The 65,000-nt window shown below is 44.2% G+C and overlaps 2 protein-coding genes and 1 long non-coding RNA gene across 5 annotated transcripts; all 3 read right to left on the reverse strand.

The window, feature by feature from the left end:
- Positions 1–4,577: 4,577 nt before the first annotated feature.
- On the reverse strand, positions 4,578–5,125 carry LOC121844696 (serine/threonine-protein phosphatase 6 regulatory ankyrin repeat subunit A-like). The gene is made up of 3 exons (XM_042315093.1): positions 5,116–5,125; positions 4,921–5,024; positions 4,578–4,808 (listed from the first exon to the last, which is right to left on the reverse strand). Exons 1-3 carry the CDS (start codon positions 5,123–5,125, stop codon positions 4,593–4,595), a joined length of 330 nt encoding a protein of 109 aa, XP_042171027.1. The 3' UTR covers positions 4,578–4,592.
- Positions 5,126–13,602: 8,477 nt separating this feature from the next.
- Positions 13,603–17,980, reverse strand: LOC121844695. The gene is made up of 3 exons (XR_006082120.1): positions 17,747–17,980; positions 16,136–16,211; positions 13,603–15,587 (listed from the first exon to the last, which is right to left on the reverse strand). It is a non-coding gene; the product is annotated as an uncharacterized LOC121844695 (long non-coding RNA).
- A 165-nt stretch (positions 17,981–18,145) lies between these two features.
- LOC112241817 (serine/threonine-protein phosphatase 6 regulatory ankyrin repeat subunit A) lies at positions 18,146–58,601 on the reverse strand. Of its 3 annotated transcripts, XM_042315088.1 has the most exons (27): positions 58,323–58,600; positions 57,412–57,486; positions 45,861–45,944; positions 38,475–38,553; positions 37,778–37,848; positions 37,465–37,665; positions 36,004–36,091; positions 30,367–30,509; positions 29,943–30,155; positions 29,549–29,627; positions 28,167–28,281; positions 27,761–27,907; positions 27,365–27,433; positions 27,095–27,235; positions 26,765–26,876; positions 26,533–26,559; positions 26,283–26,357; positions 25,543–25,744; positions 24,889–24,976; positions 24,558–24,675; positions 24,142–24,361; positions 23,513–23,684; positions 23,224–23,369; positions 23,029–23,111; positions 22,871–22,953; positions 22,645–22,736; positions 18,146–19,972 (listed from the first exon to the last, which is right to left on the reverse strand). In XM_042315088.1, the coding sequence occupies exons 1-27, from the start codon at positions 58,347–58,349 to the stop codon at positions 19,680–19,682; spliced, it is 3,243 nt and encodes a 1,080-aa protein (XP_042171022.1). In that variant the 5' UTR covers positions 58,350–58,600; the 3' UTR covers positions 18,146–19,679. The 3 variants fall into 3 exon arrangements, with proteins under 3 accessions (XP_042171022.1, XP_042171023.1, XP_042171026.1); XM_042315089.1 differs by lacking the exon at positions 26,533–26,559 and having other exon boundaries at positions 58,323–58,601; XM_042315092.1 differs by lacking the exon at positions 57,412–57,486.
- Positions 58,602–65,000: the final 6,399 nt, after the last annotated feature.

Consider the following 65,000-nt stretch of genomic DNA (forward strand, 5'->3'; position numbering starts at 1 on the left):
ATTTACTTGGAAGGTTAGTCTAGTAGCATGTGTAACATGGTAAATCTCAGTGACCAGCCTCTGCAGACATACTGGGGTGTTGCATCCATACCTTAAACAAGCAAGTGTGAGGAAAGTTACCAACTGGCACTTACCACATCTAAAGGTGTTTCACTTGTAATCTGGAAAAGAACATCAAGAGTGACGACAAACATGCAACCACACCTTAAAACCTACTGAATATCATTGACTATATCCCAAATGGCAGCCTATTCCCTATTTAGTGCACTACTTTTGACCAGAGCCCTATGGGCCCCACAGCAACACCTTAAAACCTACTGTTGGGTTCTGAGAATATGAAATATACTCATTTGTATTTTTTTAAATTTTATTTCACCTTTATTTAACCAGGTAGGCTAGTTGAGAACAAGTTCTCATTTACAACTGCGACCTGGCCAAGATAAAGCATAGCAGTGTGAACAGACAACACAGAGTTACACATGGAGTGAACAATTAACAAGTCAATAACACAGTAGAAAAAAAGAGTCTTTATACATTGTGTGCAAAAGGCATGAGGAGGTAGGCGAATAATTACAATTTTGCAGATTAACACTGGAGTGATAAATGATCAGATGGTCATGTACAGGTAGAGATATTGGTGTGCAAAAGAGCAGATAAGTAAATAAATATAAACAATATGGGGATGAAGTAGGTAAAATTGGGTGGCCTATTTACCGATAGACTATGTATGTACAGCTGCAGAGATCGGTTAGCTGCTCAGATAGCAGATGTTTGAAGTTGGTGAGGGAGATAGAAGTCTCCAACTCAGCGATTTTGCAATTCGTTCCAGTCACAGGCAGCAGAGAACTGGAATGATAGGCGGCCAAATGAGGTGTTGGCTTTAGGGATCATTTTTGTTTACCTGACAAACATGACGTAACGATCAATTAACAAGCTTGATTGAGTTGTTACGTTCAGATAGAAATAGACCATGTAGAATGTGTGTTGATTCTTGTTGGTGGGCAAGCAATCTTTCTACTCCATATATTCCATTTATATCTGTAATGATGGGAAGACATTACCTGTTGATAACAAAGACTAATATCCTTATCATGGGAGGTGTGTGAGAATTGCTGCGCTTTGTGTTGACTGTGGGGGTCGTTGAAGGTTGCTTCACTAATGTTTTATTTGGAGTGAAGGAGTTTGTTTGGGAAATATGCTATTAATATATGTAGCTATTTTGTGTGAACTCAACTTCTGTCAACACTTTCTCCTCAGTTTCTTGTTGCCCTGTTGGAAAGTCCCAGAAGCAAGATCAAGTCTCTCTGCAGAGGAGACTTGGAGGTAAGTGTTTCTTTCCACAACCCTGCTAGCTATGTTCTTTGTCACTGTCTATGGTGCTGCTGTGTTTGACACTCATTCAACAGCATAGAGTAACTCAGTCTAAATAATGTTGTCAAACCTTTGCTTGTGTACCTTAACCTAAATTTTTCAGAGCTGTCATCAAATGACGTCTCCATTGTGCATGCCCTGGCCTTGCTCCGATCCATAGGGTCTGACGCTAAACATGCCAGAGAAGTTAAGGCCTGAAACATACTTTTAGAACTGCATGGGGTGCATGTTGGTCAACATAAATGGCAATTTGGCCTAGACTGTGTAGAACAGACAGGTATTCTACAGCAACACGCCTCTCCAAACCATGGTAGCACTCCTGCAAATGATGACCTGTAATCTGAGGCACATGTCGTCTGACTATGAGTACTCTACTGATGCTGCAACTGGGCCGCCTGATGACGTTGCTGCTGAAGCTACATGTTAGTACAATTGTAAACCTACATCTTATCAACATACTTTGTCCATCATTCTGACATAATAAAAACACTAGTGGTGGACTATACAGCTGAGCTGTGAGGCTAACACACAGCCCATTCACTCACTGGGATAAGGACATTCAGAATGTAAATGATGTGGTCAACTCGTTACCCATGTAAGCAGCCCAGTGGATTGCTTAGCGGTCCTTGTCAAAAGCATTCATGTTGGCTTCTCTGGAGAGAAGCAGCCTCACCATCTAACAGGAAAAGGAGAGAGAAACAAAACACAGGCTGAGGAAAACTAAAGCAAAATCTGCCGTTGAAGCTGCTCTTGAACAAACTCAAGCCTACAACTAGGGCTGTGACGGTCATGGGACTTCCGGTGTCGGTGATTGGCGTGCCGTATGTACAGTCATCGACATAACTGACAGCCGACGGGCGTAACATTAGCGTGTTTACGCTTAGCTTACTGGCCTCTGAGCAAGACAGTTAAGGGGAAGCAATTTCTTTTTTAAAGCATTCCATGAATCACATTTACGGACTTATGTAAGATAGCTGAATATTACTAATTTGAGTAGTCATCGTTTAGGACTAACTCGACCACTATTCAATGCAGCGTGTGGTGGAGTTAGGCTATGTCAGATGTTTCTCTTTTTTTGGGGGCCTTTTTAAAGTTATCATGCAATTCTACTAAACTGTATGACTACAGAGATTAGCAGAATATTTTTCAAGTGGCACTGACCCAGGGATAGACAGTGAATATGCACAATTACCTTTTTTTTTTGTTTGCTGCAATGAGAGCCGACTTTCCACCTCACTCCTCCGACCTACTGAACAATGAAAAAGGTCCGCGGTGAAGGCAGAGGCTAACCACCCACCCCCAGCCTGTAGGTTATAGATACCTATAGTTACCCCCAGTCCCCACATTTCACCTCACCCCCTTCCCAATGAACTGACCTTCATAGATTCTCTCCTATATACAGTTAGGAGAGACTATACAATACAACTATACAGTTGAAGTCGGAAGTTTACACCTTAGCCAAATACATTTTAAACTCAGTTTCACAATTCCTGACATTTAATCCTAATAAAAATGACTTGACGTAGGTCAGTTAGGATCCCTTTATTTTAAGAATAAAACAGAATAGTTTTTTCTTTCACCACATTCCCAGGAGGTCAGACGTTTACATACTCTTAATTAGTATTTCGGGTAGCCTTCCACAAGCTTCCCACAATAAGTAGAGTGAATTTTGGCCCATTCCTCCTGACAGAGCTGGTGTAACTGAGTCAGATCTCCTTGCTCGCAAATGCTTTTTCAGTTCTGCCAACATTTTCTATGGGATTGAGGTCAGGGCTTTGTGATGGCCACTCCAATACCTTGACTTTGTTGTCCTTAAGCCATTTTGCACAACTTTGTTAGTATGCTTGGGGGTCATTGTCCATTTGGAAGACCCATTTGGTGACCAAGCTTTAACTTCCTGACTGATGTCTTGAGATGTTGCTTCAATATATCCACATAATTTTCCTGCCTCCTGATGTCATCTATTTTGTGAAGTGCACCAGGCCCTCCTGCAGCAAAGCACCCCCACAACATGATGCTGCCACCCCGTGCTTCACGGTTGATGGTGTTCTTTGGGCTTGCAAGCCTCCCTTTTCCCCTCCAAACATAACGATGGTCATTATGGCCAAACCGTTCTGTTTTGTTTCATCAAACCAGAGGACATTTCTCCAAAAAAAGTACGATCTTTGTCCCCATGTGCAGTTGCAAACCGTAGTCTGGCTTTTTTATGGCAGTTTTGGAGCAGTGGCTTCTTCCTTGCTGAGCGGCCTTTCAGGTTATGTCTATATAGAACTCGTTTTTCTGTGGATTAGATACTTTTTGTACCCGTTTCCTCCAACTTCACAAGGTACTTTGCTGATTTTCTAGGATTGATTTGCACTTTTCGCACCAAGTACGTTCATCTCTAGGAGACAGAATGAGTCTCCTTTCTGAGCGGTATGACGGCTGCATGGTCCCATGGTGTTTATACTTGCGTACTATTGTTTGTACAGATGAACATGGTAACTTCAGGCATTTGGAAATTGCTCCCAAGGATGAACCAGACTTGTGGAGGTCTACATTTTTTCCCCCGAGATCTTGGCTGATTTCTTTTGATTTTCCCACTGAGTTTGAAGGTAGGTCTTGAAATACATCCACAGGTACACCTCCAATTGACTCAAATGATGTCAATTAGCCTGTCAGAAGCTTCTAAAGCCATGACATCATTTTCTGGAATTTTCCAAGCTGTTTAAAGGCACAGTCAACTTAGTGAATGTAAACTTCTGACCCACTGGAATTGTAATACAGTGAAATAATCTGTATACAATTGTTGGAAAAATTACTTGTCATGCACAAAGTAAATGTCCTAAATGACTTGCCAAAACTATAGTTAACAAGAAATTTGTGGAATGGTTGCACAACGAAGTTTTAATAACTCCAACCTCTTTCTATGTAAACTTCTGATTTCAACTGTATAGCAGATCTGCTGATTGTGGCGCATCAAAATATAGTTGGAGAAGTGATGTACAGTTTAATAGATGGACTAAGTCAGCAAAACAATAACAAATAGTTACCACTGCTGTTATGGGTAAAGAATATCTCCATCAAAATAAAGTTGATTAAAAAAGTGTTTTCTTGTTGTTGGTTTTGACAGTTTATTTTCATGGCAGTCTTCATCCAAAACAGTCACAGCCCTACATACAACCAATGCAGGTAATCGGATGCATCACAACTCAACCTGGGGATAGGACAGGTATAAAGTGTTAACTACAGTGTGTAATCATGTCCATGCTAATTGCTAACCTCTTGGTGTACGCTGCATGGTGCAGCGCCCGGTCCGACATGTTCACATTGCTGAGGACCAGGGCCTCGGCACAGCGGACCGCCTTATTGGCCGCAGCGATGTGGAGCGGCGTTTGCCAGTTCTTGTCCCTGGCGTTCACATCAGCAGAGTGTTTCAATAGCACCTGGACTGCCTCCTACAGGAGCACAGTTCAAATCATGTTCAACTTTGTTTAAAGTGCATTTAAAAATCACAACACACTTAACAGTAAAACGCATATGCACAGGTGTGTCTATCAGTACACGTACCTCACTGCAGGAAGTGACGGCCCGGTGCAGTGTATTGAGACACTTGTCTTTGGCATTTACTCCTGGGACACAAAGACGGGGAGGGGGGGACGACGACACAGACTCTGGGGTTGACAAGGCAACATCTTAAATGGCTGGAGTACAGGAAAAATGTGTCCAAAACAACCTAATGTTTTATAGTGCACTACTTCTGACCAGGGCACATAGGATTTCCTTAGGGTTCAGGTCAAAAGTAGTGCACTATATAGGAGCCATTTAGAACACTCCCAAAACCTCTTGTAGAGAGCTATTCTGGGAATTGACTTTCATTACACAGCAACACTGAAGAAAATGTCATGTCACTGAGAGGAGTAGAAGGAGCTCAGCCAAAAGAGACGAGGTGCAACCCAAAATCATGAGGACGGAAGGGAACTGGTGCGACTCCCCTTTCACAATTAATATCTTGATGCTTCACTAATCAAGCTAAAAATCGGGACGTTTCCAGCTGTCAATGACCTTCATTAGAATTATTATTTTTAAATACATCGGGTGCACATAAGATCTTAATGGTAAGTATGAGGGAAACGGTCACATGCAAACACAACAAGCACCAAAACAGAAGTCAAAGTCCGATGGACATGAGTCAGAGCGTAATCCTTCTCTTCAATGATAACCGTACCTGATAATATGAGTAGCTCTAGAATTTCTGCATCTCCTAGATAGGCAGCAGCATGCAACGTTGACCGCTTCTCATTGTCCTGTAGGGAAGAGCCAAGAAGCGTTATAGCTGTTTCATATTCAGCTAGTATGGATACAGGGAAACATTTGATTTTAATCGTACTCATTTATACATTGTCAGCGGCTTGCATACTTCAGATGACCGCTGGATATTTATATTCTAACTAGGCTACACACTGTAACTAGCCTACACACTAATGGTATTCAATTGTTTCCTTTGAAAGGGTGCAGATGGACTCCGCTTGGAACCAGCTATTTAGTATTCACTGTCATCTTCGTGATGTTAATGCTTTATACTGTTGAGTTTTTCTTTACAATAACTAAAAACAACCCGCTTCCCTTAACCAGGGATGCAACAGATTGGCGTTGAGGTATCGGAGTTTTTGTCCGAAGGGGAACAGAGCGAGAAAGAAAGTGCTACCTCCATCGAGACAGTCTGTAGAAAAGCTAGCACGGAAGAGGTCACAAGCGAGGCCGAGAATTTCCACTTCGAGGAATGTTTTGAAGCAAACGTTAATGGGCTTAAGTACGAGGATATGTCTAAAACCATTTTTTCTGACGATTGTTGGCAGAAAGACTTACAATTTGTTAATGGGCTGTAGCGACCCGCACAGACAGCTGTGTGTTGTTATGTGTTAGGCTAGTAGGGGTTGTGTTGTACTTACCAGTACCCAGTGTTCGCGGGGTCCGACATGTCAATCCACTGCTATCTGCCAATCACAGCAATGCCTGGAATGTTCTGATTCCGGGCATCCTGGTGGTTGGTGGAGTGGCGTGGAGGGGAGGGGGCAGGGGGAGGGGGTGGAGCATTGGAAGTTAAATCCAGGTTTAGCCTTTCTTCGCTCTCTTACATCTGGCTTTCACAAGAGAAGGTCACGGTCGGTTTGTGGATTATCTTTAATTTATTTGGTGTTGGCTACGGCCAAACAGTAGTCTGCGCAAAGTTGGGTTAATAAACCGTCAATTTGTAAACTCAATCATCTGTGGACAATTGTTCCATTATGATCTAGTCAGGTCATTACAGGACTTTAATGCGCCACAGAAACCAAGTGAAACAACGTTGACAGTTGGTTGCACTGTTGAAAGGTCACTACATACCGATGACAAATTGTATTGCTGAAAGATGTAAGTATCATGCAAGGAGTCAACTCGAGGGAGAGTCGATTAGTGAGTATTTGGCTAGTTTAAGAAAATTCAGTCTGTCAGTACGTGATATCTGTGTGTAGTGTTAAAAGTGCAGAGCTGAGAGACCGTTTACTGAATGTAGCTCACACACGATTTAACATTAGCACTGGCTGTGGATATGGGATTTTCTTTTGAAGTAACAAGGAAAAGCACACTGCAGTCTTCACAAAATACTTTCAAAGCAAATGCAGTTGAGGAGAAAAGCGTTGCCAAGAAAATGGAGGAAACCTGTAAACCATGTTGCCATTGTGTGGGAAAAGGGCACGAGCCAGATGAGTGGCGCTACGTGGATTTTGAGCTTCTGGAGTGCAAGAAGAAAGGACACGGAGCCATGACTTGCCGCTCGCGTCAAGTGGGAAACAATTAAACGAGGCAAGTGAAATTGAATAAGCACCTGGATGCTACTGAGAGAGAGAGGGGCCTCCTTACTGTGACTGCAGGAAGACGAGTGGAGCAACGATGATCAGGCAACGCACACCAGCGAGAGAGGGGACAAGAACGTCATTTCAACACAGGAGCATTGCATCGCACTCAAGTGCCAGAGTTTGGAGCATTACATCTCAAATGAGAGTGAGAACTCTGATAAAGGGACCTCAGCCGTTTTCTACCACTGACTATGAGTTGGGTAACGTAAAAGGAACTGAACTGTTTGCAGTAGACGTAAAGACTTTGTATGTAAGGATAGATGATGTGAGACTCAACATGGAAGTTGATACAGGTGCAGCAGTTTGATGTCAGAGAGGTTGTACAACAGCAAGTTCAAAAGTGCAAATTGAGCCCTGCAAACTGGGTGTTAAAACATACAGTAAACAGTCATTAGTTCTAAGTGGGAAAATCTTAGTCAAGGTCAAGTGTAATGGGAGTACAACTTTTTTAGACTTGCTGGTGGTAGAAGGAAATGGTCCTGCCCTGCTGGGTAGAGACTGGATCAGTCAGTTGAAGCTAGACTGGTCACATGTACACAGTAACAGCTGTAGAGACAGTAGATGTTTCAGCCAGAGCTAGGGATGCTAAAGGTATCACAGCCAAGCTGTGTAACTGTGTCACATAACTAATAGGGCTGCACATACCCTGCAGTCCTTGCCCAGTACCGTATGCACTTAGAGAAGCGGTTGAAAAACAGCTAGTTACGTTGAGTCAGAAGGGGTCCTTACTCCAGTTAACTACAGTCAATGGGCTGCTCCAATTGTGTGTATCCTGAAAACAGACAGTACTGTAAGAATATGTGGAGATTACAAGGTAACTATCAATCTGTGGCTGGAAGTAGATCAGTATCCCTTACCAAAAACACAGGACTTGTTCAAAAAGCTGACCGGGGTGAGACGTTAACAAAGCTGAATTTGTCACAGGCATATGAGCAAGTACAGTTAGAGGTGCGGTCTAAGCACTATCTCACCATGAATACACATAAGTGGTTGTTTTAAGGTCAACAGGCTTCCTTATGGTGTTGCCCAGCGTCATATTTTTCAGAAAATGATGGTTCAGATCCTACAAGGTATAGAAGGGGTAATCTGTTATATTGATGATATGCGTGACACAGAAGAGCACATGAGAAATCTTGAAGAAGTCCCAAAAAGACAAAGTCTGCAATCTGAAAGTTAAGAGATGTTCTTTCTTCCAGAACAGCATAGCCTATTTAGGTCATGTGATAGATGCAGAGGGGATACAGCCCATGAAACAGAACTGAAGCTATTGAGAAGGCTCCCATTCTAGAAACACCACTGAGTTCAGGTCTTATCTTTCCTTCCTTAACTATTATGGCAAATTCATTCCAAATCTAACTACCATAGTTAAGCCTATGACTGCTCCACTGCAGAAAGATGTAAAATGGGAATGGTCCCAGAAAAGCCTATGTGTCTTGGCATCCTGAAAAGCACATCTACTTCGTAGCCAGGTGTTAGTTCACAACAACCCAGAGCTACCGCTCATACTAGCCTGTGGTGCTTCACTGGTAGGGTGGGGGATGCAACAACCCTGACTATGAGAGGGCGTTTACGGTACTGGGACTCCTGGGGAGCAGGGGCCAGTGTGGTTGTCAGGGCCTCCTTGGGTGGGGAAGTGGATGGAACCTCACACTCAGCATCTGTGAAAAGAATATTTTCATAATCAGAAAATGAATGTGTGTATCTGTCTGTCTGCCTGTCTGTCCACCTGTATCTGTAGTCACCCGTTTAACAAGCTGGCCATAGGATGATACATCAATATGACATTATCGATGCTTATCACTTACCCTGTGAAATACGAGTCTTTGGTAGGCAGAGAATCCTGTTCAGGGTGGCTCTTCGGTTCCCCTTTGTCTTGTACAGCTGTTGACAAAACACATCAGGACAACTGAGCCTGTGTAAAATAACTGTCCTATTGGCTACGTAAGGCACTACTTTTGACAAGGGTCCATAGAGCTCTGGTCAAAAGTAGTGCACTATATAGGGAATAGGATGCAATTTGGGACACATCCATTGACTCTCTCCCATGTGTATTAGGATTGTATTACAGCGGCCTCACTCAACCTCCTAAAGACAATGACAACAGCATTGTTCTAATGAAGAGACAATAGGGGTTTAGTGAATCTGTAGGGTACATTTCAGCCCTGCCTTACAGAGGTAATCTAAAGACACTGAGCCCTCTACCTTAATCCTGATCTTTGGAATCTTGACAATTTTGGGTAGGAAATGCCACTTCCTGTTCTTCTTAGTCTCTTCACCCCTGGCAGAAGGAATGCGGGCCATGCCGTCAGCCTTTACATCAGCTGGGCTAAGGCCACTGGCAGGAATTCCTCAGTAGCATTAAGGTCAGCCACAACACCACAAATGATGTCACTTGCGGCATTGCTGGTGTCTAAGTAAGAAGAGCAAGCTGGTGTGACCGAGCTGGGTACAATAACTGGGAGAAGAGGACACAACAATGGAAATCAGTCACTGTGTCCCAAAAGCCATTCTCTTCCATTTATAGTGCACTACTTTTGAACAGGGCCCATAGGGTCAAAAGTAGTGCACTAAACATGGAAGGTGCCATTTTGGACACAACCAGTGAAGTTTACATCATAAAACGCAATGTAATGAGCATCATGTTACAATGAAGTCCTATGCAGATGAAGAGGTACTTTCACTTACCATCCTCCATTGCAGACTTGGACAGATCAGTCAGGCTGTCCATCACCATGCACAGATTACTGCACCTGTACATAGCCCACCTATAATTTAGCCCAAACAACTACCTCTTTCCAACTGTATTTAATTTTAATTTATTTATTTATTTTGCTCCTTTGCACCCCATTATTTTTATTTCTACTTTGCACATTCTTCCATTGCAAAACTACCATTCCAGTGTTTTACTTGCTATATTGTATTTACTTTGCCACCATGGCCTTTTTTGCCTTTACCTCCCTTCTCACCTCATTTGCTCACATTGTATATAGACTTGTTTACACTGTATTATTGACTGTATGTTTGTTTTACTCCATGTTTAACTCTGTGTCGTTGTATCTGTCGAACTGCTTTGCTTTATCTTGGCCAGGTCGCAATTGTAAATGAGAACTTGTTCTCAACTTGCCTACCTGGTTAAATAAAGGTAAAATAAATTTTAAAAAATTAAAAAATGTCTGTCATCAAGTTGATGACCTGATCCAAAACCCTGTCAGCGGTGGGTGGCATAGGCCTACCCAAACACTGTCCCAGGAGTCTGCTAACAGAAGTCTGGGCAAAGCTGTAAACGAGCTCTGACGCATCGTCCTTTGACAGCTTCCTCAGTGCTGGCTTTGGCAGCGCTGGTTGAGAGAGGCTTCTGTGGCCAGTCGTGGATTGAAGCTGGCGGCTTATGGTTATCTCCTGAATGAGACCATGGACCTTTGATCAGGTTGCCAGACGCATCTTGAAGGGCTTCAATTGACAGGAGCCTATCCAGATTTTCTTCTGCTGAAGTCATCTCTGGGTCGTCTGTCTCCAATGTGTCCATTATAGTTTTCACTATGATACTGGTGAGAGATATGTTTATTTCTTGTTGACTCACAAGCGCTGACTGTGAACCTGTCTTGTCCATTGCATTAGAGGTATGGCATTCTGTCCTTGTGATCTCATTGGCAGCACTCATGTCAGGCAACAGGTCAAGGATCTCCAGTTGAGAGTCTAACATGTTAGTGGCTATCAAACACTCCTCACTTGCATTCTGCCCAACAGATGAACTCTCAGTTGGCCAATCTGCACTTGATCACATTTAGGATCAAGCTGAGCGTCGTCTTTGTAGTTTTGCTAAAGTCTTCTTGGCTGACTGCCACTGTTCTGTCTTGTAGAGCCACAAGAGGTTCACAACTTGCACTCAATCCACTACCATGGAGAGGAGAGGTTCTCTTCAAACTGGTGACGCTCACAACTGACATACTCCTGGGGGGCAGAGTGACATCCTCACTGCATGTGTCAATTACATGGTGGTCTGTGGAGGAGCCACTCGATGACTAAAAGGTCTAAAGCCCTTGTGTCTAACTGACTTTTGAAAATGGCTTCTCACTTCTCACAGACAGGGCGGCTCCTGTCCTTAACAAGAGCAGTGTCAGGGGACTTTGAGCATCTGAGTGTCTCCACAGGGGTGGAGTCCAGCACATCTTTGGCTGTGGTGACTGACACGGATGGAAAAGACAAAGACGTTCAGTCTATCCTTTACTCTGTGGTACATGGTTTGAGCAGCATCCAATAAGGTGTCAAAGACAACTCTGGGACTGCAGCTTTTTCTCTCCTAGTGGGAAGGAGGCTGCATCCTCCTCTATGTACTGGGATAGACTTTCAAGGTCTTGCATGATCATATTCACTATATCTTCAGTTGTAGAAACCACATGGTGTGAGAAGGTGCTGCTCTGTGGCAAAGAACAGTTGGCTTCGCTAGCAGCTCTGAGAATGGCCTCACGCACAATCTGTTTGGCCGTAGCTTGGAACTCAGCACTGTGAAAGCTTTGGATGGAAATGTTAGAGGATCTGCTGGCAGCACTACGAGATTGCGTGAGCTTGGCAATCTCGGCTGAGGCTCTCCAATTTCGAAATTTAGTCCATCTTCTGGTTGAAGTCTCCACCCTCAGCACCGAGAATACCTTTTTGATGACCCCTTTAGTGCAGGTGTCGAGGGTGAGCTGGTGGGCTGAGGACATTGAAGAGGTATTAATGTCTGTCTTCTGTACAGGAGATACCTCCACAGTGGTCTCAGTTACAAGTAGTCCAATGTCATTGAGGGAAAAATTATCCAAATCGAGCTCTGTGAGAAGGTGAGGGGTGAAAAGCTTCCTCAGTTTGTCCAGGGTTTTGGTATAAATCTTCTGGGAACCTGAACTCACTTCCACCCAGAACATTTTGCAACCTGATTTTGTACGCATGGAGGTCTTATTGACCTCAGATACCTCATGCAGGTCGGAAATAATTCCACCAAATAGATCAGAGGATGCATCCTCAATATTCTCAGCGGAAACGCAGACAGACAGAACTTCCGACAGTTTCCCACAAGTGTCGGTTTTATCCAGCACGCTAGTATATGTCACAGCTGCATCCTGAATGACCTGAGTGATGCATTGCTCAGCTTTGACGATATACCCCTCCACTGGTTGACCATGGAGGATGTCAACTTTATCAGCAGGGAGCACATTCTGAATACTCGCATTCTCCTCTGATGGGCGTGGGCTGTTGAAGATAATGCTCTCAGTGACCATGTTAGAGGAGGTGAGAGATGAGTCGAGAAGCAGAGACCTGTATATTGTCGAGGTGGACATCTCTGGGTGCTTAATCATAGCAGCCTCCTCAAACGGCCAACGGGCCCTGGAGGATGTCTGAGATATCCATGTCCTCAAAGGTCTCTAGCTGACAGGTCGGTTGGTCTCTGGCTCTCGAGGTCCATTTTGTTTGATTGGCAGACAGTTGCAACAGCAGAGCTACAACACAACTGCTTCAAGGTGGAGTCAGAAATAGATGACAGATCTGTCATGGACATGGTGGAGCGTTGACTTTGAGACAAAGGGTCTGAGTTTGACAGACACCTGTCTGACCTAGTCCCCAGCAAGAACTCCCATATCTATTGCTCCACTAGCTGAGTTGTAGGAGCAGGCACTCTAGCCTTGACGGGCTCCTGCTATCCAAAAATCCTGTTATCCCAAAAACCTCAAGTACAAGATCCACAACACTTCTGTCATTCTGTTGTCAGACAGAAATTGACTTGGATGAGACTTGTGGCCGTGCGCAATATGCTCTATGGCATGGGAATACATCTTAGCAAACACCACGCTTAGCATTTCTTGGGCAAACTGCTGACTTGCTGAGATACTACCAGACAGCGGACCTAGAGTTCCCTGACTGAAACTTCGCATTAGCTCAGCCAATCTAGAGTTGAGAAGGTTCATTACCAACTCCACAATACCCATCATAAACTTGGTGTCCGTTGGTATTTTGACAGGTCTGTATTTCTCCGTCTACTCCAACTGGACGACAGTACGATGTCACTCTGCGACTGGCCTCTCTGGACCATGTTGAAGACAGAATCCTCAGAGATTCCAAACACAGAACTCAGTGGTACCGAGTGGGGTCTGTGTCTCATCTCTCTCACCACCCTCAGGTGAGGAGACATATCGTTCTTCGTCATCACTCAGCAAAGAGGTCATGGACCTACAGAATGCACAACAGAAATGAAATAGTACATGGTAACAAAATAAAAAACATGATCCAAGAATTTGGGACACAAACTCAACCTTGTTATTGTTATTCAAAGGGAAGCATTGTGAACCATCTCAAATGACACTCACAACCAAATATTAACATTTAGAGTAAACCTTTTAGAGTAGTTGTGTAGTATTTCAACACTAAGTGGATCCGGAATGGATATTTGTACTTATGATAAGGGACATGGGAATAATGTTTTTAGAAAGACCTACAAGCGGAGGGGAAAGGGGTAGGTTCCCATGAGAGGAAGGGATAGGGGTAGGTACCTGTGAGAGAAGGGGATAGGAGTAGGTACCTATAATGGTAGGTAACTGTGAGAAAAGGGGATAGGGGTAGGTACCTATAATGGTAGGTACCTGTGAGAGGAGGGGATGGGGGTAGGTACCTGTGAGAGGAGGGGATGGGGATAGGTACCTGTGAGAGGAGGGGAAAGGCGTGGGAGTTTGTGTGCTTCAAGCAGTTCCAGAACTGGTGCGTCTACTGGGTCCACCACAAAAGCTGAATCTGACGCTGCGGCCAAGAGAGGTCACTTCTCTTGTCTCATTACTTCCTGATCCAGAAGAGCTTGACGAATCAGAGAGCTCGATCTGCATAGTGAGGTCAATGGCAGGAACGACCACAGTGGATGTAGACTCCATCACCCAATTTGTAATATCCATATGCACCTAGCACTAAACTCATCTCTGCTCATCTGAAATGTTAACAAACTAACTCAATATGGTCTTTTAACGGAGCTGCACTGCTGCACCATGTGTTTACTCAAGCTAGTCAATTAAAGCAGTGGTTCAGGATGTTCCACAATGCTGGAAAGGGGGGCCTAAGTAGAAAAGTTTGGGAACCTCTGAATTAAAGCTCCTGCACGATTTCCACCAATAAGAGTTTGGAATGTTTGGTCCATCTTACCAACATGAACTACTTTAGAAGTGACTATAACTCACCCCGGCACGCATATTCTCACTCAGCAGATTCCAATGGCTGAAAAGTAAATAAAAACAGGTACACAAATAAACTACATGATATTACCTCTATTCTCTTAGATTACGTTATGGATGGACCTCTACGGAAGTAGGCCACATCCAAACATCCCTGATTGGTCAGTTGAGTCCCTTGTATTTCCCGAGACACCTCACCTCCTTCTCAAAACCCATTGGACGAGAAGGTCAAAAGGGAGGGCTTTCTCATCCAATGGGTTTGAGAAGGAGGCGAGAAGAGAGGACTCGAGGAGAATGCAATTGAGATTGTCCCTATGGGTACGTCCCAAATGGCCCCTATTCCTTAAATACGGAACTATTGTTGACCAAGGCTCTAATAGCGAACATATCTAGGGGATGCATGGGGAACCAAAGAGCAACTACCCATCCTTTATGTCCTGCACAAAGGCGTGTAGGTCTGGGTAGCTTCTCTTTCCCCTGCTGAGGGTGAGGCTGGTCTGGGAGGCTGCAGCCTTGCGGGTCATGGTAGTGAAGGTCACCACTGCAGCCTGATGGGGATGACAGAAAGCAGACTTAGGCTGGAATTCAATCAAATTCGCCATAGGCACTGTTCACGCAATGTCTGTTTACGAACTACTGTCTGTGTGCACAAACAGACATGTACACACACACACACTGTTATCTGGAAGCATTTACCTTTGCCACTCGTTCAGTCTCCTGGGATTGAGATGTCCCAGCTGTCTCTAGATCATCACTCTCCTGCATCACACTCTATCCTTCGACCTCCAGTGTCAGAGTTGATGTGGCTGTCTTCAGATCAACCTGATTTAACTCACTCTCTCCTTTGGCCTCCTAGATTAGAAGACCTTTATAAGCTAAAGCTTGGGAAATTAATTTGGCATTTTAATCTTCACTGCGTCATTAAAACACAAAACGCAATGCATCATACCTCCTGTGACTGAGATGGGATGACAATGGCCTCGTCCAACTCGCTCTCTCCCTCAACCTCCTGTGACTGAGATGTGCCATCTGTCTTCAGATCAGCCTCCTGCATCTTAATTTCTCCTTCATCCTCAAGTCACAGAGTTGGGATATCTGTCTCTAGAACAGCCTCTTCCAACTTGGTCTGTCTCTCTGATCTGTATCAGGTCTAGATACAGAAAAAGGAATCACTCTAAGGTCACTATAATGTGCTATAATGTGAGTGTGAGGATGTTTTCCAATTATAGAATTAGAATCATAGAAGTAAAATTAATCATTCTAGAATTTGAATAGAATCACTCGAATTCTATGGTTCCAATACTATGAGATGACTCGGCCTGCCTATCCAGAGTCATATATTTAGAGAAGTCTGCCAAGTTTTAGGCATGACTCCATGTTAGCGCCTTTTGAGCCTTTCATTTACAAGTCAATTATAAAATAATGTTCGGTTACATAGCATTGTTAAAAATGTCAATATTGCCCATGGGGAGCCAGCTCTCATATGGATATCTTTGATTATACTGTGTCGTGTAATGTTTACATATTGATGTAAATGCAACATAATGCAGATATTTGAATGTCCCAACTAACCAAATACATGGCTCTGGGCCTACCTCTCCATAGGTGGTGATCTTTGACCTACTACAGAATCTGTATTTGTAGGTCTATGTGATCCTGTAACCAGTCACATATGTGTCATTAGTGTAAATCACTCACTTGACTTCCTTCATAACATCACCGTCATTGATGGGGTCACCCAGGTCTGTGAGGGTGAGGTCATTCCCACTGATTCCTGAAAGACAGCACTTATTTTGGCCGGAGCCCTATAGAGTACCACAGTATGAGTCATAATACCATAAAACCTAGCGGTCAAACAGGGAAATGGTTCCAATTGTTTTTCCACCATTCCATTCCATTTTCACAAAATAAGGGCTGTGGTTCAGGTAGGTTTACCCTGGTGTGACAGTTTGATATCTGTGTAAATCTCTAGGTCAAGGTGACTTTTATCAATATATTTGCCTGTATTTACCCAACATGGAATGCTAATTAGCTGCTAATGTGGTTATAAAGAACTACAAATGTCATTACAATCATGCTGATGGAGGCAAAAGTAAGAATCTCTTGATTAACTATGTTAGCTAAATGTAATGAATAAATTGGCTGCATTTCTTTAAAAATGGACAACTCTGAGGGGATGTTAATAATTTGATAATAATCATAATTCAGTGTATTTATTTATTTAATTACAGCTGCATAGCTAATGTTTTTCTTTGGTGTACAAACACTTTTCCACATCAATATTGTACATACATGTGATTGTAAAAGTTTTGTATGTTTTGGTTTGGTCCATCGCGGGTTATCTGTATTTCCGTACCCCCTTATTGTTATTTTGCCTGACCTTCGGCTAGCAAGGTATGTTGTCCTTGGCTCCGAAATGGTTCAATATAAAACCGTGGTAATGTTACACAATGTACTGTTATGCTACCATACGTTTGTTACAATGTGGATAGTATAAATATTTATGTTAACTAGTTTCACAAAGCTCGCTAACTAGGGTATCTATTGTAACTTGTGAGGACTTGGGACAGTGTTTGAGTGTCCATGTGTAGGTGCCTGAGAGCTAGCACCGCGCCAAGCGTTAACATAATGTATGTCTTTTACTTTGTCCGAATTATGTTCCGTATCATTTTACTTGTATTGTATGGTGTGCTGTTGCGCATTGAATGTGTGCATGCAGCACCTGTTATTTCCTTTTGGCGCTCTTTTGCCTGACCTTTTGGCTAGTAAGGTGCCCAAGAGCTAGGACCACGCCAAGGGTTAACATAATGTGTGTTGTCTCTTCGTGTGCTGGGCAAATAAAAATAATTCAACTAGCAAACCTTCAGTTGTGGCAGCGTCCTAATTAAAAGTACACAACGCAGAATGAACCACACGCTACAATTGCATAGACATATCAGTCAAAATACCTCCAAACAAGTCGTGGTATCAATAACAAGATACGAGCTGAAAATCTACGATTCTCCACACGCAGTTTATTGTTGCTAGCTGAGGTTTAGTCATAACAAGATACACGCATTCAGGCCATTGTTTTTCGGGACGTCAGCCAACCTGTGTATGGCTCTAAGTAATGCACTAGCCTACATAGGGAATAGCGTGCAATTTACGACGTAAATATGACGGTGGTGTTATAACCCTTGACCCACAGCAGATTCTAACGTACCTTTAACCAACTGTCAAGACTCCCCGGCCATAGACTTGTAGTTTTTTTATAAACAATATTTAATCCACAGTAATATAATTGAGAATTAAAAAATATAACATGCTTACCTTGAACACTTTCTTCTCCATGTCGTTGCAAAATCAGCACATTTCCTTGCCAAAATGAACGCTCCTCCAGCACGAGCGAGAATCAGACAACTGCTCCCGCGGTTTCTTATCAGTAAAGACTAACAATGCTGTACAGATTTGGGTTGAAAGCTCACCCATGGAAATCCTGCGAGTTGTAAATAAAAGTATGCTATTATTGCCCTTAATGTAATGTTGAGGACGCAATGCAAAATAAAATACATAACCCACACCGTTAGGCCAAGGTACATGCAATTTATCACTGCCAATAAGATACCATTCTTGTTCCTTGTAGCCTTTCTTTTGGGTTATTGGCACCAGTCATTGCCTGACACCTAGAAATGGACTTATACTGCAGTTGTCACATAAAACAGACACAAGTTCATCATTAAATAACATAACTCGTTTCTTTTATTACTCATAAAATATACAGCAATCTTCAGATAGTGAAATAATTCATGGAAGTTTCAAATTGTCACTATTTCATATGTACATGCTATAGTTTCATCATTTTAGAAGAAAGATAAGGAAACAAAAACCTGTGAACCTCCTGTTCCTGATTTGATGAACATAGCAAATGTTTTGTACATATTTCCAGTTAAAATGATCTTCAAAAAGAGACACATGGGGACTTGAACAAGCAATCACATAAAAGGATTGAGTGGTTTCATTTTTTGAAGTTAAAGCAAGCAAAACCTGTCAAAAACATTGATTATAAGATCAAAGACATAAGATATTTATTTTCCAACAGAAAACCTAAATGCTGCTGTCCTACCATTGGTGTACAGTGTTTCTCCTCTCCAAGGGAGACATGTTTTCCACCTCACATGCCTCGGAATAATATCAGTGCTTTTCACAAACGTTGTAGTACTTAGTGTGCATCATTGTTTTCGCTCATACAGCTGCCCTTACTCTTCTAACCTCCCCTCAGTAACTAACGAAGGCACAAAATGACAAATATCACAAGAAAGAATACATGAATGAATAATTTACTTTCTAGAGGGCAAAGGACAGGTAGGTTTAATAACACAAATGTAATATTTATCAATTTAAAAGTCCTGTTGCTCACATACCGGTATGCAAAACTACATCCCAAATGGCACCCTATTTCCTTTAGAGTGCACTGCTTTTGACCAGAATCCTATGGGCCCTGTTCAACAGTAGTGCACTATTCAGTATAGGGTTCTATTTCATCTTTGAAATTACTCATCAGAGCAAATACTACAATTTGTTGTTTCCCACAGAGCTTAAGACATGAATGATTTTATTAAAATGTGTTCATAGAAAATAAATGATTTCCCCTCCCACATGGATTACAGACAAGAGGCTAGGTGCGTTCTGACTGTCTTAGTGTGCGGATAAACATGACAATCACTCATGAAACTTAAATGAAACATCACTCCTTGTTTTTTTCTCAGACCAATTTCTAGTAAAAACAGGTTTTAAAAAGGCTTCTTCCACATCTTTTGGTCCCTGTCTGTTTTGCTCTCAGTGAAGTGCTACTATCCCCTTGGACTACAGGTTATTGCCATCATAAGGTGTATGTCTGTCTGTTTGCCAGACAGTTTCTACCGTTTAGGACTTTTGTGGGTAAAGGTAAAAATGGGGTATAGCAGCAGCAGTTCCTCTGAAGTCCAGTATCTGCTGGAAGGGAACCTGGTGGTACGAGAGGATGAGTGTGGGCCAGCCAGCCTGTTGCACCTCCCCCCTCTCCCTCCTTTTCTCTATTTGCGGGACTCTTAAGGCTCCTGTGCGGACTGTCTTGGCTCGTGCCCTCCCAAAGCTGGCTATGGTGATTTAAGACACGGTGTGTGTAGGTGTATATTTGTGGCCTCTGCCCCACTTCGCTGTCCATCCGCCTGCACTTGCCTCCCTTCTTTCTGGCTCCCCTCCTGGGCAGCGACCACCACCACTCTCAGTAAGTCTCCGAGTCTGAGTCGTTGAGTTCCTCATCCTTGTAGAAGCCTTCGTCGTGGCCGCGGTGGCCGATGTTGTTGAAGCTGCAGTAGGAGCTGTGTTCACTGCGCAGCACGGGCAGGCTGTCGAAGGTAACACTCTTGGAGGGGCTGGTAGTGTAGTGGTTAATGGCACTGAAGGTCAGGCTGGGTGCCGGGGTGCAGGGGGACACGGGCATCATGGTGGCCAGGATCAGCGCCAGGCAGTCCGCCACGTCTTTGTTGGGGGCGCAGGCCAAGGCCGGCGTGTAACCTGAGGGGTACAAACAGAACCACAGAGGATAACTTCAGGAGCATCACTGTTTACAACAACACTTTTGGTGAAAAACATGAAATAACTTGGCATCTCCTAGCCTTGTGTTAAGACAATTTTATTTAACCAGGTAGGCCAGTTGAGAACAAGTTCTCATTTCCAACTGCGACCTGGCCAAGATAAAGCAAAGCAGTGCGACAAAAAAACAGAGTTACACATGGGATAAACAAAGTATAGTAAATAACAATAGAAACATCTATATACAGTGTGTGCAAATGGAGTAAGGTAAGGCATAAATAGGTCATAGTAGCAAAGTAATTACAATTCAGAAAATGAACACGAGTGATCGATGTGCAGATGATGATGTGCAAGTAGAAATACTGGTGTGCAAAAGAGCAGAAATGTAAATAAAAACAATATGGGGATGAGGTAGGTAGTTGGATGGGCTGTGTACAGCTGCAGCGATTGGTGAGCTGCTCAGATAGCTGATGCTTAAAGTTAGTGAGGGAAATATAAGTCTCCCAACTTCAGTGACTTTTGCAATTCGTTCCAGTTATTGGCAGCAGAAAACTGGAAGGAAAGGCGGCCAAAGAGGTGTTGGCTTTGGGGATGACATACCTGCTGCAGCGCGTGCTTCGGGTGGGTGTTATGATGACCAGTGAGCTGAGATAATGGCGAGCTTTACCTAGCAAAGACTTCTACATGACCTGGAGCCAGTGGGTCTGGCGACGAGAGCATACAGGATGCAGTGGTGGTTGGTATATGGGGCTTTGGTGACAAAACGGATGGCACTGTGATAGACTGCATCCAATTTGTTGAGTAGTATTTTGTAAATGACATCGCCGAAGTCGAGGATCGGTAGGATAGTCAGTTTTACGAGGGTATGTTTGGCAGCGTGAGTGAAGGAGGCTTTGTTGCAAAATATGAAGCCGATTCTAAATTTAATTTTGGATTGGAGATGCTTAATATAAGTCTGGAAGGAGAGTTTACAGTCTAGCCAGACACCTAGGTATTTGTAGTTGTCCACATATTCTAAGTCAGAACCGTCCAGAGTAGTGATGGGCGGGTGGGTGCAGGCAGTGATCGGTTGAAGAGAATGCATTTCGTTTTACTAGCGTGTAAGAGAAGTTGGAGGCCACGGAAGGAGTCGTATGGCATTGTAGCTCATTTGGAGGTTTGTTAACACAGTGTCTAAAGAAGTGCCAGACATATACAGAATGGTATCGTCTGTGTAGAGATGAATCAAGGAAATACCCGCAGCAAGAGCGACATCATTGATGTATACTGAGAAAAGAGTTCGCCCGAGAATTGAACCCTGTGGTACCCCCATAGAGACTGCCAGCGGTCCAGACAACAGGCCCTCCGATTTGACACACTGAACTCTTATCTGCAAAGTAGTTGGTGAACCAGGCGAGGCAGTCATTTAAGAAACCAAGGCTGTTGAGTCTGCCGATAAGAATACGGTGATTGACAGAGTTGAAATCCTTGGCCAGGTCGATGAAGACCGCTGCACAGTACTGTCTTTTATCAATGGCGGTTATGATATCGTTTAGTACCTTGAGTGTGGCTGAGGTGCACCTGTGGTCAGCTCGAAAACCGGATTGCACAGTGGAGAAGGTACGGTGGGATTCGAAATGGTCAGTGATCTGTTTAACTTCACTTTTGAAGATTTTGGAAAGGCAGGGCAGGATGGATACAGGTCTGTAACAGTTTGGTCTAGTATCACCCCCTTTGAAGAGGGAGATGACCACGGCAGCTTTCCAATGAATCTCGGACGATACGAACAGACTAGTAATAGTTTTTTTTTTCTCTCGTTACTTTACCAAGTAAGTTGAGAGAACAAGTTCTCATTTGCATCAACGACCTGGGGAATAGTTACAGGGGAGAGGAGGGTGATGAATGAGCCAATTGTAAACTGGGGATTATTAGGTGACCATGATAGTTTGAGGGCCAGATTGGGAATTTAGCCAGGACACCGGGGTTAACACCCCTACTCTTACAACAAGTGCAATGGGATCTTTAATGACCTCAGAGAGTCAGGACACCCATTTAACATCCCATCTGAAAGACTGCACCCTACACAGGGTAGTGTCCCCAATCACTGCCCTGGGGCATTGGGATATTTTTAGACCAGAGGAAAGAGTGCCTCCTACTGGCCCTCCAGCAGCACCTGGTCTCCCATCCAGGGACTGACCAGGACCAACCCTGCTTAGCTTCAGAAGCAAGCCAGCAGAGGTATGCAGGGTGGTATGCTGCTGGTGTTGCAGCAATGGCAGCAGATAATTTTAGGGGAGAGGGTCCAGATTGTCTTGCCCAGCTGATTTGTATGGGTCCAGTTTTTGCAGCTCTTTCAGAACATCAGCTATCTGGATTTGGGTGAAGGAGAAGCTGGGAGGCTTGGGAAAGTAGCTGTGGGGAGTACGGAGCTGTTGGCTTGGGGTAGCCAGGAGAAAAGAATGGCCAGCTGTAGAGAAATGCTTTTTGAAATTCTCGATTTATTGGTGGTGACAGTGTATCCTAGCCTCAGTGCAGTGGGAAGCTGGGAGGTGCTCTTATTCTTCATGGACTTTAGTGTCCCAGACCTTTCCAAGCAGTGGATTAGAGAGAAACATTTGTGGACACATTGAGAAGAAAAGTACCAGAGAAAATGGTGTTAGCCTTACGGATCTTACCATTCTCATCGACTGCGAGCACGCTAGCACCCTTCGCTAGCAGCTCTTGCACCACCACGGTCAGACCATTTCTGGCTGCAACGTGTAACGGCCTGAGGGGAAAGCACCATCAGATTAGCCAGCAGAAAATTAGGATACCTCCCAAATGCCAGACTATTCCCTATATAGTGCACTTCTTCTGACCAAGGGCCCTATGGCCCAATTAATGCAGCTGAACCATACGTACGTCTGCAAGGCTGCGTTAGTCGAGTTGATGAGGTTCCTGTCTGTAATCTTCTCCAATATCAACAAGGCACTAGTTTCATGCCCCTTTAAAAACAGAGTCAAACATGTCAGACAAAATTCAAACCAAAGAGAACATCATGTTCATGTGGGGTTGCTCACCTTACTGCAGGCCAGATGAAGAGCAGTGTTCTTGACTGCATCCTGCAGGGTGAGCTCTGCTTTGGCACTGCTCACCAACAGCTCTGAGACAGAGAAACATAAAAGGAATTACATTAGGAAATTAAGCTACTTATTCAAATTGTTGAATTTACGCCAGCTGGCGAGGCACAAAACGGAGGAGAGGGGACTGCATACCGACAGCGTTGGTTTGTCCATTCTCAGCAGCCATCATGAGGGAGGTCTTCCCGGAGGCGTCGGGGGAGTTGACCTGGGCATTGTGACCTAGCAGCAGCTGAAGACACTCCACGTGGTCCGTGAAGGCTGCCGCATGCAGGGGGGTCCTGGAGAGAGGAAACTGTTTTCATTGATATTGAGTAGGAGTGTTATTATCAAGTATAGTTTCTACAATCCCTCATCCAACCCGAGGTCGTTTTCACAACATTATTCTCCAGAAGAAAAGGCTGTTGTCGTGTGCCGTAGTTACCGGTTCTTGGTGTCAGTGGCGTTGACAATGGCTGGTCCCAGAGTGTCAATCAACATTTCTGCAGCCCCCTCGTTGTCGTTGATCACAGCACAGTGGAGGGGGCTGAAGGAGTTTCCCTCTGTCTTGTGGAAAACCTCCTGTTCCAGCAGCACCTCGACACACGTGTCATGGCCTAGTGGAAGATTAATTCTAAATTAAATGAATCAAAAGTAATACGTTGCTCTAGCGGGAAACATTACATACAACAAAAAGATGACGTCACTGTAGACCACAACAATACCCTCAGAGAAAGCAAAGGATCTGACAATGGTGAAGTCACAAAAAAACGTTTTAGCTACAACATATACTATGTCAATCCCTGACAAAGTTCTTTCAGTGTAAGCTCCACCACTGAGAGTCATAATCCTACTTCTCCCACAGTGCTGTAGTCTTGTTCATTCCCCCACATTGCTCCATCAAGACCAATATAATGCTTTTCAATCCACGAGAGGGAGTGAATGAGTGCACACTTCTTGGAGAAGAGAATAGAGCTCCAGTCCAGTTAGTACCGTTGTAAGGCCTGCCTAATTCAGGGACATGTTTACAGTGTTGGAGAGGGAATCAGAATAGAGCTTCAGTCCAGTTAGTACCGTTGTAGCAGGCCCAGTGTAGTGGCGTGTAGCCCTGGTTGTCTGTGATGACAGGGAGGGTCTCCACTGACTGGGCTGCATGTAGGAGCCCCCCCAGCACCCCGATGTGTCCAGACGCCGCCGCCAGGTGAACAGGGGTCCGCCCCTTACAGTCCCGAACTAGGAAGCTGGCGCTGTGCTGCAGCAGGGCCTCCACACACTCCTCATGACCAGTCACCGCCTGGTAGGGTGGCGAGACAAGAATGGAATTGATTAAGTCAATCAATTATATAATAAGGAATATTTGGGCATAATATATATTCCATGCTAGATCCCACACCAAAGCAATCCCTAGTAGTTCAATGGCCCCATCCCTAGATCAGAACAAGCCTCCCCCTCTCTTTCTGTGTGTGAGTGTGTACAACTCTCCTCCTCACCCCTCTGTGTAGAGCTGTTCTGCCCCACTTGTCTTTGGCTTCTACGCTGGCTCCCTTGTTGAGCAGTGAGTACACACAGTCTGTGTGTCCGCTCAGCACCGACAGCATCAGAGGGGTTCTGATACACAAGACAACAGGTCATTTACAAACCGGTAATAACCAGGTCCCAAATGGCAACCTATTCCCTATATGGTACACTACTCTTGACCTGAGCCCATAGGACTTTGGTTTAAAGTAGTGCACCAAGTAGGGAATAGGTTGTCATTTGGGATGCATCCCCAGTTTCAAAATCTCTTTTTCAGGAATTGTATCCAAAACCTAATTGACTTACTGTCCATTCCCATCTTGAACATCCACGGCACTCTGGAGGTCCGCATTTCCAATCAGCAAACGCAAACACTCCGAATGACCGTTGGTTGCTAGAGGAAGATAAACAGAGAGGATATAAGAATGTCAGATGATTGACCGTTGGTAGCTAGAGGAGGATAAACAGAGAGGATATAAGAATGTCAGATGATTGACCGTTGGTAGCTAGAGGATGAACAGAGAGGATATGAGCAGATTGCTGGACGACAACCTTCACATGAACAGCTGGACGACTATAACCTTCACATGAACAGACAGATTTCTAGAACAGTGGTGTTGGTAGATGACATCCTTATGTTGTTAACACAGCATATAATAAAGAATTTTGGTGCTGAGGCCATCGAAGCCTGTCACCTGTTAGCTGTGTACCTGGCTCTGGATAGAAGTCTCCCCTGTGTACTGATCTAGGATCAGCTTACCCTCCCTAGATCCTCAATCATTAGTGGAGAACATGACAAATAATGACCTTAGATCAGTGTCTAGTGGGCATTTTCACACGATACCATGTAACATCCCTAGAGTGGACATTGTCGTCCTAGCAACATGTCCAAACAAATGGCCATCTTGGTCAGGAAAACTTTTTAATTACAGAAGCTCTATGTGATATCCTTATGTCTACCTGCAGCGTGGATGGGGGTCCTCTTCAGAGTGAAGTCTTTAACCAGGATGGAGGCTCCCTGGTTGATGAGGACGTCAACACACTCCACATGGCCTTTAAAGGCAGCCAGGTCCAGAGGGGTGCGCCCCTGGCTGTCCCTCACGTCTAGATCCAGCAGAGACTGAACCAGGACCTCCATAGCATGGTGGTGACCGTGGTACGCCTGAATAGAAACACAAACAGTCTCAAGCAAAGTCCAGTGGTACGCCTGAATAGATATTCACTCTTAATATAATCACTGTCCTAGAGTAGACCAGTGGTACGCCTGAACAGAAATACAGGGCTAGACCTCTAAAGTAGACCAGAGTCTTTCAATCGGGAGCCCATTTTTGCTCCCGCCCAGCATCAACATCGGATGTTCCTGCCAAGCGTGGGATTGAGAAACAAACACTCTACTTCTCCTCTGAGGTTGATTAACTCAAATGGCAAAATAAGGAAATCGGCCTCATCATCACTGTGTAGAATATGCATGTATTTTACACTAATCAGGAATAGATCGGAATATGGTGTGTGAGTCTGTCTGGACAGTCAACTTCCTGTGGAAAATCTACACCATGCTTGCATCCCAGATAGCACCCTATTCCCTATGTAGTGAACTACTTTTGATCAGGGCCTATAAGGATCTGGTCAAAAGTAGTGTACTAAATAGGGTGCCATTTGTCATATGGAGACCACTACAGGAGCAGGTAGGCTTTACTCACAGCGAGGTGTAGAGGGCTGATGGGAGCTCTGACATCAGAGTCGTTCAGGATGTCTGTCCCTGAGGTTTCCATTAGCTGAGGAAAGACACGAACGGCCAGTTCAGACTTGTAACATATTTACTTGGAAGGTTAGTCTAGTAGCATGTGTAACATGGTAAATCTCAGTGACCAGCCTCTGCAGACATACTGGGGTGTTGCATCCATACCTTAAACAAGCAAGTGTGAGGAAAAGTTACCAACTGGCACTTACCACATCTAAAGGTGTTTCACTTGCAATCTGGAAAAAGAACATCAAGAGTGACGACAAACATGCAACCACACCTTAAAACCTACTGAATATCAATGACTATGTCCCAAATGGCAGCCTATTCCCTATATAGTGCACTACTTTTGACCAGAGCCCTATGGGCCCCACAGCCATTTGGGACGCAAGGAAAATGGTGTGGATGCAGGGCATCTAGTATCCTGTGGTTCTGACTCACCAGCTCCAGACAGAGGCGGTGTCCGTATGCAGACGCGTAATGCACTGCATTGTAGCCCTGATTGTCCCGGATCCCTGGGTTAGCATCGTTTCGCAGCAAATACTCCAGACACCTAGAGGTCAAGAGTTCACTAATCATTACACCAACATCAAGACAGACAGATAATCAAGCAGAGACTTTTCCAAAGGAGACGTGGCCAAGCTTTCACACTGCCGATTGAACACTAGCGTGCATTCAAACACTCAACATACTCTCCAGACTACAGTGAAATGTGAAAGGTCACGGCACCACAACACACACACACAACAGTAAGAGGAGTGTGAGACGTACTTTCCGTCTGTATCGGAGGCAGCAGCGTAGTGGAGCGGGGTGCAGCCCCTCTTATCCAGGTCGTTCACACTGGCCCCAGACCCCACCAAGGCAAACAGACACTGGTAGTTACAGTTGGCTGCTGCATAATGCAGAGGACTCCTAGAGGAACACAAAGAGTCAACAGAAACAGCTGATTGGAGATGCAAAACAATATATCCCATAATAATTCCTATATTCCCCATTGTCATAAAGAACAAATATGAAAGTTATTTGATGCCACAGACAGACCTTCCGAAGCTGTCCTTTCTGTTGAAGTCTGCCCCTGTGTTGAGCAGCAGATTCAGACAGTCCAGGTTCCTGTTAACAAGATATCAAGTTTAGAAAGGCCCTCTGAGATATCAGGTGCATGTTAACAATGAGAGAACCTGAAAGAAAAGAGAAACCTGTACACTGCTCTTGCTAGCATCACTCTTTTTATTAAGGCTAATAAAAGCTAGGATAAAAACAGTGATACTAGCAGGAGCAGTGTGCAGGTTTCTCTTCTCTTTCAGGAAGATAGACATTTTAGTCAATACCACCATAACATGGAGCCACATTATACAGAAATGATACTGCAGGAGGAGAGGGTTTTCCAGGTCATGAACTACATATTCCTTGGTGTAAAGCCTGGACCAGTCCACTCACCCTCCAGCTGCTGCAGCATGTAAACAGGTCCTTCCAAAGTCGTCAGGGGTGTCTATATCAAAGCCTGATGAGAGGAGCTTTCGACAGCAGTCAGAGAAACCACTGAGAGCAGCCAGGTGGAGGGGGAACATCCCATGGACGCCTCGTCTGCAACAACATTTTATACTTTAAGCAGACACTCTTATTCAGAGCGACTTCCAGTTAATTCAGCTGAGTTTAGAAACAGCAGCACATCACAGTCCTCATTAAACCCTACTGCACACTGCAATGCCCAGTCTATCAACCACCCACACACCACAATGGAGGCCATTTCATGTGTTGAGCAGAGAGTCTCCAAGTAGGAATTCGGTCAATGACAGAATTGCAGATGCATGTTGCAGTATTGCTGGAAACTGTGTTCTCTTACTTGGCTGTGTCAGCACCGTTCGTGATGAGTGTATTGATGAGTAACTCGTGGCCGTAGCGAGCAGAGATGTGCAGGGGTGTGTTTCCATTCTTATCTTCACAGTCGATCTCAGCACCTAATACACACACAAAATCAACCACTTGACCCTAGAGGCATCACGTAGCTAAATGTTCAACCACATTGCAGTAACATTGCTCTGTGCCAGTGTATCATGGTTTGAAGACAAAAGACAAGATGCTGAAGAGCCTACTGGTTCATATATACACTGCTAAAAAAACAAACAAAGGAAATACTTAAACACCAAAATGTAACTCCAAGTCAATCACACTTCTGTGAATTCAAACTGTCCACTGAGGAAGCAACACTGATTGACAATAAATGTCACATGCTGTTGTGCAAATGGAATAGACAACAGGTGGAAATTATAGGCAATTAGCAAGACACCCCCAATAAAGGAGTGGTTCTGCAGGTGGCGACCACAGACCACTTCTCAGTTCCTATGCTTCCTGGCTGATGTTTTGGTCACTTTTGAATACTGGCGGTGCTTTCACTCTAGTGGTAGCATGAGACGGAGTCTACAACCCACACAAGTGGCTCAGGTAGTGCAGCTCATCCAGGATGGCACATCAATGCGAGATGTGGTAAGAAGGTTTGCTGTGTCTGTCAGCGTAGTGTCCAGAGCATGGAGGCGCTACCAGGAGACAGGCCAGTACATCGGGAGACATGGAGGAGGCCGTAGGAGGGCAACAACCCAGCAGCAGGACAGCTACCTCCGCCTTTGTGCAAGGAGGAGCAGAGGGAACACTGCCAGAGCCCTGCAAAATGACCTCCAGCAGGCCACAAATGTGCATGTGTCTGCTCAAACAGTCAGAAACAGACTCCATGAGGGTGGTATGAGGGCCCGATCCAATTGAGCACATCTGGGACATCATGTCTCGCTCCATCCACCAACGCCACGTTGCACCACAGACTGTCCAGGAGTTGGCGGATGCTTTAGTCCAGGTCTGGGAGGAGACCATCCGCCACCTCATCAGGAGCATGCCCAGGCGTTGTAGGGAGGTCATACAGGCACATGGAGGCCACACACACTACTGAGCCTCATTTTGACTTGTTTTAAGGACATTACATCAACGTTGGATCAGCCTGTAGTGTGGTTTTCCACTTTAATGTTGAGTGTGACTCCAAATCCAGACCTCCATGGGTTGATAAATTTGATTTCCATTGATAATTTGTGTGATTTTGTTGTCAGCACATTCAACTATGTAAAGAAAAAAGTATTTAATAAGAATATTTCATTCATTCAGATCTAGGATGTGTCATTTTAGTGTTCCCTTTATTTTTTTGAGCAGTGTATATTCTGTTGAGAGCATTCAGAGACTCACCATTCTGGATGATGGCTTGAGATCTGGAGAAGCGTCCGTGGATGGCCGTCATGTGGAGGGGGGTCTTTCCATCTTTACTCTGCAGAGAGAGAGAGACAGATGGTTCACACTGCAGTCTGTGCTGCTGACCACAGGTGGAGGTGCACTTTATTGCATTTAGTTTGTATTGTTAAGATTAATCCATTGGTATCGGAATGTATTTGGTCCAAGTCTACTAAGCCGTGTGCTGCATCAGTGACCCAAAGTAGTGCACTATAAAAGGAATAGGGTGCCATTTGGGATGCAGCTGTTGTCATCACAGCTTCTTACTCTGTGGGCCCTGTTCAAAGGTAGTGCACTACATAGGGAACAGGGTGTCATTTGGTACAGACAGTTGATCATCCTGTCTCGTCACCTTGATGTTGACGTGGGCCCCGTTGCCCACCAGCAGCTCCAGGCAGAGCGCCCCGTGGCGCGAGGCGGCCGTGAAGTGGAGCGGGGCGAAACCCTTCTCGTTCACCTGGTTCACGTTGGCGCCGCACTCAATCAGCTCATTTACCACCACGTCCTGGCCGTTGTAGCACGCCACGTGGAGGGGGGTGTTACCGTACCCATTGGGCTCATTTATCTGGAGGGAGAAGAGTGGGTAGAGAGAGAATGGGGGATAGAACAAAACATTCCCGATCAGGTCACTTGGTTAGGAAAAACCCCTGACCCGACACACTGGGTCCAAAGGAAATCATTCTACAACACACTAGAGCTCTGTCTTTTCGTGGAGTTGTAATTGAACAGTGACTACACAGTTGAATGCGGGGAGGTGTATGTATGCATTGACTCACATCCACCCCAAGGTCCAGGAGGTACTTGACCACACTGATCATGCCGCTGGAGGCTGCAGAGTGGAGAGGGGTGTAGGCCTTCTTGTCTTTACAGGACACCTCTGATCCATGAGAGGCCAGCAGTTTCACCACCTCAATGTGCCCTATGGGGGGAAGAGAGAGTGTGAGACAGAGCGAGAGAGAAGAGAGAAACAGAGGTTAGTTTACAGTGGTACACAGCACCACAAGCAATACCTACATGTTAGTTTAACTGAAACCATCTTATCAACATACTTAGTCCATCATTCTGACATAACACACGAGGTGGACCATACATCTGAGCTGTGAGGCTATCACACAGCCAATTCATTCACTCACTCACTCACTGGGATAAGGACATTTGTATTTATTATGGATCCCCATTAGCTGCTGCCAAAGTTTAAACAATTTTCAAACATTTAATTCTCAGATGTCACAACACATTGTGTGCTCTCAAGCCCCTACTCCACCACTACTACACATCTACAGTACTAAATCCATGTGTACACATCTACAGTACTAAATCCATGTGTACAGTCGTGGCCAAATGTTTTGAAAATGACACAAATATTAATATTAGCTTGTGTGATGGCAATTTGCATATACTCCAGAATGTTATGAAGAGTGATCAGATTAATTGCAAAGTCCCTCTTTGCTATGCAAATGAACTGAATCCCCCAAAAACATTTCCACAGCATTTCAGCCCTGCCACAAAAGGGCCAGCTGACATCATGTCAGTGATTCTCTCGTTAACACAGGTGTGAGTGTTGACGAGGACAAGGCTGGAGATTACTCTGTCATACTGATTGAGTTCGAATAACAAATCAAATCAAATTTATTTATATAGCCCTTCGTACATCAGCTGATATCTCAAAGTGCTGTACAGAAACCCAGCCTAAAACCCCAAACAGCAAGCAATGCAGGTGTAGAAGCACGTGTAGATAAGACTGGAAGCTTCAAAAGGAGGCTGGTGCTTGGAATCATTGTTCTTCCGCTGTCAACCATGGTTACCTGCAAGGAAACACGTGCCGTCATCATTGCATTGCACAAAAAGGGCTTCACAGGCAAGGATATTGCTGCCAGTAAGATTGCACCTAAATCAACCATTTTTTGGATCATCAAGAACTTCAAGGAGAGCGGTTCAATTGTTGTAACAAAAAGGCTTCAGGGCGCCCAAGAAAGTCCAGCAAGCGCCAGGACAATCTCCTAAAGTTGATTCAGCTGCGGGATCGGGGCACCACCAGTACAGAGCTTGCTCAGGAATGGCAGCAGGCAGGTGTGAGTGCGTCTGCATGCACAGTGAGGCGAAGACTTTCAGAGGATGGCCTGGTGCCAAGAAGGGCAGCAAAGAATATACTTCTCTCCTGGAAAAGCATCAGGTATATACTATATACACACACTGATATTCTGCAAAAGGTACAGGGATTGGACTGCTGAGGACTGGGGTAAAGTAATTTTCTCTGATGAATCCCCTTTCCAATTGTTTGGGGCATCCGGAAAAAAGCTTGTCCGGAGAAGACAAGGTGAGCGCTACCACCAGTCCTGTGTCATGCCAACAGTAAAGCATCCTGAGACCATTCATGTGTGGGGTTGCTTCTCAGCAAAGGGAGTGGGCTCACTCACAATTTTGCCTAAGAACACAGCCATGAATATAGAATGCTACCAACACATCCTCCGAGAGCAACTTCTCCCAACCATCCAGGAATAGTTTGGTAACGAACAATGCCTTTTCCAGGATGATGGGGCACCTTGCCATAAGTCAAAAGTGATAACTAAGTGGAACAAAACATTGATATGTTGGGTCCATGGCCAGGAAACCCCCCAGACCTTATACCCCCCAGACCTTAATCCCATTGAGAACTTGTGGTCAATCCTCAAGAGGCAGGTGGACAAACAAAAACCCACAAATTCTGACAAACTCCAAGCATTGATTATGCAAGAATGGGCTGCCATCAGTCAGGATGTGGCCCAGAAGTTAATTGACAGCATTCCAGGGTGCATTGCAGTGGTCTTGAAAAAGAAGGGTCAACACTGCAAATATTGACTCTTTGCATCAACTTCATGTAATTGTCAATAGAAGCCATTGACACTTATGAAATGCTTGTAATTATACTTCAGTATTCCATAGTAACATCTGACAAAAATATCTAAAGACACTGAAGCAGCAAACTTTGTGGAAATTAATATTTGTCATTCTCAAAACTTTTGGCCACAACTGTATAGTGCCATATGTGTGTGTGTGCGCATGCATCAGTGCCAATGTTTGTGTTGCTTCAGTCACCGCTGTTCCATAAGGTGTTTTTTTAATCTGTTTTTTTTCTTCTCCAATCTAATTTTACTGCTTATGTCAGTTACTTGATGTGGAATAGAGTTCCATGTAGTCATGGCACTATGTAGTACTGTGTGCCTCCCATAGTCTGTTCTGGACTTGGGGACTGTGAAGAGACCTCTTGTGGCATGTCTTGTGGGGTATGCATGGGTGTCCGAGCTGTGTGCCAGTAGTTTAGACAAGACAGCTCAGTGCATTCAACATGTCAATACCTCTCATAACTAAAAGTAGTGATGAAGTCACTCCTCCACTTTCAGCCAGGAGAGATTGACATGCATATTATTCATATTAGCTCTCTGTGTACATCCAAGAGCCAGCTGTGCTGCCCTGTTCTGAACCAATTACAATTTTCCTAAGTCCTTTTTTGTGGCACCTGACCACACGACTGAACAGTAGTCAAGGTGCGACAAAACTAGGGCCTGTAGGACCTGCCTTGTTGATAGTGTTGCTAAGGCAGAGCATCGCTTTATTATAGACAGACTTCTCCCCATCTTAGCTACTACTGCATCAATATGTTTTGACCATGACAGTTTACAATCTAGTGTTACTCCAAGCAGTTTAGTCATCTCAACTTGCTCAATTTCCACATTATTTATTACAAGATTCAGTTTAGTTTTTTTGTTTTGTTCCAAATACAATACTTTTAGTTAGAAATAAGCATGTCATTAGTAAAAAATAAAAAGCAGCAAGGAGCCTAAACAGCTACCCTGGGGAATTCCTGATTCTAACTGGATTATATTTGATAGGCTTCCATTAAAGAACACCCTCTGTGTTCTGTTATACAAGTAACTCCTTATCCACATTATAGCAGGGGGTATAAAGCCATAACACATACGTTTCTCCAGCAGCAGACTATGATCAATAATGTCAAAAGCTGAACTGAAGTCTAACAAGACCGCCCCCACAATCATTTTATCATAAATTTCTCTCAGACAATCAGTCATTTGTGTAAGTCAAATCAAATTCACATGGAATTCACATACACATGGTTAGTAGATGTTAATGCGAGTGGAGCGAAATGCTTGTGCATCTAGTTCCGACAATGCAGTAATAACCAACGAGTAATCTAACCTAACAATTTCACAACAACTACCTTATACACAAGTGTAAAGGGATAAAGAATATGTACACAAAAATGTATGAATGAGTGATGGTACAGAACGGCATAGGCAAGATGCAGTAGATGGTATAGAGTACAGTATATACATATACTGAGATGAGTAATGTAGGGTATGTAAACAATATATTAAGTGGCATTGTTTAAAGTGGCTTGTGATACATTTTTACATCAATGTTTCCATTATTAAAGTGGCTGGAGTTGATGCAGTATGTTGGTAGCAGCCACTCAATGTTCGTGGTGGCTGTTTAACAGTCCGATGTCCTTGAGATAGAAGCTGTTTTTCGGTCTCTCGGTCCCTGCTTTGATGCACCTGTACTGACCTCGGCTTCTGGATGATAGCGGGGTGAACAAGCAGTGGCTCGGGTGGTTGTTGTCCTTGATGAGCTTTATGGCCTTCCTGTGACATCGGGTGGTGTAGATGTCTTGGAGGGCAGGTAGTTTGCCCCTGGTGATGCGTTGTGCAGACCGCACTACCCTCTGGGGAGCCTTACGGTTGTGGGCGGAGCAGTTGCCATACCAGGCGGTGATACAGCCGATAGGATGCTCGCGATTGTGCATCTGTAAAAGTTTTGAGTGCTTTTGGTGACAAGCCGAATTTCTTCAGCCTCCTGAGGTTGAAGAGGCGCTGCTGCGCCTTCTTCACCACGCTGTCTATGTGGGTGGACCAATTCAGTTTGTCCGTGATGTGTACGCCGAGGAACTTAAAACTTACTACCGTCTCCACTACTGTCCCGTCGATGTGGATTGGGGGGTGCTGCATCAGCAAGCCTACCACTGTAGTGTCGTCTGCAAACTTGATGATTGAGTTGGAAGCGTGCATGGCCACGCAGTCGTGGGTGAACAGGGAGTACAGGAGAGGGCTCAGAACGCACCCCAGTGTTGAGGATCAGTGGGGTGGAGATGTTGTTACCTACCCTCACCACCTGGGGGCGGCCCGTCAGGAAGTCCAGTACCCAGTTGCACAGGGCAGGGTCGAGACCCAGGGTCTCGAGCTTGATGACGAGTTTGGAGGGTACTATGGTGTTAAATGCTGAGCTGTAGTCGATGAACAGCATTCTCACATAGGTATTCCTCTTGTCCAGATGGTTAGGGCAGTGTGGTTGCGATTGCGTCATCTGTGGACCTATTGGGGCGGTAAGCAAATTGGAGTGGGTCTAGAGTGTCAGGTAGGGTGGAGGTGATATGGTCCTTGACTAGTCTCTCAAAGCACTTCATGGTGACGGAAGTCGGGTAACCTTTTGGATACTAGTCCAACGCTCTAACCACTAGGCTACCTGTCGCCCCAAGCTTGATAGCCAGTCAATATTTAAATCACCCAGAAAATATACTTCTCTGTTGATATCACATACATTATCCAGATACTGACTGTTAGCACTTGGTGGTCTATAGCAGCTTCCCACAAGAATGGGCTTTAGGTGAGACAGATTAACCTGTAGCCATATTACTTCAACAGTATTTAACATTAGATCGTCTCTAAGATTTACAGGAATATGGTTCTGAATATAGACTGCAACATCACCTCTGTTGGCATTTCTGTCTTTTCGGTAGGTGTTATAACCATGTATTGCTACCACTGTATCAAAGGTATTATCTAAGTGAGTTTCAGAGAGAGTCAGAACATGAATGTCATCTATTACAAGCAAGTTATTGACTTCATGGACCTTGTTTCTTAGGCTACATATGTTAATGTGGGCTATTTTTATCATTTTTATTTTTTGCTTGATTGTTTTTAATGCTTTCCTGGGAAGCTTATCAGAGGTAGACTTACTCATGCTATTTACATTGGAGCTGATAGTGCAGGGTGAGCTGCATAAACTGGGCTTCCTACTATTGCACACCACCTCAGTGCTAACAGTGTAACTCTGGTTTATAGGGGCTCATGATTACTGCATACAATAGCTGTAGGATAAACAGATGTGGGTGCAATTAGGGGTACATCAATTAAATTACTTACATTGTGTCTGCCAATGCCCCTAAAATCATGTACATTTGATGCAGAATTATGACGACTCATTGTCACAACGGTGGGGACTAACTGAGCCGGTCTTGGACCATTTACCAGTCATTGTTTCAACGCAGCCTTGACATGCCTGGACAGAGTCCAGGAGCCAAGATGATTTGGATGGACACCGTCACATTAGTCAGAATGTAAATGTGGTCAACTCATTACCCATGTAAGCAGCCCAGTGGATTGCTCGGCGGTCCTTCTTGTCAAAAGCATTAATGTTGGCTCCTCTGGAGAGAAGCAGCCTCACCATCTAACAGGAAAAGGAGAGAAACAAAACACAGGCTGAGGATAACTAAAGCAAAATCTGCTAAAATCTGGCATCAAAGCCTCTCTTGAACTAACGCAAGCCTACAACTAGGGCTGTGACGGTCATGGGACTTCCGGTGTCGGTGATTGGCGTGCCGTATGTACACAGTCATCGACATAACTGACAGCAGACGGACGGACGGGGAAGCATTAGCAAAGGAAAACATTAGTGTTAAGGCCTAACTGTGTTGCCCATAGGCGCGCGAGTCTCAAGTTAAGGGGAAGCTAATTTTCACCATGAATATATAAAGCATTCTATGCATCATGACATTTTTGTTAATGTGATTAGTAAATTGGATAGTCATCATTTAGGCTAATAATATAACTGAATCACTGTTCGCAAAAAAACGTCTGTTCAATGCAGCGTGTGGTGGAGTAAGGCTAGGCTTTATCAGATATGTTTCTTTTCATGGGAAAAGTCATTTTTTATCATACACTTTATACAACTAAAGAGATTAGCAGAATCTTGTTCAATATGACTTTCAAGTGGCACTGACCCAGGGATAAAGAAAGTGAATATGCACTCTCACCGGGGATATAGCAGATGCCAAAATTACTGTTCGCTCAATCAAGTTCAGAATCTTGATAACTAAAAGACAGATTAGTCTTTTCTTTGAAGCAATAGCCAATTGCTTTCCAAGCTATGTTAGCCTACAGGTTTTGCACAGATTGTGCAAACAGGCTGGTCCAAGTCATCTGGGTCTCCATCGTCATTCGGTTTGAAACTGAAATGTGCCCAAAAAGGTGATGGTATGCTTTTTTGTTGTTGCAATGAGAGCCATATTTTTCACCTTTACTCCTCCAACCTACTGTAACAATGAGAAAGGTCAGAGGTGAAGGGCAGAGGCTACCTACCCACTCCCAGCCTGTAGGTGATAGATCTATAGATACTATAGTTAGCCCCCGGTCCTCACGTTTCCCCTCACCCCCTCCCCAATGAACTGAATTGACCTTCAAAATATTCTCTCCTATCAGCACAGAGCAGATCTGCTGAGTGTGGCGCATCAAAATATAGTTGGAGAAGAGATGTATACAGTTTAATAGATGGACTAAGTCAGCAAAACAATAATAAATAGTTACCACTGCTGCTATGGGTAAAGAATATCTCCATCAAAATAAAGTTGATAAAAACATGGCGTTTTTGACGGTAATTTTATTTTCATGGTGGTCTTCATCCAAAACTGTCAAGGTTATCCAATTACCGTCACAGCCCTACATACAACTAATGTAGCTAATCGGATGCACCATAAACCTGGGGATAGGACAGGTATAAAGTGTAAACTACAGTGTGTAATCATGTCCATGCTAATTGCTAACCTCCAGGTGTCCGCTGAAGGCTGCATGGTGGAGCGCCGTGCGCCCGGCCCGGTCCGACACGTTCACATTGCTGAGGAGAGGGACCAGGGCCTCAGCACAGCGGACCGCCTTATTGGCCGCAGCGATGTGGAGCGGCGTTTGCCAGTTCTTGTCCCTGGCGTTCACATCAGCAGAGTGTTTCAATAGCACCTGGACTGCCTCCTACAGGAGCACAGTTCAAATCATGTTCAACTTTGTTTAAAGTGCATTTAAAAATCACAACACACTTAACAGTAAAACACATATGCACAGGTGTGTCTATCAGTACACGTACCTCACTGCAGGAAGCCACGGCCCGGTGCAGAGGAGTGAGCCACTTGTTGTCTTTGGCATTTACTCTGGCTCCTGGGACACAGACAGAAAGGTGACAGACCGACGGGGGACACAGACCGACAAAGGGGGACGGGGACGTGGGTTAGTTAGGCCACTGGGGTTAATAAGGCAACATCTTAAATAGCTGGAGCACAGAAAGGATGTCTCCAAAACAACACCCTAATGCCTTTATAGTGCACTACTTCTGACCAGGTCCCATAGGCCTACCCATACGGCTCAGGTCAAAAGTAGCGCACTATATAGGGAATAGGGTGCCATTTAGAATGCACTCAAAGCCTCTTGTAGAGAGCTATTCTGGGAATTGGACTTTCATTACACAGCAACACTCTGAAGAAAATGTCATGTCACTGAGTGGAGAGGAGTAGAAGGAGCTCAGCCAACGTGAGACGAGGTGCAACCAAAATCATGAGGACATTTGGGAGGAACAGGTGCGACGAATTAAAATCTTGATACTTCACTAATCAAGTTAAAATTGGGACGTTTCAGCTGTCAATGTCCTTCAGTATAATGACTTAATTTTTGTAAATACATCGACTGGACATAAGATCTTAATGGTAAGTATGAGGGAAATGGTCACATTCAAACACAAGCATCAAAACAGAAGTCAGTGTAATCCTTCTCTTCAATGATAACCGTACCTGATAATATGAGTAGCTCTAGAATTTCTGCATCTCCTAGATAGGCAGCGGCATGCAACGGTGTCCGCTTCTCATTGTCCTGTAGGGAAGAGCCAAGAAGTGTCATAGCTGTTTCATATTCAGCTAGTATGGATACATTTGATTTTAAATTGTACTCGTTTATACATTGTTATGGCTTGGATACTTCAGATGACAGCTGGATATTTATAGCTCTAACTAGCCTACACTAACTAGGCTACATACCGTAACCAGCCTACACTAACTAGGCTACATACCGTAACTAGCCGACACTAACTTCAACAGTGAAAAAAAGTATGCTATTGTACAAAGTATACTACCGTTCAAAAGTTTGGGGTCACTTAGAAATGTCCTTGTTTTTTGAAAGAAAAGCTACATTTTCATCCATTAAAATATCAAATTGATAAAAAAATACAGCGTAGATATTGTTAATGTTGGAAATGACTATTGTAGCTGGAAACGGCTGATTTTCAATGGAATATCTACATAGGCGTACAGATGCCCATTATCAGCAACCATCACTCCTGTGTTCCAATGGCACGTTGTATTAGCTAATCCAAGTTAATCATTTTATTAAAAAGGCTAATTGATCATTAGAAAACCCTTTTGCAATTATGTTAGCACAGATGAAAACTATTGTCCTGATGAACTTTTTTTAGGATATGGGGCAGCATTCAGAATTTTGGATGAAAAGCATGCCCAAAGTAAACTTCCTGCTACTCAGGCCCAGAAGCTAGGATATGCATATAATTGGTAAATTTGGATAGAAAACCCTCTAAAGTTTCCAAAACTGTTAAAATGTCTTGAGTATAACAGAACTGAAATGGCGGGCGAAAGCCTGAGGAAAATCCATCCAGGAAGTGCTATTATTTTGAAATGGCTGTTCCATTTAAAACCTATCCACTGGTTATGACCCAGATTGTATTCCCTATGGCTTCCACTAGCTGTGAACAGTCTTTAGACATTGTTTCAGGCCTTTATTCTGAAAAATTAGGGAGAATGAGCAGTTTCAATGAGAGGCCAGTGGAAAGTCCCCAACCGGTTTGGTGCGCAATCCCGAGAGCGCGCCTTGTTGTTTTTTTTTTTTTTTTATATTGACGACGCTATTGTTCGGTTGAAATATTATCAATTATTTAGGCTAAAAACAACCTGAGGATTGATTATAAACATTGTTTGACATGTTTCTATGAACTTTACGGATACTATTATTTCAATTAAAAATCATTAAAAATATATATAAAATAACCTTGTCAACGTCTTGACTATATTTCCTATTCATTTTGCAACTCATTTCATGTATGTCTTAATGAAAAAACAAAGGTTACGTATGTAACCACGGTTATGTGAGCTATATGGATCCCTCCGCGGCGCAGTGATACATCCGAGGTGAGGATTTACAGATTTACTCCCGTATACGCCTGTGTCACGGCTGTGGTCAGTCCCTATATATAGACCACATGGCCGCGACACACATTCTCTACATAATTTGAGGCCCCTCTAGCACCGTAGAGGATTGGAGTGATCCATATAGCTCACATAACCGTGGTATACCCGCACCAGATTTAGTCGGTGCTAGAGGGACCTGGTCAGCCAGCGGTGAAGTCCCAGAGCGGGACCGAGACACAGGGGCCGTCAATGTGGAAGGGGGTCTCGGCACAATCCCCGGAAGGGGAGGCAACACCAAGGACCCCTGAACCAACCGCAGAGGAAAGAGCCACATTTAAACGATAGTACAACAGGTGCAAGAGGAAGCCCAGCTGGCCGCAGCACAGATATCAGCGAGGGGCACTCCTCTCAGTAGAGCCCAGGACGCAGCCACACCTTGTGTTATATATGCCACCACAGATCCCAGCACTAGCCTGCCAGCCCGCTGGTATGCTGTCGTAATCGTACCCACGATCCAGTGAGAGTGCCGCTGCTTTGATAGCCTGGCCCCCAGGACACTCTCACCATAGCAGAAAAAGAGCTGCTCTGTTGTTCTCACTGACTGTGTCCGCTCCACATAGGCAGCCAGTGCCCTCACAGGGTACAGCATGCCAGAGGGAGTCCCAGACTCCCCCCGCCACTGCCAGGGTGTCGTAAACAGTCAGGATAAAAGGGATGTTCACATGCCTGTCTGACATAACCTTCAGGAGGAATGAATGGTTGGGGCGGAGAGATATACATCCGGTAGCACTCCGAACTTATTGAAAGAGCATGGAGCTCAACCACCCTCTTCTTGGAAGTAATCGCTACCAAGAAAGCCACCTTCATAGAGGTATTGTTGCAGGGAAGCAGACGCCAACGGTTCGAAAGGCAGCTTTGCCAAACGTGCCAAGACCACATCACGATCCCAGCTCGCCATTGAGCAGGTCCTAGTTGGACGCAGGCAAACCACCTTCATAAACCTGGAGACCAAGGGATGTCGCCCCACTGGCCTGTCCATCCACCCCACATGGCAGGCAGATGTAACTGCCAAATACCCTCTCAGTGTAGATGCTGCTAAGCCCTCATCCAAGCGAGACTGCAGGTATTGGAGGACATACTGCACCCACTTGACTCGGGCACCACTGGTGATCAGAACAACCGCCAGCACAACTGGTATTCTGCGTTTTTAGCCGGTGCCGTTGCGCTCTGCATGGTGTTCATTACACCCTCCTGTAGTCCTAACAGTGACCATTGGTGCCGTTCAGTGGCCAAGCCCACAGACTGAGGCGGTGCGGCCTCGGATGCCACAGAGTTCCCCTGGCCTGAGACAGCAGGTCCGGTCTCAGGGAAAGTTGCCAAGGTGTCCCAGACCACACGGACAGGAGAAGGCTGAACCAGGGTCATCTGGGCCAGTATGGGGCCACCAAAAGCAGACGATGCTCTGCCATCAGCCACTGCCGACCTGCCCTTGGTCACAACCGCCCCAGCCAATCTGGGAGGCGTCTGTGCTGACCAGCTCCTGGTTGCACATCAACATCTCCACCCCACCTGAGAGAAAGGAGTGACAGCGCCACCTCAACAATGACCTGAGGCACTGTGTGGTCACACGCAGCTGGTGGTGGCGCTTCGGGTGCAGCCGGTGGGAGTTGAACCACTGTTGAAGAGGCCGGAGATGGAGCAGGCACAGCGGAATCAACAACGAGGCCGGCGTTGGCAGGTTTGGGTGGATACCACCCTCCCCTGCCGAAAGTGGTCAAGGCAAGATAAGATAGCCTGAACCCTTCTGGTGGGCAGGAGTGCTCTCATGGCCAACGAAGACCACCCTCTGAGTGGGTGTCAGATGACTCTTGTCATTTACAGTAATGCCCAGCCCGCCGATATGGGTAAGGAGCACATCTGTCTGACAGGACCTGGGTCCTGGTCTGGGCACAAATCAGCCAATCGTCCAGGTAATGGAGGATTAACAATCCATGGGACGCGAGAGGTGCCAGGACAGCATCCATGCACTTTGTGAAAGTGTGGGGTGCCAAGGAGAGGCCGAAAGGAAGAACCATAAGCATTACTCAGCATAAGCATTACTCAGGTCCAGCATCAAAAACCACTGGTCCCTGGACAAGGCATGCAACACATGGGCTGGGGACAGCATGTGGAAACTCAGTACCTTCAAGTACCCATTGAGGTTGCAGAGGTCCAGGATCAGTCGAAACCCTCCATCTCTTTTGGGGACCACAAAATAAGTGGAGTAGAACCCACCTAGCCGTTCTGAATTTGTCCAGGAATGAGCTCATCTCCAGCCACGGTTTTCTTCAAGGGGTCGGCCACCGTGGTGACATGAAGGATGGGGGCTGGCACTGGATTTGGAGTTGGTACTCCTCGAGCATTGTGGAAAACATCTATGGGGACTCCACAGATGCCTTCCACTTTCCCCTTTGAGACCAGGAGAAGAGGCAGAGGCCAGGGAAGGGTGTGTCAGGGATCCTGCCTGGGCCCGCCTCTTCTCTGGCGACCCGAGTGCCTGGGTTCCCAGGCACATCCCTATGGCGGTGAAAGGTTGACAGGTTGTTGCTCCACCGCACGCTGTGCTCCTCCCCGCTGTCGTTCCTCAGCACGAGGCGATGGGGCAGGAGAGGGACCCCACCGTCACAGTTGTTCAGGTGCAGGTGGGTGGCGACGGTCCGTCTGCCTTGAACCCGGGGCCTGAGGCGGCGGCATGAACCGTCTCAGGGTCTCCGGTCCCTATGAACCTCACCGGTCTGCTCTAGAATTTCATTAACCCCTGGGCCAAGTGTCAGCCCTGGGGTGATGGGGAGAGTAGCAAATGTGTTCTGGAGAGCAGCTGGCAGACAGGATTGGGCCAGCCAGAGATGGTGCTGGGAGGTAATCACCTGCGCCATGGCCCGTCCGTTGGAGCAGGCCACATCCCTCTGGAGCAGGGAAAGCAGGCGAGACGCATCCATCGCGTCCCGGAGGAGCTCCTCTGTGCCCCCCTGCAGCCGGGGCAACAGAGTCTGCAGGTAGGCCTGCAGCAGCATGGCCACGTTGGTAAGGCGGCCAAGAGAGCAGAGGGACCCATGTGGCTTTCAAGTCCGCATCAAAGACTCTGAGGGGTCCCGGCTTCAGCCGTGGGTTCCACCCTATAATCTCCCGGTCCGGGAGGACAATGGCAGCTATCATGGTGGCCATGCTTGGGTACTCCCGGAGGCCGAGTGACTCTGCACCCTGCAACATAACTCCCTGGTCCAGTCTCTGTTGTGAGTCGGGAAGCATCCCCTGGCAGAGGCCCAGCTCTCCTGCAAGGCCTCACTGAACTCAGCAGAGATGGGGACAAATGGAGTCATAAATGTCCACTAGTTTGATGTCCAGTGCAGAGGCTACCCGAGTGAGTAGGCCCCTCAAAGCCTCTCGAGGCGATGAAGCCTCACTGCCGGCTTCTGATGGCCCGTCAGCCTGGTAGCCCCGCTCACAGAGGTGAACAGTCCCAGCATCGTCCCACAGGAACAGCCCATCACTGGCCAACAGGGAACAGCTGTTGTGCCGCCATCGAAGCTATCAACCTCCTGACGCAGGGCATGCGCCCTCCGGAGCAGGGACAGGGGTCTGACACCCTGGGAGAGCTTCTATCGTGACCCGCTTCGAGGAATAGGAACCCGGTTAGGGACGACAACAGTGGTAGGCCTGATAACCGACAATGACAAGACAGCCTATAGGGAGGAAGTCAGAGACCTGGCCGGGTGGTGCCAGAATAACAACCTATCCCTCAACGTAACCAAGGCTAAGGAGATGATTGTGGACTGCAGGAAAAGGAGAACCGAGCACGCCCCCATTCTCATCGACAGGGCTGTAGTGGAGCAGGTTGAGAGCTTCAAGTTCCTTGGTGTCCACATGAACAACAAACTAGAATGGTCCAAACACACCAAGACAGTCGTGAAGAGGGCACGACAAAGCCTATTCCCCCTCAGGAAACTAAAAAGATTTGGCATGGGTCCTGAGATCCTCAAAAAGGTTCTACAGTAGCAACATCGAGAGCATGCTGACTGGTTTCATCACTGCTTGCTATGGCAATCGCTCTGCCTTTGACCGCAAGGCACTACAGAGGGTAGTGCGTCCGGCCCAGTACATCACTGGGGCCAAGCTGCCTGCCATCCAGGACCTCTACACCAGGCTGTGTCAGAGGAAGGCCCCAAAAAATTGTCAAAGACCCCAGCCATAGTCTGTTCTCTCTACTACCGCATGGCAAGCGGTACCGGAGCGTCAAGTCTAGGACAAAAAGGCTTCTCAACAGTTTTTCCCCACAAGCCATAAGACTCCTGAACAGGTAATCAAATGGCTACCTGGACTATTTGCATTGTGTACCCCCCTCCAACCCCTCTTTTTACGCTGCTGCTACTCTCCATTTATCATATATGCAGTCACTAACTATACATTCGTGTACATACTACCTCAATTGGTCCGACCAACCAGTGCTCCCGCACATTGGCTAACCGGGCTATCTGCATTGTGTCCCACCCACCAACCCCTCTTTTACACTACTGCTTCTCTCTGTTCATCATATATGCATAGTAACCATATGTACATACTACCTCAAATCAGTCTGACTAACCGGTGTCTGTATGTAGCCTCGCTACTGTATATAGCCTGCCTTTTTACTGTTGTTTTATTTCTTTACCTACCCATTGTTCACCTAATACCTTTTTTGCACTATTGGTTAGAGCTTGTAAGTAAGCATTTCAATGTTGTATTCAGGGCACGTGACAAATAAACTTTGATTTGATAAATTACCCAGTACCTCTGCAAAAAACAGGGAAGACCCGTGTGGGAAAAACAGGCAGACAAAAAAACAGCAACCAGGTAATGGATTTGATTTATGGGTCTTTTTTAAAAAAAAATTTACGCCAACTGCGATATTACCTAGCTGGTTTAATATCCAAGCAGAAAACAAAACAGCACCATATGGAGTAACTCTGTTAAGGAACTCCAAAGTTAACGTATCAACGAAGTGGAAGCCCACCACGATACTCTTACATTCTGCAAACAGCCAGTGAGTATACTTCCACGCAAGATATTACACTTACCAGTGACTTCCCAAGCGAACTTCAGAATGTTTGTACCTCAAACCATACGGATGTCCGCCGAGAAAATGTGTATCGCGGCCGTGGGGTCTATATATAGGGGCGGACCCCAGCCGTGACACAAGTGTACACTGGAGTAAATCTGTAAATCCTCACCTCGGATGTATCCCTCCGCCGCGAAGTGATACCAATATATTGGAGTGATCCAATATAGTGAAACAAGGACATTTCTAAGTGACCCCAAACTTTTGAACGGTAGTGTACGTACTTGAACACAGGGTTTCCCAAACTTGGTCCTGATTCAAATAATCAAAGCTTGATGCTGAGTTGGTTATTTGAATCAGCTGCATAGTGCTTGGGCAAAAACGACATGTGCACCCAAGGGGGCCCCTAGACCAAGGTTAGGAAACCCTGCTAAAAGGCTACAGCCCTTTAAAATGGTCTTATTTTGAGACAAACCAAGTCTGCTCCAGCCTATAAGAACGAGGAAGAATGTCATAAACTAAGTAGAACCAGATCATGAACTACAGTACTGTAAAGTGACAGATACTGAACAAGGTGCCTACGGCTGATGAAAGGAGTTAACCGTTCTGATCAGGCTAAAACATTCAGTAGGGTTGCAAAATTCCAGTAACTTTCCCAACATTCACAGGTTTTTCCAGAAATCCTGGTTAGACAGAGGGTTCCGGAATTCGTATTTATTCCATTCTGATTCAGGAAGTCTTCATATCGAGATTTCTGGGAAAACCTGGGCATTTAAGTTACTAGTATTTTGCTACCCTAGATTTTTGGCAACAAATGACTTCTGTTATAAGTGTGAAAAAAAAGTGTTACTATCCAGAGGACAGACAGGAGGGTGGAAATAATGGTAGGAAACAGCTGGGATGATTACCTGAACATTCACATCCTCTTTCTGAAATATGAGGGATCGCACTTCATCTGGGTCCACATTGAAGATGGCTTTCAGTAGGCCAGGCTGGAAGAGAGGGGGACAGAGAGAGAGACAGGGGACAGTGTCATTCATTGATTTGAACAGTCAGTGCCTCTCAAAGACCTGTTACTATTCAATCAGCTTAGCTAAAACCAACACAAAAGGAACAATCCAAGAATAAAAACCAAGTAGGTTAAAATCTCAACTCTATAGTGAGACATGGAGCCTATACAGTCACTACTAGAACCATGGCGACAACCTCATTGTGGCTGTGCAAAGGCAGCTAACCTGGAGTCCTTCGGCCCAATACCTCACTATGGTATCGAGAGAACAAGAGCTCTCATCCTCAACACACACACACACGACTCATTCACTCACAAAACACACGTTGGACACTAGGACTAGCAAAAATTCCTTCTATAAAACAGAGATGAGAGCAGCAACTTCCAGAAGGTCACACACACACTAAGAGGGTGGCAGCTTCGCAGGGAATTCACAAATGAAACCAGGCAACGCGACTTCATTTACAGTCAACCATTAACAACCCATCTCTACACTTCGTACAGAAGGCTAAAGTCCTATTCTTAAAGCAGAAAGCAGCATTTATCCTTGTTTTTTTACTCAGTAGAACGTGCCATTCCTGTAGAGGGGAAGAGCTCTGTTGAATGTCTTACACATGCCCCTCCCACCCAGGACCCTGCTTCCCATCACAACTGGGTGAAGAAGCAGAGGAAGAAGACTTACTATTTTTTTACAGGGTGACTAATCACATACAGTCCTGGTTTCCTGTCCTCACTTCCCTTCCAGAGAGATCAATGGCTATTCAACAAACAGCCCCAAAGCACTACATTACACAATGTGAAAAACAGAGTTATTACTGAAATGGGACATTTCTATACATGCTGCTGGGCACACAGAAATCCTATAAATCTACTACATGTTTTGGATGTAAATCTGTGTCTGGGCTCCTCTCTAAATCACAAAGGCCCAAGGCTGAGGGGGAATTGATTGACAACATGCAGTCAGATATTGTACAGCTCATCCATTATGGTAAATCCTCTGATAATATAATATCCCATTGACCTCCAAGGCAGCAGCGTCACTCAATCTGCAATACAGTGTAACATAACACAGAGCCGTGTGACTGCTGGTGACCATTGGGGCCGTTTTGTTTTTCCATTGCAAACCTGGAGGGAAGGGGTACTGACTGGCCTGGAGGGAGGGGGTACTGACTGGCCTGGAGGGAGGGGGTACTGACTGGCCTGGAGGGAGGGGGTACTGACTGGCCTGGAGGGAGGGGGTACTGACTGGCCTGGAGGGACTGGCCTGGAGGGAGGGGGTACTGACTAGAGGTCCACCGATTATGATTTTTCAACGCCGATACCGATTATTGGAGGACCAAAAAGGCAATTAATCGGCCATTTTTTAAATTGTTTTTATTTGTAATAATGACAATTACAACAATATTGAATGAACACATATTTTAACTTAACATAATACACCAATAAAATCAATTTAGCCTCAAGTAAATAATGAAACATGTTCAATTTGGTTTAAATATTGCAAAAACAAAGTGTTGGAGAAGAAAGTAAAAGAGCACATATTGCAATGTAAGAAAGCGAACATTTAAGTTCCTTGCTCAGAACATGAGAACATATGAAAGCTGGTGGTTCCTTTTAACATGAATCTTCAATATTCCCAGGTAAGAAGTTTTAGGTTGTAGTTATTATAGGAATATTTCCCTCTATACCATTTGTATTTAATTAACCTTTGACAATTGGATGTTCTTATAAGCACTTTAGTATTGCCAGTGTAACAGTATAGCTTCCATCCCTCTCCTCGCCCCTACCTGGGTTCGAACCAGCAACACAACGACAATTAGCGCACGCTAACTAGCTAGCCATTTCACTTCAGTTACACAAGCCTCATCTCGGGAGTTGATAGGCTTGAAGTCATAAACAGCGCAATGCTTGACGCACAACGAAGAGCTGCTGGCAAAACGCTCAAAAGTGCTGTTTGAATTAATGTTTACGCTCCTGCTTCTGCTTACCACCACTCAGTCAGATACTTAGATACTTGAATGCACAGTCAGATTATATGTAACGCAGGACACGCTAGATAAACTAGTAATATCATCAACCATGTGTAGTTAACTAGTGATTATGATTGATTGTTTTTTTATAAGATAAGTTTAATGCTAGCTAGCAACTTACTGCATTCGCGTAACACTCCTTGTGGAGTGCAACGAGAGAGAGGCAGGTCGTTATTGCGTTGGACTAGTTAACTGTAGGGTTGCAAGATTGGATCCCCCGAGCTGACACGGTGAAAATCTTTCTTTCTGCCCCTGAACGAGGCAGATAACCCACTGTTCCTAGGCAGTCATTGAAAATAAGAATGTGTTCTTATTAACTGACTTGCCTAGTTAAATAAAGATTAAATAAAAGGTGTAAAAAAAAAAATAATAATAATAATAATAATAATTGGGTAAAATCAGCACCCAAAATACAGATTTCCGTTTCGGCACTAATTAAATCGGCCATTCCGATTAATCGGTCGACCTCTAGTACTAACTGACCTGGAAGTAGGGGGTACTGACTGACCTGGAGGATAGGGAGCACTCTCTCTGAGGGCAGGGGAGCACTTCCAGGAGCTGCATCCCAAACTATGTAGTAGTGTACGTGCACTACTTTATACCAGTGCACAACAAATGTAGTGCCATTTGGGACGCAGAGGCTCTGAGGGCCTGATTGCCCATGAGAGCCAGAAGGTACATTCCCTGGCTTGCCACAAACCCTTTAACTCTGACTTCATCCACGCTGCCAACAAGTAAAACAGACAACTCACTGGGTGAAATTAGCCTAATCAGACTGTTGTTTACTTTCCATTAAGTTTTGCTTGGACAATACTGACAAGCACTTCCCACCTCTCTGGGGGACGGTTGCTAAGACAAAGGCATGCACGGTAACTGATGATGTTGTGGTTTATTAATAGAAAGGATATGACCAGTAGGCTCACCATTGTTTTCTAGTGTATTCTGAGTAGGACAGACAGCTAGCTTTGTGCTCAAGCCTGCATGTGTACATTCAGCACCATTCATCTTTATTCAGATCCCCATTAGCGGACGCCATGAATTCCTGTTCCTGGGGTCCATACCTCACATCCACATCCTTTACCTCCATTAATCAGTATACCATAAAGTACCCTTCATCAGCATACCATAAAGTACCATTCATTACTATACCATAAAGTTGAAGTACCATTGTAATGGATGCAGCCTGTTTGGGGCCCTTGTTTTTCTTCTTGCAGAGAGGAGGAGACGGGGCCTAAATGATGAGTAAACCACTCAGGACATCTGATGTGTTCCAGTGGCCCAGCTAATTAGCTAATGCACTTCCTCCTCCTCCATCAGCACAGCAGCCCTCTAGCACTGCCCTGCACAGCCTTCTGAGACAGATGGCATCCCAAATGGCACCAAAACCCTATGGGTCCTCGTCAAAAGTAGTGCACTGTATAGGGAATAGGGTGCAATTTGGGACCGAACCCTGGGCCTGCCTACACCCTGATGGACTGCTCCATCCATTCTCCCCTGTCAATACATACTTACAATGATTCAGGAACTGACATATGAGGGACAAAATACAGTAGAGCAGACCTATGGCCTTTAGATTACATCCCTCTCATTCCAATGCCCTTGCAATGCACGTTTGTTTGAATAGGCCTACTGACTGTTGGTCTCAGTCTTTGCTTAGTCAGCAATGTTTCAAATCAGATCTGAGACAAAACACCAGTAAGTCTCATTCATTCCTACATGTCAGAAAACACTGTAGGATCACATTTCTAAATCTGGTAATTGTTTGACTTGACTCACATCATTGTCCATGTTGGTGGTGGCTACGTACCAATCACATCATGACAATAACACTCTGTTTTCACACAAAAAGGTTGTCAACTGACTAGATCAGGGGTTCTTAAATATTTTAGTCTGGGACCCAAATGAGACCCAAGGACCGAGCCTGGGACCCATGCTCATGAACACGTGTCCATTTTGGGGCCCCCAAGCAAGATTTGGTTGGGTTAGAGTGCACCCCCTTTTGACGGCAGAGAATTAAAAAAAAAAAAAAAAAAGTTAGTTAATTTCCTGCAGTTCTACACATTTTGAATGACTTATGCTATATTAGTATGATATCAGAGTGAGAGTGACTAACAAAATCAATGCGGGCCCCCTGGAGGTCAGGGCCCCTGGGCACGTGCCCTGCATGCCTGGTCGGGATTTGACCATGAATACTACAAGTTTAGATAGATATGTTAGCTGGCAAGACTAAAATAAAATGAGTGGACATGGGCTAATTGAGTGACTGTAAATGATTGACATAAGAGAAAGCTGCTGGTGCACAACCGCATTTAGAATTTGCACCTTAAGTATTCTACTATTCAAACGCTAAACAGTAAATTGAAACCACAACTGAGGCTGAGGATTCGAAGGTTAAAAGGAACCACCACCTTTTCATATGTTCTCATGTTCTGAGCTCAAACGGGGAACTCAAACGTTAGCTTTTTTACATGACACATATTGCACTTTTACTTCTCTAACACTTTGTTTTTGCAGCATTCGTGTGAAACTGAAGGCGCGAACCACTGCTTTTAATCAGGGCAAGGTGTCTGGTAACATGACTGAATACAAACAGTGCAGCTATTCCCTCCGCAAGGCTATCAAACAAGCTAAGCGCCAGTACAGAGACAAAGTAGAATCTCAATTCAACGGCTCAGACACAAGAGGCATGTGGCAGGGTCTACAGTCAATCACGGACTACAGGAAGAAACCCAGCCCAGTCACGGACCAGGATGTCTTGCTCCCAGGCAGACTAAATAACTTTTTGCCCGCTTTGAGGACAATACAGTGCCACTGACACGGCCTGCAACGAAAACATGCGGTCTCTCCTTCACTGCAGCCGAAGTGAGTAAGACATTTAAACGTGTTAACCCTCGCAAGGCTGCAGGCCCAGACGGCATCCCCAGCCGCGCCCTCAGAGCATGCGCAGACCAGCTGGCCGGTGTGTTTACGGACATATTCAATCAATCCCTACACCAGTCTGCTGTTCCCACATGCTTCAAGAGGGCCACCATTGTTCCTGTTCCCAAGAAAGCTAAGGTAACTGAGCTAAACGACTACCGCCCGTAGCACTCACATCCGTCATCATGAAGTGCTTTGAGAGACTAGTCAAGGACCATATCACCTCCACCCTACCTGACACCCTAGACCCACTCCAATTTGCTTACCGCCCAAATAGGTCCACAGACGATGCAATCTCAACCACACTGCCCTAACCCATCTGGACAAGAGGAATACCTATGTGAGAATGCTGTTCATCGACTACAGCTCGGCATTCAACACCATAGTACCCTCCAAGCTCGAGACCCTGGGTCTCGACCCCGCCCTGTGCAACTGGGTTCTGGACTTCCTGACGGGCCGCCCCCAGGTGGTGAGGGTAGGCAACAACATCTCCTCCCCGCTGATCCTCAACACTGGGGCCCCACAAGGGTGCGTTCTGAGCCCTCCCCTGTACTCCCTGTTCACCCACGACTGCGTGGCCATGCACGCCTCCAACTCAATCATCAAGTTTGCGGACGACACAACAGACACAACAGACACAACAGGCTTGATTACCAACAACGACGAGACGGCCTACACGGAGTAGGTGAGGGCCCTCGGAGTGTGGTGTCAGGAAAATAACCTCACACTCAACGTCAACAAAACTAAGGAGATGATTGTGGACTTCAGGAAACAGCAGAGGGAACACCCCCCCATCCACATCGATGGAACAGTAGTGGAGAGGGTAGCAAGTTTTAAGTTCCTCGGCATACACATCACAGACAAACTGAATTGGTCCACTCACACAGACAGCATCGTGAGGAAGGCGCAGCAGCGCCTCTTCAACCTCAGGAGGCTGAAGAAATTCGGCTTGTCACCAAAAGCACTCACAAACTTCTACAGATGCACCATCGAGAGCATCCTGGCAGGCTGTATCACCGCCTGGTATGGCAACTGCACCGCCCTCAACCGTAAGGCTCTCCAGAGGGTAGTGAGGTCTGCACAACGCATCACCGGGGGCAAACTACCTGCCCTCCAGGACACCTACACCACCCGATGCTACTGGAAGGCCATAAAGATCATCAAGGACATCAACCACCCGAGCCACTGCCTGTTCACCCCGCTGTCATCCAGAAGGCGAGGTCAGTACAGGTGCATCAAAGCTGGGACCGAGAGACTGAAAAACAGCTTCTATCTCAAGGCCATCAGACTGTTAAACAGCCACCACTAACATTGAGTGGCTACTGCCAACACACTGTCAATGACACTGACTCTACTCCAGCCACTTTAATAATGGGAATTGATGGGAAATGATGTAAATATATCACTAGCCACTTTAAACAATGCTACCTTATATAATGTTACTTACCCTACATTATTCATCTCATATGCATACGTAGATACTGTACTCTATATCATCGACTGCATCCTTATGTAATACATGTATCACTAGCCACTTTAACTATGCCACTTGGTTTACATACTCATCTCATATGTATATACTGTACTCGATATCATCTACTGTATCTTGCCTATGTTGCTCTGTACCATCACTCATTCATATATCCTTATGTACATATTCTTTATCCCCTTACACTGTGTATAAGACAGTAGTTTTTTTGGAATTGTTAGTTAGATTACTTGTTCGTTATTACTGCATTGTCGGAACTAGAAGCACAAGCATTTCGCTACACTCGCATTAACATCTGCTAACCATGTGTATGTGACAAATAAATTTGATTTGATTTGATTTTGATTTGTTTTTGCATTATTTAAACCAAATTGAGCACGTTTCATTATTTATTTGAGGCTAAATAGATTTTTATTGATGTATTATATTAAGTTAAAATAAGTGTTCATTCAGTATTGTTGTAATTGTCATTATTACAATTTTGTAATTTTTAAAAATCGTCCAATTAGTCGGTATCACCTTTTTTGGTCCTCCAATAATCGGTATTGGTATCGGCGTTGAAGAATCATAAATCGGTCGACCTCTAATTTCTAGGCTTCTGAATGAGCAAGATCACAGATCCAAGTCCTAGTTCTGGTACATGATTCTGTTGTCCTATAGCTTGGGCCTTTATCAACATGTTAATGTATCGCCGTAGATAGAATTGGAAAGACCTCTCAAAACAATACTACAGAATACACTAATTCAATGTCAACCATGTGATGCTAGAGAGTGACAGATAAATATAGTTAGAAGAAAACACGGCCATTTACAGCCCTAAACAGTCGGCAGGGCAGTTCCTGATGTGTATTGAAAAGAAGCTTTGAATATAATTTGCTTCAGGCACTCCCCCTCATTCTGCTATTAAAAATGCAGGCTACAATTGAGGTTAGAAGATCCACTGGATACAACCAGTGTAACAAGTAAGCACTTGTGCTACAAGAAATGTTTTGTTTAAAAAGATGTCCCGTTGTCTTTCTCTCCGAAGGGCGACGGACAACTAGCCCTGATCCAGTGTAATAGGTTTTCTAAGCCTCTCCAGCAGCACAACCGACCCTGCAGTGCACCACCACCTCCTACAATCCAGTCTAGTTAATACCGTCACCATAGAGACAGCTCTTTGGCAACTCCTGAGCCTCTCTCATTGGAGTCTGGTCACATGATCATCTATGACAAACACAATGAGGGGATACATGCGCATACATATATGTCGCAAGTATAGCATGTGTGCAAACACACACAACTCTGAGACAGACTCTGGCACACTCTTGAAAGCACAAAGACAAGCACGCAGGACCCATGTGCAAACACAAAGCCTAGCTACTAGCATTCATGCAGCATATACTGCCAGTGTGATAAAGACGGTCCAGTAATGATAAGAGCAAGCTATTCAGGCTATGATAAGTACAAGTGTGGCACAGTAGAGCCTTTCGTTATTCATTCTCCAACTGTCAATAAATCACACATCCACTTTTACCACCCCTCCACCATGACCCCTTTATAAAACTATTCAATAACCCATCAATGAAAAAAAATGACATGCCAATATTTTAGTGACCATGGTCTTCTATTCAAAACAACATGATCATCTATTCTATGTAAGGCCTTGTATTATCAACAGCAATGGATGCAGTACAGCACAGTGACACTACTTTTCACATTCATTTAAAACATTCCATATATTATACCATCTCAATGAGAGAATATTGAGATGTGTAGAGCAACAGCTCAGGAAAGTTATCGTGCATGAATTAGACCTAGATCTAGAAATGAGATTAGGCTGGATAGGAGCAGGCCCAGGGCATACACTGATATAGGAGAGGTAGACTGGAGAGCTATGTCTGGATCTTTTAGGGTGCAAGTACCGGTTAACCAAAAGCTGCTTAGCCTCAACATGTCAGAGTGTGGAATGGCCACTCTCGTCTCGACCTTTGACAATCAAAAACTACCGAACAGTCCCCTTTTACAAGTCAGAATATTGAATAAACTTAATTTGAACTTACTCTGCCTGTTGTCCTTCTGCTGGTGAATTATTATTATTATTTTTTAGACAGAATATCCACAGGAAAAGTATTATTAAACCGACTACCAATCGCAGATCTGTGTGGCCGTCACAATTTGTATGCTCATCACCTAAGGCACGGGTACAACATTTACGTCATTTAGCAGACGCTCTTACCCAGAGCAATTAGGGCAAAGTTCCCTGCTCAAGGGCACATCAGCAGATTAAATTTTACCTAGTCGGCTCAGGGGTTTGAACCAGTGATCTAACCACTAGGCTACCTGCTGCCACAAGATGGAAGTACATGCATGCAATGCATCCATACTAAGCAAACTTGGGCCAGGTGATGTAAATCTCAAAGGCAGTTCCGGCGCTCTACAGAGTCAGGGAAATAATACATTCCTGGGGATATTTTGTCTCAGGACCAACAGCAAAAAGTAGAGTAGGTTCAAATGTAATTTTATTCAACATTCTAGCTTGTAAGGAAACTTTCCAAGTTTTTCCCAGTGCTTTATTTCAGAATGTATACCAGAAAGCTGGTATCAGTCTGATTTATTAGGCAAAATGCTGCTGTGAATTCAGGATACAAAAATTGGGCTATGTAAGTAACAACAATTTCAGAGAAAGTGCAGTAGGGAATGTGGGCCTTGCATGATAGAATCACTAAGGTCTATAGCCAGCCATTTCCTGATAACGAACCATAGTCGCAAGTAACACAATGTAAGGAAACATTGTTCCAAAAAGGCCTATTTGTGTAGTGATGTTGAGGTAGGTGAAACAATACACCATACACAGTGACACTGAAAACCAGCTCCACTACCCAGCTCAACATGCTTGCATTCCTTGGCTTCAGTTCAATAGTTGTTGAAAAGTGATGGTGATGCGTGTCGTCACAGTAGTACTGTAGGCAGTTAGGTCCCTAGCTAGCTATAGCTCTCCTTCAACAATAGTGGCAATTGGATTATTTAGCTGGTAGCTATAACTAACTAACACTAGCTATAATACATTGCCTGGGATAGCTAATATTCACTAACCAAACTGGAACTCTGGCACACTACTAATCGTGGTTTAGCTTGGTAGCTAACCTACCAGTTTAAACCTGTGTGAAGCTAGCCATAATAGGGATTAGCCACAATAGGGGAATTTGCAGTTTGCCTTCAAAATAAAAGTCTTCCATTGAAAGTGATTCAAACAGAAATAGTTGAATCATGCCATATTTGGACTAAATAATGCTAAACAAGGTCTGAATGTTATAGTAATTTAACAAAAGACTTAATTTGACACAAATCTGTTGAAATCTCACTCTGGATGTATTAGACTTCAGAATTGCATTGGGGGCATACTTATACGCACTGTACAGCCTAACCTATGGATGTTGCACGCATGAAATTGGGTATCAGCCTAATCAGTGACACTCACAGAACACAACTACGCAGAGTTCACACAAATATTAGCGTCTTAGCTCTTATTGTGGGACTCAACACCAGTGCAAAATTAGCCAAATTAAGCATTCAGCCTATTAAACGAACTGAACATTGTTACAGGCTTTGGTTTATCCATTTGTTTTGAGGTTGGACTTTAGCACGTGCGTCTCCTTAGCACGTAGGGTGCACCGATTGAATAACGAGGTGACATCAGTACATGTTACACCTGTGCTGGTTTCCATCTCGTTAGTGGGAAGGTGTTTCCCTTGTGCTGGCCCAGGTGCTATTTAAGAGCTGCTGGCCCAGCGCTCCAGTTGTTTTGATAAGGGTTATAAAATTGGGGGAATAATTTGGAAAGTTGCATAAACACACAGGCTAATAAAATAAAAAAGCCATGTACTTTAAGTTGGAAGCATTTGTGGAAAACCCTACATGGGAGATGCTAGATAAATGTATAAAGACTAATCTCCTCGTCATTTCAAAGCATTGTGGAATTCCGAGAGCAGTGGTCGAGGAGTTGATGAGTACTGCTTCGGTGTAGGAGATACTTCCGGAGGGGAGAGGCTGATGAGGGGTGTGTGTGTGTGTGTGTGTGGGTGGTAGAGTACATCCCATAGATGTGCAACTAAGGAAGTTAGAACTAAAGGTGAAGTTGGAGCAACAACAATTAGAGCTTGAACAGCAGAGACTGGAGATAGAGCACCGGGAGAGACGGGATGGGCGTGCAGCCAGACTAGCACAAGGAAAGGAGAGTGAGTGAACATGCCATTAGATTAAGAGAGCGATCTGGAAGCACTCCGAATCCCGTCAGGCCATGCTGCACCCTCAGCAGAGTTTGATCTTGGTCAGAACAGCTGACTTGTGCCACCTTTCAAGCAGTTAAAGATGTGCCTTCTCTAAAGGGTTGCTACCTACATGAGCACAAGCAAAGTTTGAAATGTGTTCTACCCTCGTGCTTTGAGTCTCTAGTGACTTGTCAAGGAGTGAAATGTACCTTCAAACAAAGAACCAAGTAGTTATTCCTACGCAAAAAAGCAATCCAGAGAAGTCACCTCCTACTGCAAGATTTCAAGTCTTTTCTACAGTGCCCAAAGATAAAGATCGTCAGAAAACTGGTTTTTCGTATCCGCCATTGAAGGTTGTGCAATGTAACAGCAACATTTAGACTTAGGGTTGCCACCCGTTCGATAAAATACAGAACGGTTCCATATTTCACTGAAGGAATAAACGTTGTTTTCAAAATGACAGGTCATTAATAAGGTAAAAGGCCCGTATTTCTATTACTTCTCCAACACTTTGTTTTTGCATTATTTAAACCAAATTGAACATGTTTCATTATTTATTTGAGACTAAAATGATTATGTATTACATTAAGTTAAAATAAGTTTTCATTGTTCATTCAGTATTGTTGTAATTGTCATTATTACAATTATATATATATATTTAAAAAAATAAAAAATTGGCCAATTAATCGGTATCGGATTTGTTGGTCCTCCAATAAATTGGTATCGGCATCGAAAAATCATAATCGGGTGACCTCTACTCACGATGGTTGTATGGCAGGCCATCTTGGGGTCAACAAGACATATGACCGTATTTTGCATAACTTCTTCTGGCCTGGTCTGAAACAGGAATACGTTACACATTATACTTACATTTGGCTCCTTTCACGCCAGGTTCAAAGTCCCGCAATAAGTGTAACTATGCATTTCCAATACGTAACATAGGTTGAAAGATTGTGGCTAATTTTGCACAGTTTTATAATCCCACAATAAGGGTTGAGACACTAATACTTGAGTTCTGTGAGTGTCACAGAGTAGACTGATAACCTATTTCATGGGTGCAACATCCATACATTAGGCTGTACAGTACATATACAGTAGGTATACCCCCAATGCTATTCTAAACTCGAATACATCCACAGTACAATTAACATATTTTTACTTTGCTCAAATTGTCTTTTGTTGAACGTATATAACATTCCGACCTTATTTAGCATTATCCAAATATGGCATGATTCAGTTATTTGTATACATTTGCATCACTTTCAATGGGGGACATTTATTTTGAAGGCGAAGAGCAAATTCCACTATTGTGGCTAACTTCACGCAGATCCAGTTTAGCTAGCTAGCTAGTAAATTGCGTTTCCAGCTAGTTTACCATAGGCATAGCTAGCTACCATATGGCTAAGCTAGCTAGATGGGTACAGTACGCCAATTAGCCAACGTTAGATAAGCTTGTTTACTGATTTACACGAACACCTATGACCTCGAGTACGCACTTATAGAGTTTAGTTGAACGTTACATCTCACAAATCCCATCATTTAGCTAGTTAGTTATCCACCATTACATCAGTCTACCCCTGCCTGCACATTCTGCTGTTGAGAACGTGCTAGCAATTTCACTAGCTTGCTAGCTAATGTTAGCTACCTTCGTTTTGACAAGACGGATCACATACCTGGTCTCGGATTTTGAGAACCACCATCTTGCTATAGTTTTACTTGTTCTCATGCAGAAGTATAAAAGGATGTTGTTCGTTATCTGAATGTTTGGCCCAACACTCCAGCTTCTTAGTTGCCAATTACTATGAGGCCTATGTTTTTCAACCTGATAGACTTGAAGGGAAAAACTCCATAACATTACCGCCACCGTGTGTGACCTCCCTAAAAGAAGCAATTTCATTGGCCAAAGAACGACTGGAACAGAGTAACAAGGTTTGTGGTTGGTCACACGATGCTCAGTTGTCGCTTAACACCAGCAGACCACTGATACAGCGAACAGTCCTAGAATAACCCGCAAATGACAGGTGGAATTAAATTAGTTGGATTGGGATTAGTAAAACCGTATTTACATTGGCAGTTTGAAGTGACTCAAATCCTATTTCATATCCGATTTGAATCTGTTCCTTTCCCTGCAGTTTGAACGACTAAAAAGCACATGGAATCGGATATTTCAAGTGGTTTGATGTCAGATACAAATCTGATTCCAGGCCATGTGATTTGTTTCGAATGTAATCGGATGCATTTAACCTCAAGTGGTTTTTAGACTTGGAATATATTGGTGCTTCCTAGCTACTCTGTTGACAGTTTGAAAAGAACATGTGGGGTAGCTGGTTTGATAAATGTTTACAAACAAATGAGTGAATGTGCTAGAAAGCTAAACAACTAGCTAGTTGACTGCTGTGGCTAGTCATAATTACTCGCTTTGAAAGGCTTGAAGTGTTCTTACCCTATGATTTTGAGCATTCGAAGTAAATGGAAAACGTCTATGGCAGGCATTGTTGTCACCTTAGCTCGCTACATAACTTCTGAGTGATAGGGAGCACAAGCACTTACCACCAACCAGCCTACACCACTGCACACACACCCGTCGAAACTATAACAACTAGCGTAGCCATGTCAGCACATGAGGGTACCAAAAACATTGCAGTTTTGAAATTGCTGTAACTATGCAATGTTGGACGCAGTAATTGCCGAAAACACTGCTAAATTACTGCAGTAAAAAAGCCGGTGTTATTTTGGACGCAGTATTTGCGGCAGTTAAACTAATCCTTTTTGAGGGTATTAGTGGCAGGCTTTTGGTAGCCGCGAAGAATATACTCCTACCTCTTACTGCTTCTAGGACCGTTTTAAATTCAGACAGTATTTTATCACCATTCATGTTTTAGCCTTCTGGTATTACTTTCATCCAAATACTGCACAATTCAAATGACCCCCCCATGTTGTGCAATATTTTGACCAGTCACCTCAAAAGCAGTGTACTACATGAGCTGGAGTGTCATTTGAAACATCATAATTGATCAATAAAATGAAATTAAATGGGGCTTTCATCGAAAAACAAAACTACATTTAGCCACTAGATGTCGATAAAGTTAAAGATTTACTCCCCAGAACTAACAGTAATTGGTGTAAAGCAGGGGTTCTCAAAGTGGGGGTCTGCGGAGGTACTGCATGTACCCCCAGGTAAAGCAAGTCTTTAAAAAATCTGTTACAATTTATTTTTTATGAATATTTATATCAACAACAGATTAAACGAATTTAGGCCATGCAACCCTTTGAATAAGCGTAGACGATGTAATAAAATACAATACAATGTAATATTTTGAATCTAAAATGTCTGTTTTTAACCCTGGGCAACATGGGCCTGGGAGGCTCACAGGGATATTGATATCCACAGTGCTCCACCAATTATACATGTTTCTATGTAACACTTCTTGTATTCCCCACAAATTATTATAATTTGTTTATATAAATACACTCTAATTTAAAGCTAGAATCTTTAATTAATACATACAAACATGTATCCAGTGATTCTTGAAGAATCTAACTTTTAAATGCCTCAGGAGCTTAGTTCAACTGTAGTACCCCATCATAACCTAAAATGTAACCTTGTTTTACTCCAATGTTTGTAAACAATATAAATGTAAACAGTGTATGGCCTCAAAACATGGTTTAAACTATCATTTTGATATCATGGATGGAAAGTCCTTGCATCCATAGCTCTGTCTATGAATTTGAGATTGGTTAAATTTCTCCAGACCCGTCCCTCAGCTTTTTACCAAAACAGAGGCGTGAGGAATTGCAGGAAATTAGCTTGAAACCTGCAGAATTTTCTCTCCATGCCAAGAGGTGGACTTTTAAAATGTTCCTTCCCAGAGCCCCAGACTTGGTTCGTCCGGCCATGCACTGCCGAAGTCAAAGTAAAATGCCTTGTTTGCTATACAAATCAAATCAAATGTTATTTGTCACATGCTTGGTAAACAACTAGTGCAGACTAACAGTAAAATGCTTACGGCCGTTCCCAACGACGCAAAGAGAAAACATAGATAAATAGGAAATTTATAACATGGCAATGAGTAGCGATAACTTGACTATATGAACGGGATACCGGTACGGAGTCCATGTGCAGGGGTACAAGGTTAGGTAAATATGTACATATACAGTTGAAGTCGGAAGTTCACATACACTTGGAGTCATTATAACTTGTTTTTCAACCACTCCACAAGTGTCTTGTTAACAAACTATAGTTTTGGCAAGTCGGTGAGGACATCTACTTTGTAAATGACACAAGTCATTTTTCCAACAATTGTTAACAGAAGATTATTTCACTTATAATTCACTGTATCACAATTCCAATGGGTCAGAAGTTTACATACACTAAGTAGACTGTGCTATAAACAGCTTGGAAAATTCCAGAAAATTATGTCATGGCTTTAGAAGCTTCTGATTGACTGGATTGGTGGTGTACCTGTGGATGTATTTCAAGGCCTACCTTCAAACTCAGTGCCTCTGCTTGACATCATGGGAAAATCAAAAGAAATCAGCCAAGATGCCAGAAAATAAATGGTAGACTTCCACAAATCTGGTTCATCCTTGGGAGCAATTTCCAAATGCCTGAAGGTATCACATTCATCTGTATAAACAATGGTACGCAAGTATAAACACCATGGGACGACACAGCCATCATATCGCTCAGGAAGGAGACGCGTTCTGTCTCCTAGAGAGGAACGTACTATAGTGCGAAAAGTGCAAATCAATCCCAGAACAACAACAAAGGACCTCGTGAAGATGCTGGAGGAAACAGGTACAAAAGTATCTACATCCACAGTAAAACGAGTCCTATATCAACATAACCTGAAAGGCCGCTCAGCAAGGAAGTAGCCACTGCTCCAAAACTGCCATAAAAAAGCCAGGCTATGTTTGCAACTGCACATGGGGACAAAGATTTTAACTTTTTGGAGAAATGTCCTCTGGTCTGATGAAACAAAAATAGAATTGTTTGGCCATAATGACCATTGTTATGTTTGAAGGAAAAAGGGGGAGGCTTGCAAGCCGAAGAACATCCCAACCGTGAAGCACAGGGTTGGTAGCATCATGTTGTCGGGGTGCTTTGCTGCAGGAGGGCCTGGTGCACTTCATAAAATAGATGGCATCAGGAGGCAGGAAAATTATGTGGATATATTGAAGCAACATCTCAAGACATCAGTCAGGAAGTTAAAGCTTGGTCGCAAATGGGTCTTCCAAATGGACAATGACCCCAAGCATACTTACAACGTCAAGGTATTGGAGTGGCCATCACAAAGCCCTGACCTCAATCCTGTAGAAAATTAATTTAAAGGCAATGCTACCAAATACTAATTGAGTGTATGTAAACTTCTGACCCAGTGGGAATGTGATGAAAGAAATTAAAGCTGAAATAAATCATTCTCTCTACTATTATTCTGACATTTCACATTCTTAAAATAAAGTGGTGATCCTAACTGACCTAAGACAAGAAATATTGACTAGGACTAAATGTCAGAAATTGTGAAAAACTGAGTTTAAATGTATTTGGCTAAGGTGTATGTAAACTTCCGACTTCAACTGTAGGTCGGAATAAAGTGACTAGGCAACAGGATAGACAATAAACAGTAACAGCAGCGCATCTCACTCGAGTTAAGAGGGGGTACCTGATACATTTGCTCTCACAAAAGGGTCCCCTGCCCCCAGAAGTTTGAGAAACCCTGGTGGAAAGTACTGTAAAATGGTCCCCCTTCAGTGAAAGGTACAGTATGTCAGTGAAAGGTACAGTATGTCAGCAGTATGTCAAACTTGTTTGTATCTCAGTGAAAGGTACAGTATGTCAGTGAAAGGTACAGTATGTCAGTGAAAGGTACAGTATGTCAGTGAAAGGTACAGTATGTCAGTGAAAGGTACAGTATGTCAGTGAAAGGTACAGTATCTCAGTGAAAGGTACAGTATGTCAGTGAAAGGTACAGTATGTCAGTGAAAGGTACAGTATGTCAGTGAAAGGTACAGTATGTCAGTGAAAGGTACAGTATGTCAGTGAAAGGTACAGTATGTCAGTGAAAGGTACAGTATGTCAGTGAAAGGTACAGTATGTCAGTGAAAGGTACAGTATGTCAGTGAAAGGTATGTCAGTATGTCAGTGAAAGGTGTATGTCAGTGAAAGGTACAGTATGTCAGTGAAAGGTACAGTATGTCAGTGAAAGGTACAGTATGTCAGTGAAAGGTACAGTATGTCAGTGAAAGGTACAGTATGTCAGTGAAAGGTACAGTATGTCAGTGAAAGGTACAGTATGTCAGTGAAAGGTACAGTATACAGTCAGTGAAAGGTACAGTATGTCAGTGAAAGGTACAGTATGTCAGTGAAAGGTACAGTATCTCAGTGAAAGGTACAGTATGTCAGTGAAAGGTACAGTATGTCAGTGAAAGGTACAGTATGTCAGTGAAAGGTACAGTATCTCAGTGAAAGGTACAGTATGTCAGTGAAAGGTACAGTATGTCAGTGAAAGTATGTCAGTATCTCAGTGAAAGGTACAGTATGTCAGTGAAAGGTACAGTATGTCAGTGAAAGGTACAGTATGTATGTCAGTGAAAGGTACAGTATGTCAGTGAAAGGTACAGTATGTCAGTGAAAGGTACAGTATGTCAGTGAAAGGTACAGTATGTCAGTGAAAGGTACAGTATGTCAGTGAAAGGTACAGTATGTCAGTGAAAGGTACAGTATGTCAGTGAAAGGTACAGTATCTCAGTGAAAGGTACAGTATGTCAGTGAAAGGTACAGTATGTCAGTGAAAGGTACAGTATCTCAGTGAAAGGTACAGTATGTCAGTGAAAGCCATACTGAAAATGTAAGAATTTTCTTTCACCTAAATGTAGCTTTTTAATCAGCTGAAAGACACGTTGTCACTGTTTGAAAGTAATAAACAGTGAGTGTCTCATATCCAGTGTTCAATTATTTACATTTAGATATCCAGCCCCATCCATGCTAATTATCGAAAATATAAATGCAACATGCAAACAATTTCAAACATTTTACTGAATTACAGTTCATATAACTGTTTTTACAAGCATTTTGCTACACCCACAATAACATCTGCTTAACACGTGTTTCTGACCAATACAATTTGAATTGATTATAATGAAATCTGCCAATTGAAATACATTTATTAGGCCATAATCTCTGGATTTCACATGACTGGAAATAGAGGTATGCATCTGTTGGTCACAGATACCTTAAAAAAAGGTAGGGGTGTGGATCAGAGAACCAGTCAGTATCTGATGCGACCACCATTTGCCTCATGCAGCATGACACAACTCCTTTGCATAGAGTTAATCAAGCTGTTGATTGTGGCCTGTGGAATGTTGTCCCACTCCTCTTCAATGGCTGTGCGAAGTTGTTGGATATATGAGGTGATGGCGGCGGAAGAATGGCACGACAATGGGCCTCAGGATCTTGTCACGGTATCTCTGTGCATTCAAATTTTCATCGATAAAATACAATTTGTGTTTATTGTCCATAGCTTATGCCTGTCCATACCATAAAACCCACCATCTCTATTCACAACGAGGACATCAGCAAATCACTCGCCCACACGACGCCATACACGCTGTTTGCCATCTGCCCTGTACAGTTGAAACCGGGATTCATCCTGAAGAGCACACTTCTCCAGCGTCCCAGTGGCCATCGAAGGTGAGCATTTGCTCACTGAAGTCAGTTACAAAGCCAAACTGCAGTCAGGTCAAGACCCTGGTGAGGATGACAAGAACGCAGAGGAAATTCCCTGAGACGGTTTCTGACCTTTTGTGCAGAAATTCTTTGGTTGTACAAAACCACAGTTTCATCAGCTATGTGGATGGCAGGTGGACGGATTATCTTGGCAAAGAAGAAATGCTCACTAACATCGATGTAAACAAATTTGTGTCCACATTTTTCAGTATACTTTCTCTGCCTTTGCATATTGAAAATGTCAATGACTGTAAGAGGGATGTGTCTAAAAAGAAGAACCCATAGAAGGGGAATCCATTGATTCTATTTCTATGTAAGAACCACTAAGGCGATGCAGAGAGAAGCCACAAGTGTCCTCGGTAATGTGGTTTGATAATGTTTTGAGGAACATGTCTGAGTGTCCTCAGTAATGTTGTTTGATAATGTTTTGAGGCAACATGTCTGAGTGTCCTCAGTAATGTTGTTTGCTCTGAAAGTGTTCTCAGTAATGGTGTTAAATCACGTTAAAGGGATATTTCAATATTTTGGCAATGAGGCCTTGAGAGTGTCCTCAGCGATGGTGTTCGATAATTTTGCTCTGAGAGTGTCCTCAGTGATGTTGTTTGAAAATGTTTGCTCTGATGTT

The sequence above is a fragment of the Oncorhynchus tshawytscha genome, unplaced genomic scaffold (genome assembly GCF_018296145.1).
Source record: "Oncorhynchus tshawytscha isolate Ot180627B unplaced genomic scaffold, Otsh_v2.0 Un_contig_7084_pilon_pilon, whole genome shotgun sequence".
Lineage (NCBI taxonomy): Eukaryota > Metazoa > Chordata > Actinopteri > Salmoniformes > Salmonidae > Oncorhynchus > Oncorhynchus tshawytscha.

Coding starts and splice junctions, on each gene's coding strand:
- LOC121844696 (XM_042315093.1), bottom strand. Junction 4,809..4,920: donor CCGTCACTTCCTGCAGTGAG/GTACGTGTACTG, acceptor GTGCTCCTGTAG/GAGGCAGTCCAGGTGCTATT.
- LOC112241817 (XM_042315088.1), bottom strand. CDS start 58,349: ATGGTGGTTCTCAAAATCCGAGACCAG. Junction 38,554..45,860: donor AAGAGGATGTGAATGTTCAG/GTAATCATCCCA, acceptor TCTTCCCTACAG/GACAATGAGAAGCGGACACC. Junction 27,434..27,760: donor CATGCTGCAGCAGCTGGAGG/GTGAGTGGACTG, acceptor TCTTGTTAACAG/GAACCTGGACTGTCTGAATC.